At 28.3% G+C, this 72,089-nt stretch overlaps 4 protein-coding genes and 6 pseudogenes across 4 annotated transcripts; 7 read left to right on the top strand and 3 right to left on the bottom strand.

The window, feature by feature from the left end:
* Nucleotides 1-1,946: 1,946 nt before the first annotated feature.
* On the top strand, nt 1,947-4,561 carry LOC149060166 (uncharacterized; annotated as a pseudogene).
* A 5,673-nt stretch (nt 4,562-10,234) lies between these two features.
* Nucleotides 10,235-12,276, bottom strand: LOC149060165 (uncharacterized; annotated as a pseudogene).
* Nucleotides 12,277-13,376: 1,100 nt separating this feature from the next.
* On the bottom strand, nt 13,377-39,085 carry LOC149060159 (uncharacterized; annotated as a pseudogene).
* On the top strand, nt 19,032-19,523 carry LOC149060164 (uncharacterized; annotated as a pseudogene).
* On the top strand, nt 20,960-23,676 carry LOC149060163 (uncharacterized). The gene is made up of 4 exons (XM_089218235.1): nt 20,960-21,005; nt 21,318-21,559; nt 22,294-22,459; nt 23,528-23,676. Exons 1-4 carry the CDS (start codon nt 20,960-20,962, stop codon nt 23,674-23,676), a joined length of 603 nt encoding a protein of 200 aa, XP_089074361.1.
* LOC149060160 (uncharacterized) lies at nt 24,411-36,621 on the top strand (annotated as a pseudogene).
* LOC149060162 (uncharacterized) lies at nt 28,755-30,881 on the top strand. Its single transcript, XM_089216167.1, has one exon. It carries the CDS (start codon nt 28,755-28,757, stop codon nt 30,879-30,881), a length of 2,127 nt encoding a protein of 708 aa, XP_089072293.1.
* On the top strand, nt 31,149-34,736 carry LOC149060161 (uncharacterized). The gene is made up of 9 exons (XM_089218234.1): nt 31,149-31,344; nt 31,493-31,645; nt 31,754-31,900; nt 32,679-32,879; nt 32,967-33,086; nt 33,152-33,328; nt 33,758-34,008; nt 34,076-34,235; nt 34,618-34,736. The coding sequence occupies exons 1-9, from the start codon at nt 31,149-31,151 to the stop codon at nt 34,734-34,736; spliced, it is 1,524 nt and encodes a 507-aa protein (XP_089074360.1).
* A 10,230-nt stretch (nt 39,086-49,315) lies between the features above and the next one.
* Nucleotides 49,316-49,940, top strand: LOC149060158 (uncharacterized; annotated as a pseudogene).
* Nucleotides 49,941-52,321: 2,381 nt separating this feature from the next.
* Nucleotides 52,322-55,055, bottom strand: LOC149060157 (uncharacterized). The gene is made up of 7 exons (XM_089227994.1): nt 54,869-55,055; nt 54,643-54,762; nt 54,324-54,488; nt 54,123-54,248; nt 53,502-53,764; nt 53,153-53,312; nt 52,322-52,467 (listed from the first exon to the last, which is right to left on the bottom strand). Exons 1-7 carry the CDS (start codon nt 55,053-55,055, stop codon nt 52,322-52,324), a joined length of 1,167 nt encoding a protein of 388 aa, XP_089084120.1.
* Nucleotides 55,056-72,089: the final 17,034 nt, after the last annotated feature.

The raw sequence follows: 72,089 nt of genomic DNA, 5'->3' as shown, positions 1-72,089 counted from the left end.
CTCTTTCTCCATATTTTGTTGTTATTTTTTTAAATGATGTTATTCTACTTTTTCCATTGATATTTAGATCAGATAATTGTATATATTTGTATGTGAAATATTCTGTATTAAATTCTTTTAGTAAATTATCTACAACAGTATTTGGAATATCTGCTTCAAACTCTAAATGATGGTATATATCTCCATTATCAAACATTTTTACATATCTGTAATAAATGTAAAACGTATTCCACCGAAAATCATTCATTTCATATAGATTGTTAGAGATAATTGTTAAATATCTATCTGGTAAAAAGAGTTTATATTTATTATCCAACACAACAGATACTTTATCCTGTCCATTGGTGCTAATAATTTACTTGAAACTGTAGGCTGGGATTTGAACTTTTTTGTTTAAATAAAACCGTTTGCAGAGGTAAAAAGCCTTTTTTTAAATTTTATTCATCTCTGGAGTTGTATGAGTGAATGTTTGTTTTATGTATTGATCAGTTACTTCATCTGAATGATGATTATCTGAAAAAAAAATTATTTTAATTAAGTAATTGATTTTATCCACTAATTCTAAAAAAACTAACTCATCTCATTTCTATCATGATTAGGAAGCTCATATGTTTTATCAATGTCGCTGTCGTCTTCATTATCTATAATTTCTTTACTACTGTCTTTAAATTTAAAAAAAATATATTAAAAAACGAAGAACTGGTACAATTTTCAGTTGAATACCTGATAAAACTTGATGATCAGATTTAATGATATTGTTTCTTCTATTATAAATTGTATGTGACTGGCTCTTAGACTGACAGTTATTCATATTTTCATGATCTTCATAACTTAACCAATGACCAAAAAGTATATATACAATGTTTAAATAATAAAAACCGTAACACAAATATTAATATAATATATTCAAGCCTGGAACTACCTGATAAAATATTAATAGGTTTGATTTTTTTACTATTGCTGGACTCTGATAGGCTATTAGAATGATTTTCTTCAAGGCTTTTATTTTTATTTTCATCATCAGTATCTAAGAAAATACAAAAACTATTTAATAACATATTTTGAAATAGTAAAATCATAACACAATATTATTATGAATTCACGCCTGAATGTAGGTACCTGATAAAACTTGACCACTAATGTTGATAGATTTGTTTTTTTTAGTTTTGCTTGACTCTGGTTGGCTATTAGAAAGATTTTCTTTAAGACTTTTATTTTTATTTTCATCATCAGTATCTAAGAATTACAAAAATATTAAACACATTATTATATAACAACTTTAAATATATATGTAAGGTATAAATGAGAAACCAATAAAAATTAATATATTAGACACCTGAGAAAACTGGAGGGCTAATAGATCTTTGAATATGTTTGTTGGAACGGTGGTTAGTCTGACTATCTTCAGCTGAAGTATACTCTTGATAACACAATATTATGTAGGTAGTAATAATAAAAATGTTAATAGTGAATACACCTAGGTAATAAGAACCTAAACATATAACAAAATAATTTTAACATTTCAGATTACAAAATATAATTATATAACTTAAGATTATTTTTAACTGTTAAAACTAACTTAATGGGAGTTCAAGAGTTCAAGTTCTTGTTGGTCTCTCCTACGTTTTGTTCTGTACTGGTGTACAAAAATATATACAAATTTTATGGAACCTTAAAAAAAAAAGATATAATATATGGTCACAATAACTAATTTAATTTGGGTTTTCTACATAACTACGAGTATATTATACTAAATACTAAAAAAAAAATAGTATTTTGTATAATTATCTTATCTTGTTAAAACGTTTCAAAATATTTATGGTGATCATTTAATCACACATAATATACGTGGACTTCTACACATTTGTGACGACTATCGTCGGTTTGGACCTCTTGATTTATGTAGCTTTTTTCCCTTTGAAAATTTCATGAAGTCTCTAAAATCCATGTTACGTAAACATGAAAAACCATTAGAACGGGTAGTTAAAAGGCATGAAGAAAAGTGTAAAAATGAAGTGATCAAAACTGATTTTTTACAAGATGTTATTCTGAGCAATGAACATTTCGATGGCCCATTAGTAGAAAATACTTGTGGTCCTCAATATTTAAGAGTTGAGATTCAAAATAAAATAAATATAAATACTAAAAAATCTTAAGTTATATAATTATATTTTGTAATCTGAAATGTTAAAATTATTTTGTTATATGTTTAGGTTCTTATTACCTAGGTGTATTCACTATTAACATTTTTATTATTACTACCTACATAATATTGTGTTATCAAGAGTATACTTCAGCTGAAGATAGTCAGACTAACCACCGTTCCAACAAACATATTCAAAGATCTATTAGCCCTCCAGTTTTCTCAGGTGTCTAATATATTAATTTTTATTGGTTTCTCATTTATACCTTACATATATATTTAAAGTTGTTATATAATAATGTGTTTAATATTTTTGTAATTCTTAGATACTGATGATGAAAATAAAAATAAAAGTCTTAAAGAAAATCTTTCTAATAGCCAACCAGAGTCAAGCAAAACTAAAAAAAACAAATCTATCAACATTAGTGGTCAAGTTTTATCAGGTACCTACATTCAGGCGTGAATTCATAATAATATTGTGTTATGATTTTACTATTTCAAAATATGTTATTAAATAGTTTTTGTATTTTCTTAGATACTGATGATGAAAATAAAAATAAAAGCCTTGAAGAAAATCATTCTAATAGCCTATCAGAGTCCAGCAATAGTAAAAAAATCAAACCTATTAATATTTTATCAGGTAGTTCCAGGCTTGAATATATTATATTAATATTTGTGTTACGGTTTTTATTATTTAAACATTGTATATATACTTTTTGGTCATTGGTTAAGTTATGAAGATCATGAAAATATGAATAACTGTCAGTCTAAGAGCCAGTCACATACAATTTATAATAGAAGAAACAATATCATTAAATCTGATCATCAAGTTTTATCAGGTATTCAACTGAAAATTGTACCAGTTCTTCGTTTTTTAATATATTTTTTTTAAATTTAAAGACAGTAGTGAAGAAATTATAGATAATGAAGACGACAGCGACATTGATAAAACATATGAGCTTCCTAATCATGATAGAAATGAGATGAGTTAGTTTTTTTAGAATTAGTGGATAAAATCAATTACTTAATTAAAATAATTTTTTTTTCAGATAATCATCATTCAGATGAAGTAACTGATCAATACATAAAACAAACATTCACTCATACAACTCCAGAGATGAATAAAATTTAAAAAAAGGCTTTTTACCTCTGCAAACGGTTTTATTTAAACAAAAAAGTTCAAATCCCAGCCTACAGTTTCAAGTAAATAAAGATGTTATATTAAATATTTTTAAATTTCATTAATGGATACTAAGTATTAGTATTTTGATGTAACATAATAATTATACTAATTCTATAATTTCATTGACATATTTATTTTTATTTATCTTTAATTTGTCACTCAATATGGTTCTTCATATTAAAAATCTAATCGATAGATCTCGCTAGAATTTTTTAGCTACAAAAAAAATGTGGTGAAATTGCATGTCATCGAATTTTCTTCAATAGTCAATTAAGTCTTAGCACAGCATCTTGAGGTTTGATTTCACTTCTTTATTTACCAAAATTCAAGTACAAAATTTGTACTCCAATCCATTTAAGTAAAGCACAGAAGACTTTTTTACTTCTCCGAAGTTTTTTTTGGAGATTCAATATACACCTGAATCAAACATAATAGTATGAAAAGATTTTACTCAACATAATACGAACACTAGAATTTCACTCCTATGATAATACATTCATTTATATACTTAATAATCTGTTTGATATATTGGGTTCACAGGTTTTGATAATTCATATCAAAATTCAACAAAATCTGATGTATTGGAAATGCAATATTCAAATTTAAATAATGATACTAGTAATTTAGTTTAAAATTTACTCAGCCAATAAATCTAAATAATAATACTAATATTTTCTTTTTGGAGTTTGAAAGTTTTGTCAAATCATCATTAACCAATCTGAAGTATGATTTAAAACTCCTTTCTTATTCGATTGATTCCTTGAAAACGATTATACAAACCGTTAAAGTCAATACCTTACACATTTCATCCATTAATGCAGAACATATTAATGCTTTGGATATCCAAGAGTTGATATGGCCAATATCAAATTCAACGCAATTAGATGCTAGTGAAAAAATTTTGACAAACCTTGACATAAGAAAAAATGAAGTAAGATGTTCTTACATATATTTTAATAAAAAATTATATATCATTGTATCTAACAGCAGTTTGAGCAGTTTGTATTTATTAAAATATTTTTATGGAATTATATAATTATATGATTTTATTTTAGGTACGACTGTTGTCAAGATTAGTGGGGAAAACTGTTTCAGAATCAATTCGGCGTATGATGTCAAAAATGTTTGAAGATTCTTTTCTCCAGAACTATTCCTTTTTGGGTTTTTAAGAAAAATCTAAATTTTACGGATTAAACTGTTGTCAATTACCCTTTGGTAATACTATTTTTTCATGACCCAAATTTGATATTATTATTTTTAGAAATATTTATATAATACTATTTACAATTACTTATTTATAACATATAGTATATCATTATTTTAAAATGAATGTTTTATTTTTGTATTAGACTGATTGACCTATATATAATTAAATTTAAAGTCTAAGGTATCTGCCAAGTTTTTTTCTTGTAGAAAAATATTTATATTTAAAGAATTTATTTTAAAATCTAAAATGTACATATAACTTGCATTAGAATAATGCCCTTACTAATATTTTTACTTTAATATATAAAAAAAAACACAGATGAATTGGTTTTTTTTAAATGTAAAGTACCTATTGTATATTATGTGTGTTTGCATAAGGATACATAGTTCTTTTAATATTCTAGGTTTTATTAATTGAAATTTATTTTTTAAATTTGTAGTATATATATATATATTTTTCAGATGCTTTAAGAAATGAAAATAAATTTAATGCAACTCCTGATCATGAAATTTCAACAGGGGTAGCCAAGTGGTTAGCACAGGCAACTACGTTTATGTTATTATTTATATTAATAATACATAACAATATTACCATGTACTATACTATCAAACAGCATACTCGAGTTTTAAGAAAAAAAAAACTAACCCTGTACATGCTTTTAAAAATAAACAAAAAAATAATTATAATTTCTGGACAATAAACATGATAACTCCAAAAATGAATTTTTGTTTTTAGTTTGAACTCTGATAAATATACAAATAAATATATTAAAATAAGCTTAGTAAGTGTATAGAAGTCATAATTTTTTCCACTAATAATATTCAGCTGTATGTAGTTAAAATATATTATTTATGAATTTTGTTTATTCTTCAGTAATATTTCTACTTTAACCACTTAGTTTTATGTTAACTGAAAAATTAAATTGTTATTCATTTCAGTTTACATAAAAACTAGCTATCATACCTTAAAGATAGGTAATAATATTAGTCGTCATAGTAGAATGTAAACACATTTAACTACATAATAAATAATATAAATTTATAGTATTAGGACCATCCAAATAATCCTTAACTTGTTCACACTCTGAGTCAGTTTCAAAAGCAAGAATACCGTCTAAGTTATCGGCTTTTAGTGCCTGTTTCTCAATAAAAAAAATCGGGATCTATATTATCGTCGGAAAATTCTGATTCTGAATCAAACGACTCATCAAGTCCATCATAGGTATATAAGTTTTCCACTTATAGCGTACATGTTAAACTTACTCTAAATATTTTATATAATAAAATGAAATAAATATAAACCAAACAACTAAGATCTGACTAGAGTCTACAAGACTACAACCTTATAAACAACATTACCTACTATTAATTATTCAAACAGGTAAATAATTTAAATTTAACAATATTATTGTTATCAAAACAAAAAAATGATGATAGTATAATATTATGCGATAGCACGTGTTAAATACAGTATAGGCAACATTCATGGCAAAACTAAGACAGCACCGGGGTTGTCTGGTTTTTCGTCGGAAAACAAAAAACCAGGTAGCTCAAAAACCATAATAATTTCGGCTGCATCCTAGTTCCGTCCCCAGAACCTATTTTCATACCAATTCAGTTCCAGTTAAAAAAAAGGTATATACTAATTCCGTCCGTAAATTAATCATTTTTATAATTTAGTTTTAATAATTTGTATAGTTATTGTTATTATATAAAACGCATAAAAAAAAACATATGAGTATTCATAATATTTACATTTTCATAAGTCAATCGTAATAATAAGTAGTATGAAAAGGTATGTTCTGAAACCTCACCCTCACCCTCACCCGGACACACACCCTCACCCTAGCCCTCCGGTAGCGTACGTGTGTGACGTATATTTACCCCCTTCCCCACCACCACCACACACTATTAATTCTCTTAAAAATAATATCGCTCTAGGTTCAGATAAAGTTAGTGTTGAGTTTTTAAAATCCAAACGAAAAATAATATCTGACCCTTCAGCATGTATGTTTAATTTGTATGTTGAAAATAATTATTTTCCGAGTGAATTTAAACACGCCGATATTGTTTCCATATATAAAAATTTTGGAAGCAAGTTAGATCCTAATAATTATAGACCAATTTCATTAATATCTAATATTGCTAAAGTTTTTGAAAAATGTATTTACACGAGAATAATAAATTTCTTAAATAAAAATAATATACTTTCTGGTTTTCGAGAAAAAAAAAGCACAGAAGACGCAATATCTAAATTAATTTCACATATTAAAACTGACAAAAAATATAAGCTTGTTGTTTTCTTGGATCTAAAAAAAGCATTTGATACTTTTGACCATGATATTTTGTTATCGAAAATGGATAATATGGGAATAAGAGGAGTTTCTCACAAATTACTTAAATCCTATTTAGAAAATCGAACATGTTGCTCAAAAATTGGTAAAACAAAATCTGTAAAGAAATTAATTACTTGCGGTGTTCCACAAGGAACATGTCTTGGTCCTTTACTCTTTATTATTTATATTAATAGTTTGACGGGTATAAAATTAAATGGGAATTTAATACTTTTTGCAGACGATACTGCTTTAGTAATAGACGCAGATAACCCAAATGATCTATATCGAAAAGCAAATAACGATCTTCTTAAAATAAAAAATTGGCTAATAGAAAACAAATTATCACTTAATATTTCCAAAACAAAATATATAGATTTTTCGGAAAAAATAGACAAGAGTAACAATTTAATAATTCATAATTACTATTGTAAAAATATTTGTGAATGTCGGAATCTGGAAATTGTTGAGCAATATAAATACTTAGGTTGTATAATCGATCGCGAATTGAATTGGAAATTTCAGATCGAAAAAATTATTTCGAAAATTAATAAATCATTACCTGTTTTTAATGTAGCAATAGAATCGAGTTTTAAAAAATCTGTGTACTCTGCTCTAATTCAATCCCATTTACAATATGCTATAACTATTTGGGGAGATTCCTATAATTTAAACCAGCTTCATAATTTACAAAATTCTATTACTTCCAAATTTAACATAAAGGATATTGTCTCCGTGAATGACCTTTTAAATCACAAATTGAAAAAAGAATTTTATGAATTTGATTATTTAATATTGCAATACCTATTTTGAAATATTTACGAGTTACTAATAGGTATATTTGTTCATGTGTCGCTTAATATATTATGGTACTAATAATGTACTATGCATTTTTTTTAACTACTTTAATTTTAATTCTAAATTTTACCAATAATTTTTATATACCACTCAGTCACGCACACACACTCATTAAATATCTAACGTTATCGTTCCGGAAATATCTCCGGTGTCGATTCAGAATAATATTTTTGCAACAACATTATCACGTTATTCGCTTCCGTTAATGTAATGTCATTGTATGTATCATCGTATATTGTTAAATAAAAATAATAATAATAATAATAACATTAAATTTTAAAACTGAACATTAATCGTTGTCGATGTCGTATATATATTGCTGTGTGTATGTATGTATCATCTTTAAATATTATTTTATTAGTTTTAAATATCAACGTAACAACGTGGACATAAAACGTTGACGGTTGAACGATTGACATGAAGACGTTAACGTTTTACCAATAATATTTTTTTACTGTAAATCCTCATCTTCAAATAATTTTTTTTTCTTTTCTTTATTTAAAATAATATCAACGTAACAACGTAGATTTTCAACGTGAGACGTTGGACGTTGGAAGTTAAGCGTTTGCGTTTCTACGTTGTTACGTTTTTTTGTTAAATTTTGGGATTGGAAATTATACTTGTGCATTTTTCGTTCGGATCTTATTACAACATAAAAAAATCAAAATAGTGTGTTGGTCAGTTCTTATTGGAACACTTTTCCCCCCTTTCGTTTGCCATGGTTTAGCGTCAATTCGCTATTTTATGGCAAATTTCAGGGGAGAGTGCCGGCAGACTACCAACGACTTCTTTATACGGCCGGCGAGTGTGAATTAATTATGCTCGTCGATCGTATTTAATAACTAATTAAATTGTTCTAGAATATCCGATAGACGTCATACATTATCTACGGATTTCCTTATATAAGTAAAAATACCACATAGATAATTATAATAAAATATTTGTTGACCTACATATTATTTCTACATACATTTATTTTAAATATTATTACTATAATGTATAATCTACGCAAAAAAATAATACGTTAAAAACATATATTATATTTGTATTGGTATATTGGGACTTGAAAATAATATAAAATGATTTTTTGAACAATCGTATTCTAAAACACGATCCCATGGATGATAATCTATGTATTATCAAATTTTTTAAATACAAACTCAATTTTCGAATATCTACATTTCGTTAGTGTAATTAACCCGAATTATTGTCTTTATTCTATAAACGAAAAATTAAAGACGTGCTGGTATGTTATATAACTAATAACGATTTCGAATTATAGCCACTTTTCTATAAAATGGAAAAGATAAAGGCGTGCTGGAGTGTTACTCAATATATCTACTCTATAAATGAGTAGATGTATATGTTAAGGAGTAAACGTTATTAAGATTATTATGCTTGCGCAATGTGATATTCGAAAATATTATGTATTAAATATATTAATTATAGGATTATATTTTTCAAGAAAAACATATCTTGAAATTAATATTGCAGATAATAATACTTAGAAGAAAAAATAAATTATAGGATTGTTCTAAAAATAATTTTATGATCGTTAAAATTAAGTTAACATTGTTAAATTAAATTACAATAATTTTTCAAATGTAATCAAATGTTTTTTATGACCATTTGTCAATATTTCCATCCCGTTATAAATAAAAAAGTAATTGTTATCCAAATTAAGATCTTGAACATCTTTGTTTGTTAATTTTTGAAAGTCTATCGGGTAGAACTAGTTTAAATTCATTATCTAAAACAACAGTTAATTTTTCACCATATTTAGTTTTGATAAATTCGAAAGAAGATGTGTGGTATTTTTTTCTGATTTCCAATTCGCTAAATTTTACAAATTTTAAATTACTCCAGGGAATATCTAAAAGTGTCTTAAGTTTTCCCATTTTTATTTGTTTATTTATTTATTTAATTATATAAAACAAATTGTCTTTATGTAATAGTATTGAGCGGTACATTCGTCTTCAATTTTTAAAATATTTAAATTTTACTAATTGTATAATAAGTTTATTTTTCAGCTACAAACGATTTAAACAGAATCCGGCATCCGACGAACAGAACTGCGAAATGTACGAGATAATTCCTGCAATAAAATTCTATAAAATTTCAATTTTAATAATGCAACATTATTAGAATTATCATATAGTTATATAAGAAAATAAATAAAATAATAGGAATATATTAAATTGAACAGAAAACTCTTAATTCTTTATTATTACTAGGCGTAATCTTAAACAAATCTAATTGAATTTTTATTTTGTAATTAAAATCTATTGGTGTTTCTTTCATTGATTTCTCCATCCAATAATTCGATACGTAAAAATGTCCCATATTTTCAATAACAAATATAGGTATATATATCTTTTCCACGATATTTCGTTTTAACAATTGCTCTTATTATTAATTGTACTTTTTCACCAATTGTTTCTAAACGCTTACATTCTTTTACCGAAGATGTTTTACCAATAAAATCTTCCATTCTTCTTGAATCTAAATTTTCTATTGTATTTTGGTTGTATTCAAGAGCTTTACCTTTATCTCCCCAAATTGTCTTATCAACATGTAAATCAGAAATACAAGGAAAACGATTTCCGTTATAGCTAGTATATCCATTAGTCTCTAAAATCATAAAATGTTCATCTTTAGGTAAATAAACAATTTCTTGTCTATTAAAAAATAGGAAGCAAAATCCCTTTTCCTTTAAATATTGTTTATTCTTATAATTATCAATAAAAAAGTTTTTGTGTGCTCCCTTAATATACCTTACAGAAAATTAATTGTTTTCTTCTACCAAAACACCTACAGTAGGATATTTTAATCTATTATCTACCATAAATGCATATAATTTATATTTATTCTTATCGCCCAACTGTATCCATTTTAATCTAAAATATTCCAAGATTTTACTTTCTATTTTTTCTCTCTTTCACCTATCATCCAACATTTTTAAATTTTCTTTTTTTGTTTCGTTTAAGAATTGTAATCTTCTTTCTTCTTCCTTAATATTTTGGTGTTCTAGTTTGTGTTTTTTCATAGATTTTAAATATATAGGATTAAGATTATAAACTTCCTCAATCACATACGGATATAACTTACTTGATATATTTGTCTTTTTTTCTTAAAACCTCGGGTATTACATTTTTAGTTGAGCTTAATCCTAACTCTCCAATATCTATTATTTTATTAATACTAGAATACAATGTTGTACTTTTTGTAAAATAAGTTTTTCCTTCTTTTAAAAAAAAAACATTTTTGGATTATAGATATTTTTCCATTTTCTTCATTAGTTATTTCTATATAATTTACAGGCAGCATTTTAAAACTAAAGGCAGAAAGAACATATTTTATAACTTTTTCTTCTTTTTTACTATCTTTAGGTAGTTTAATGTTAATTCCAGTCAATTTACTAGTATTCTTATTTGCCCAGTAAACATAATTTAATCGTTTCGATGTAGTATCTACAACACAACAACTATTCTCCAAAGTGTCTGTCAGTTTCTTCCACATTCTAGAAATTTATACAGAATAAAAAGGAGCTTTAAGGAAAAAAGAAATATTTTTTTCTAATATTTTCAAACAATGCAATGGATTATACTTTTCGTCTATATCAAAATCATTATTAGCATAATTATAAATAGTTGCTTCCATTCTTGTAATTCCGTTTTTCCGAGCTAATTCACTTCCAAAAGTTTCCTTCAATCTCTTATCCGGACAATTTATAAAATTTATAAAATGATTTCCAAGTTGTTTTTTTACGCCAGGACTTGTCATTTGACAAATAAATTTATTATATACTTTTACCCTAGAATTTTCATTCAACCATGTTAAACAGTCTATTCCTACTGTTTTGTTATTATCTACAATTATATTATCTTTTTTAATATTTTTTCCAGGTAAAGAAAAATGGAAACTTGAAACTAAATATTTAATCATTTCCTCTTTATTAAATATTCCTGCAATATCTAGTGTAATATCTAGATCTAATAAGTAATAATTGTCTTTTTTCAATCTTTCTAATATTTTTGGAAGTTCTTGTAATAATGTTTTTATTTTTACATCGGCTAATTCAACTTTAAAAGGAATAAAAACTGGATTTTCATACTCTTTATATTTTTCTAAGTCAACACCAATAACTTGTTTTACACCCGAAGCTGTTTTAATATCGGAATTTAGTAAATATAACTTTTCAGTTTTTTGCTTTGCCCTGCCAATTTAAATTCAGAAAAATTCGATCTTAAAATGCTATTATATCCACCGCAAGCTGATTTCTTAACTAAAAAATGTCCGTTAATTGGCTTCCCATCGCAATTACTAAAATCTAATATTTTTGCTATCATAATGTTATCGCAGAAGGGTTCAGTTATTTTTTTTAAATCTTGCAATCTCTCCTCTCCGTTTGTATAGATTATTTCCCCAACATTAGTAACTAAATTATTGTTGTTTGCATTCTCTGTTAAAATCCAAAATAATAATCTCTCCATAGATGGTTTAACTTTATTTCCAAGTATTCCTGCAATACAGTGCATATTACTAGTTGACATTTAATGTTTAACTAGTTTAAAAAAAAAAAAACTCAATTTCCTTATTTTTATTCTATTAATGTAATATTTTTTATTCTATTAATGTAATATTATTTTTTTAGGAATAAATAAATTTATGTTATTATTTCTCATATAATTCTTTACAAGTTTTGCTAGATTTTAGCTTCCAACTTTTGCAACAACTCTACCTTTGGTTATTCTACAGCCCAACACGCAAAATCTATGGCATAGTTCCTACAGCTTAAACATTTAACAACAACTCAAAAAGTCTATGGCAAAAGTTCAACAATTCAACAGAAACAGAATCTCTATGGAATATTTTAAAAATTGTATAACTTTTAATAAGCCTAAGGAAAAATTGTATATAAATATTATTGTTTAAACTAGCTGGTCGAAAGTATGGCTCGACTTTTTTTCTTAAATATGGAATATTTTAAAAATTGTATAACTTTTAAAAATCTAAAAAAAAAAAAATTGTTTTTGTTTAAACTAGTTGAAACTAGCTAGTCGAAAGTATGGCTCCACTTTTTTCTTAACTATATGAATGGAAAAATTATGACAGAATTTATAGGTTTAAGATCTAAATTATATTCACATACAATTTTAGATAGTGAAAAATAAAATAAAAAAGCTAAAGGTGTTAAAAAAAATGTAGTGGAAAATAAAATATGTTTTAATGACTTTAAGAATTGTTTATTTGATAAAACCCCAAAATATGTTAAACAAAATTTATTTAGAACAAAGAAACATGATATTTTTACTGTAGAACAAAACAAAAAAGCTTTAAGTGCTTATGATGATAAAAGATTTGTTTTGGAAAATGGTATTGATACTTTAGCTTGGGGACATCATAAAACAAATATAGATAGAAATAATTTTGTAAACCATCTTAATACATTAATTAAAAACCAAAATAAAAAAGATTGAAAATATAATATAATAAAATATTTTACGATTATATATTGCATTTCAATTTTTAATTATTAATATTATAAGTTTTGCGAAAAATATTTTAATAATTATTGCATTTCAATTGTCTGATCTTTTTGCACATTGTTTTCTTTGTGATCTTTTACTGATGGATTTAAGGAATGGTACATCTATACTACTCTTAGGTCCACAGTCGATGATTTAACGTTATCGGTCTGGTACGACAAATCAATAACGACGATTGGCACATAGTTTTGAAAAATATGTTTTGATAATAATGGTTCACAATAATCTCTTTCGTGATACGATTTTTGAAAGTCTCTATACGCTTTGTAGAGTATGCTGGTAGTATTGTTCTTAAAATCTGCTCGAAAATCTTCATATGGATACACTTCAGAGTTTAAGTATACCTTAAGATTTTTTAGTTGACAGTGATCAAACCGCCCAGCGTCAGTTTCGATATTATTTTTTCGACTTGTTTGTAATCCAAACAATACAAATCTTGGTTTTTCCAGCAAGCTGCTAGACTTAACAGTCCACGAATGAGAAGTATTTCTAGGGAGAACGGGATACTCGCATAGATCCCAGGTTCTGAACGCGCACGATAACGTTTTACGAGAATCTAATACTTTCAATAACTTTAATTTTTCTTTATCACTGACTAAAACAGCGGAGGAATGTACAAAAGCTATGTTTAATATATTGAAAAAAGCTAATCCAAAATTGTTACAGACAGATAATGGTACAGAATTTTATAATAATCAATTTCAAGATTTAATGAAAAAATATAAAATTAAACATTATAGTTCATTCAGTGTCATTAAGTGTTCAATTTGTGAACGTGTAACACAAACTCTTAAAAATAAAATATATAAACATTTTACTGCAACAGGTACATGGAATTGGTATAATACAATATCAAAATTTATACAAAACTATAATTATACAAAACATAGAACAATTAAATGTACACCAAGTGAAGCTCGAATGGATGCAAACAAAATTAAACTTAACACACATTCAAATATCAAAACATTATACAAACCAAAATTTAAAATTAATGATAAAGTAAGAATATCTAAATATAAACATATATTTGATAAGGGATACACACCAAATTGGACAACAGAAATATTTACAATTTCAAAAATTTTCCATACAAATCCAGTAACGTATCAATTAAAAGATGAATCGAACAATATAATCTTAGGTGGTTTTTATGAACAAGAAATTAAATTAACTGATTTTCCAAACACCTTTCTTGTTGAACGTGTTATAAAAAAAGTTGGGAATAAAATGTTTGTCAAGTGGTTAGGTTTTGATACAAGTTATAATTCATGGATAACGTTGTCAGATATATTAAAATAAAATTTTATATTACATTTTTTTTTATCTTATTATTATATTTTACCTTTTCACTGTTTTTCTTTGATAACAATAAAAAAATTTGTTTATTTACATGAAACGTTTAACAATTAAAACATTATATAATACTGATAGATAGCGCTTTGCGGAAATTTTCGAATACGTCAGCCAGCAGCAGCACGTCAATTTTTAAATACAAATCGCTATATTCTCCGATAGTTTTACAGTTAAAATGACTCCATACCTGTAACACACACACATCAATTTTCAAATATACATCTAAATACGTGTGCAGCGTATACATACCTCCTTAGCATGGTCAAATTCACTCTCCTTAATCCCGGACTCCGTTAACATACTGTAAAAACTCCTCTTACTTGGTAGACCTGTATCCTTCAACCGCTCCCAACTATCAGTGTACTCATAAGGGTACACCCCCTTACGTGTCACAAGCGGCATATCGCTTTCAGTAAAAATTTTAGATGTCTCTCTGAAATTCTCGAGATCTGGTGTTACAAGATTTCTGGCGAGCGATGATAGACTCGACGCCATAAATCGAAAAGTATCAATGAAACGCATGCTAAATCTGTTTGAAACATATTACGTGAACGAAATATATTTCTCCTCACTGTTAGGTATTACCCTAATAGCTTGGGTAGGTACCATGGCCAAGTTCCGTCACTAACAGGTGCGCGTCATAGTTACTCAAGTTATGAAAAAATATAGAAAACAAAGTTTGGTGTTTGCAATTTTTGATTGCAAACATTACACAAGGCTTGACGATTTTTTCCCGATAAATGACAATGGTCGGCTGTCTTGCGGTGAAGTACTTCGGAGGGTGGGGTGAACTTTATATGACACAGATTACAGTGAGTAGCTGCCTCGTGAGCCTGCACGTCATCCTCGGACATGTTAATAGGTATATTCGTCTTCAGTAAGTTCTCTATCATCAACAATATATCCGACAACGTATCGATGAAATGTCTTGCTACATCCGGCTCTCTCACTTCCTCGGTAGATCACTGGTCCTGATGGTATGCCGTATTTTTCTAATAGCTCCGTCGGTACATCTGCACTAGCCTTCACAATGAAGCCATAGCTCATAGCCTCATGTCTGTGAACAATCTTAGTGTTTTCCCCCTTCACCTCGTCCGTCTTTACTAGAAGTGTCTCAAAATCAGCGTAAATGGTGAATGGATGTCGCTGTATCTTCTTCCACGCCTTAAAATCTACACACTACCCTCCTTCGGCATCTCCGGCAGAATAGGCTTGTGCTCCCCGCAAATAAGTTTATGACGATTTAACGCCTTCTGTCCACACAACGTGTGTTTAGGACGCCGGTCATCGAATGATGTGAAACACCTCTTGCAGAAAATAACCCTCTCAGTATGTCTGGTTTTCTGTGCACATATGAGCCGGGAAAAATTTGCTATATATACGTAATGTGAGTTGTCTTCATCCGTCACCAACAGCAGGTCGAAGTGGTCTGATTTCTCCTTATTTACTACACGCAGCGGGTACACCTCATATGTGGGAAATTTCTTCGGCGGCTGGAACTTCTTTTCCAGCCCATAGACATTGACAGACACGTTAGCATCGTTTTTTTCAAAAATCTTTACTTGCCCATATAACATTTTTAAATATGAAATATTGTGTATAAATTTAATTACCATTTAATTTTCGATATTAAATTAACAATATTGCTTGAACATTGCTGAAGTGTTTTGTTCGTAGTATTAAAAACAAACGTGTTTTATAATATTACAAAGGTGTTTAATTAACAACTTTTAATTCTATTGCGATTTCAATATTGTATTTAGGTTTTAATTGAATTGAAGATACAATAACTCCATGAAATAACAAAAATTATGACAATTATATTATAATATAATAGAGTTAATATATATACCAATATACCCAATAGTCATTATAGTGTAACGATCGAAATTGTAATTAATATTAATAATATTATAAAGTTTATAATATTATTAATATTAATTACAATTTCGATCGTTACATCGTTTATAATATAAACCATTATGCGATAGCGCTCTCCGTCCCACGGTCCCCTCTGCCACCGCTCATAGGCGACACCGAGTTCACACACACACACATCATCATCACGTATGCCTAGTACCCGTGGTTCGGATGACCGGCCGACACTATATAATAATAACACCTCATTAACGGCCTATAATAATATAAAAGTGTAAAGTACACCGGCCAAACATATTTCTAACTAAATTATGCATTATATAATGCTGTTCGGTGAACAACACGCCCAGCCACGGCCATCTCTTGTTCATTACTTTTTCTTCACTTCAACGGACAACATCATGGTCGAGTAGCGAAGAATAAAATCGCCGGGGGCGTCTTCGGGACGATGCTCAACGGTCCAACAGCAAAGAAAGATGGTAATATGATTTTGTTAACGTTGTACGTACAACCCACATACAGTCACACCTTGGCCGGTGAATTAATATTATTAATTGTTAATATAGGTTCAGACATTTTTGGTGTTAGTTAATATTATAAAATATGATCGTTCGTGTATATATATATACTATATTCATATACCATTATTATTGATTTATACATACACTGGTAACCAATATTCGGAGCCGTGTTTGGAATTGGCATATCGTCCATTCCATATTATTATATTATGATTTATATTTATCCGTTACGTTTGTTTGTTCGGTGTCTTTCAATTGCGGCCAAGTTTTTATGCCGTATGGCTTTTCTTGGTCATAAATTAAATTTTTATTTTCTGGTATACATTAAAAAACCAACCCCCATAACGATGTTTTAATTTTTTTCCCCTTTTCCAATTTGTTTATTTATTTATATAAAGAAAATCCCGCATGCTCCGATTTTCGAATCTCGGCTGTGGGTTGGCGACCTATACCAGCCTCGTCAATGTACACTTCACGCCGAATCTGGGTATGGCCTCGTGCGAGTTGTTACAATAGGTTCTTTTTTTTATACATACATATATATATATTATGTGATGTATATAAGTTAAGTTAGCAGGTTATACTTGCTATCCTAGATATTATATAATATTAGGTAGGTATGTAATATATATTTTATATGAGCTTTACGCACTATATTATATTATTATTATACCTAATAATATCTAAATATCAATATACATTTAAGTATTGTCTTATTGCTTATACGATCTATAGTAAAATACTTGTAAAAAGGTGGTTATATAATAAGCGGATGCGCAGATAATAAATAACCTGGCAGCCCAGATGATATACATATTATAGCTATAGTGGTCTCCAAACTAACGGTCCTCGGCCATCTATACATCTGCCCCCAAAGGACGGCAAATAATTTAAAAATTTCCGTACTATCCAAGTCCTTATCGCGCACATTTGTCAGTTATCACCTACCTATATCGCATGTGGCGTGTATTATAATTTATTTATTACGAACTAATAACAGCTGAACTATGCTGTTTATGTGTTGATTGCAATTCAATTCAATTGAACCTACACATTTAAACTGCAGTGAGAGAGATTATACAGCCACATCGACGTCTGTTCAGTTAGTATTTTATTTTTTGTGATATTTGTAAAATCATATTTTATTTAAATTTATTCAATAGTTCAAACAGTTTTTTTTACTAAGATAAAATCAATATGAGACCATTAAGTAAGGCAACTAAACGACGAAGAGTTCTAGAAGAATTGGAAAACGCTTTGGATAATCGCAATAATTCAATAACTAGTAGTGATGATGACACAGATGAAATATGCGATTTGAGCAATAATTTATCAGATTACATCGAGCCATTAAATATTCAGCATGCAGCAGTTACTAATAATGGTATGTATATATGATAATCATTAATCATATTAAAAATAGGAATAATTTTTAAATTTGTTATGTTAATAAAAATATAATATGATTATGAACAGAGGCGGACTGGCCGGTAGGACAGTGGGAAATGTCCCACTGGGCCGCATGCTTTATGTGGCCGTCGGGCCACGCCAATGACAAATAAAAAACATTCAATATTTATATTTTAATATTGGTTTGCTAAATGTATTGTCTACATAGTCCGGCCGTCCGGGACATGTCGTGCTGTATGGTGTACTGTTATCAGTTAATGACAGTTCTGTGAAATAATTTTGCGAGTTAACGATAAGATCTAAAAATAACTAACTGTTGGGTTATACTTATTACGTGATACGTCCGTCTATTCGATATCTGTGTTTTTGTGTACAGAGTACAGCTGATATTACAGTAATATTTTAATAATTATTAATAGTGAATATTGAACGGTACATGTACGACGTATCTACCCATTAAGTAATAGTAGTAGCCAGTAAATACTGTAGTCTAAACTAACGAGTGACGACAACTAAGACTAATCAGACTTTGTATTGTACCATACTTAATTAGTTACTTATAGTGTTCTTCTTTACTTAATTTGTATTATTAAAATGAGTGACAACAATAAGAAATACGTTAAAGGTGGGGCACAGAAAACCAGAGAAAAAAATAAAAACTGATTCAGCAAAAAAATGTAAAAAAATAAGTGATATCTTTTATAAGACATCATCTCCAGTAAACTCTGAAGTAAGTAGTTATTTCTTCCATTAACCATAATTATTTTTTTATTTTTATTTTTGTGAATATTATTATACATTTTATGATTTATAATTATGTATACCTTGTACATTTTTTAAATTTTAAATTAGTTTGCACAACTCAAATATCACTATTTTGATTTGTTTAAATTTTAGTGTGATCGTCGTTCTACTTTTACACTACAGAAAAAACATACTGTACAAGATTCAACTGGAGTTATTAATATTGATTTAGATTCATCTTTAGATACAAACCAAAAAACAACAGCTACAGACAGTGTATTGGTAAGATTTTTTATTTTATTACAATTGTTTGAATATTCTCTATTGAACAAATCGATCTAGAAAAAACTTCATTTATCTACATAATTATAAGTTAATTTAGCTAATTCTTTTTGTTTAAATTTTGGCTGGTACCGAATTCCGTCCCGGGCCCCCTATGGTTCCATAACTGAAGACCGAATTCCGTCCCGGGGGCGGAGCAACTATGTCCGAATTCCGTCCCGGGGGTGGATAAACTATGTCCGAATTCCGTCCCGACTAGTTTTAGACGGTATTAATATAAGTTCAATTTTTATAGAACTTCAAGAGGCTTCGCCTGACATTAAGCGTAGGTATCGTTTTTTTGTACTATCGCAATTATTTGCAATAAAAACGTAAACGATTTAATGATCGAAAAGTTCCCACAGGCTACGCTACAATTTAAGCCGTGATCGCAAATTGTAACGAACGCTATTTATCTCTATCTGTAATAGTGTAATCTGTATTTATGTGTACATTGTGTATACCTACCTAATGCAAAAGAATAATGTAATTTTCATATCGTATTTTATATCTTTCATATCTTTATCGCCTAATCGGCATTTTAAAAATAGTTTAATAGTAGATATTCCGCATTACGAAATCGTATTAAATTGTTTTAATATCGAAACTATATATGAAGAGGCGTCAGTTATTAAATACTTATATGACTGTCATATTTATACATAAATGGCATATACTGTAAATGGAGTTTTTTTTTGCTCCGTATATTAATAATAAATAAGGCTGTTTTTGCCGGATTTTAAATTTTTAAACATGCCAGCAAAGCTGCCAGTCCTAAGCCTGGAGAAAATGTGAAGGAAAATGTTACTGCCACCTATATCATAGTTACAGGTAGTAGGACGGAATTCGGACATAGTTTATCCACCCCCGGGACGGAATTCGGACATAGTTGCTCCGCCCCCGGGACGGAATTCGGTCATTTTCAGCAACCCGGGACGGAATTCGGCAATTGTCTAAATTTTAGTGTGATGGTATGCACTTATGACAAGAATACTAAATACACTTACTATGATTAATTAATAATATAATAATATTATATTATGATTACATAGGTTATTTTTCCACAAAATATCAAAACGATTCCCCAAATGAAGATGATAATTCTATGTTTTCGCCAAATATTTATGAAAATCATTCTGAAAGTCCTACAGGTAATATTGTTATAAATATATATAATCATTATAATAAATACATTTATGTGTTATAGGCATACATACTAATCTTACAAAGTCTGCTAGTAAAAAATTGTCCAACTCGCCCAGTAATAATACTTATATTGCATCGCCTTCTTCAACCATTACTTTGTGTAGTTCTCATGATAAAAAAAGTTTGATTATTTGATTAACCTTAGCGTTTATATATTTATTAATAATTAATTTTATTGTTTTTAATCTGTAGCAGTAAAATCCCCTATCAAGAATTGTCAATCTAGAAATGGAAAAAAATCAAACTACAAAATGTCTCCTTTGAAAAAAAAATTAACACCTTTAAAGAATCTTACAGGTAAAGTGTATATTTATAAGTATATCACCCATTTTAATATGTCTTAGATTTAACAGTAGTTGCTACTATAGTAGGGAGTTTAACTTTAGTAATTTTCTTAAATGTTTTAAAGATTTTTAACCATATAATATAATAACAATATCATAGGTTAGGAAAAGAAATCGAGAAATTTTACAGATTAACTTATAAAGAAAAAGTCAAGTACCTTGTATACCAAAAATAAATCCTCATGTACAATTGTGCATTAAATTTCACTGCAGATCAAACTATATTTATCCATAATATTTTGAATTGTAAATTTTTTTTAAATAGATATGGACATAAAGACGCTTCTTAAAAATCAACTCATACTAAAATATGATGTAAAATCGTTAAATGAAAAACTAGATTTAGTTTTGAAAGTACTTGAACGATCTGAAGAAGGAAAATCTTTGCGAAAAGTTCATGAGTATGAATATGCAAATTTGGATTGTCTTTTCCCTATTGATTCTGAAACTGATCTAATAAGTTTAGATGATCAATTAAAAACTGATGCTGTGTATAGAGAGAAAATGGTAATTATTTTTTATTTTATATTATGTACAATTAATTCTTTATAGGCCTACAAAGTAAATGTATTATTTTCAGAGGAGTGGAGTATACAATATTAATGTAATTACTTGTGATGAGTAACTGCAAATATAATTTTAAGTCATTAACATAATATTAATACCTACAATTACTGCTTTTTTATTCAATGAAAATGTTACACTTTTTAACGTATGTGTAACTATGATATACTAAAATTTTTTTAATTCTTGGTTGTATGTAACATGCTGTTGTGTCCTGTGAGGATATAATACCCATTAGCCGTATAGGGGACTCACCATCCAGATAAAAACTAGTTTTTGTCATTTTATCTTTAAATTAAAAATATTATTAAAAATCATGTGACTAATAAAAATAAAATGTTGAAACGTCAACATTTTCAGCAAAATAAATTTTATAAAATAGGTGTCTTTATTTTTTCTTTAAATTAAACAATAATTCTTTCAACTTTTTTATCAAAAAATTTAATTCAATTAAATAATAAAATACATGTAGCCCTTGTCTATGTAAGAGTTTAATAAAAAAAAAAAACAGATTGATGGTATATTCTTTATCTCAAGAGATATTGCAATAATGGGTAAATCCTCGCTGACACCCTGTATATAAATCAATTCAATCTGTAAATTAAATGTGTGATCTTGTTTTTATATTAAAATGCTTATAGATGAATTTATGAAAAATAATTATTTTTATTTATTAGGTCAAAGATTTATCTTTTACTGGTGGTTCTGACATACAACATGTTGTAAAAAGGATTATGACTAAATTATTCAGTGACAATTTGTTAAAAGATTATTCTTTTATTGGCAAAGGTATCCACAAGAAGAAATGTTTTGCCGATTTAATTATTTGCAAAGTTATATTTGGTAAGTATTTATAGTCTATTATGTATTTTCCATTCTTAGTAGTCAAATCTTTATTCACAATACATATTTAAATCTCACGGTGGATCTTACAGAAACGTTTATCATCAAAATTTGAATATACAGATATTATGTACAATAGTTTTTTAATAACACTTTGTTTGATCGAAGCTTTATGAATGTCAGTATGTATACTGCAACAGATTCAGTAATAAATATTACTGTTGATAGTTAAGGTAGATTTTAGAAGTAAATCATCTATATCTGTGGTTAATTATTTAATCAAACACACAATTAATATAATGCATTATACTCATTATAGGTACAGAACAGTTCATTGACAACAGTAGTATCAGTCTAAATGTAATTTGTATTATAATAATATAATACAAGCATATGTTATGCTTATTTAACTATAAGCACGCTATTGTGTAACCATCATTAGAATTATACTATTATAATTTAATAAGCAATTTCAATGAAATACAAAGCTTTTTTTAATAAATATGCATGTATATTTATTATATACAGATCAAGTTAATTATTTAGCTACTTACACATACATTTAAAATGAATAAACTATATTTTTTATAATAATTTATTTTATTTATATATGCATATTTATTTATACCCAATATACGTTTTAGTATATAATTACAATATTTTATAATTTATTTTACTCCATAACAACATAAATATTGCAGAGTATTTACATGACATGGCATTTTCATGATAATTTTTGTTACTTATATATGCAATAATAATGGTCAGATAATATATTTTTTTGACTTGATTACATTCACACAGTGTTTATTATAAACATAACTGAGTACATTAAAAACAAAATCATCGGTGGAAAAATGTAAAATAGTATAAATACATTGAATACCTATTTAACATTGAAAATTTTAATTTGTAAATGTATAGAAAAAAAATTAAATTTTTTAAAGTATATAATATACCTATAATATAATACTGTTATATCTTTGTATCAGCTTTATTTATTAATTTTATGTATTTAAAATACAAATTTTTTTATTGAAATACTTATAATATGTTATTTATTTATAGAGTCTATCCGCCGTATTCAAAAATTTACAAATACCAGTCAACAAAAAATTGAAGATAAATTGAAGTGTTACTTGGCTCAAGCTCCTTTTAGGCTCAAACGAAATATTATTTCTAAGAACAACAATAATACTAATAATACTACTACATAATTATGTATTTATATTTCTATTACCTAATATATTATATATATAAATGACGGTAATTATAATTTGTCATTATATAATATTTGCATTTATTATAATAACTACCTATTATAAATAAAAAAAGTCATGATTATTTTGAATATTTTTGTTCTTTATGCCTGGAGCCCCCACAATAATGCACATATTATTACCTATATCATCTATTACGTATATATAATAATATTATATATAATAAATTTGGTAGCCAATAACTTTTGTTGTTGCGGGTTAATAAAAAAAAAAATTTGACGCCTCATTATACATATGTGTGTGTTATATATATATATATATAGGTACACAATATTATATATATGGTAATAAAATTCATATGAACATTGAAAGTAAAAGGTTAAGGCAATATTAATTTGATTAAACTAAAACTATATTGCTATTGCAATATTCATTGAGTGTTATCTTTTAAATCGGATGACAATATTGTTTTTTTGTTCACAAAACGCTTCTGCAATATTGTGCAAACGTGAATCTAATGAGGCGGCCCCTACACGGTCAATATTATTGCGCAATAATTGATATTGTGCAATATTATTGTGCGTCTGATACTAATATTGTGCATACTTCGCAAGTATTGAATGAAAATTGTGCTTGTTTGAAAATAATTGCACAATATTGAATAATTTGTACGTGTAGGCATAATATTGAACAATAATTGTTTTTGACGGTTCAGTTGAATTCAAGTCACCATGGCGAAACGCAATGAAGACCGCGAATTTATTATTGAACTATTGCAATTATATTGCCAACATACAGCTTTATGGAAAGTTAAAAGTACTGAATATAGTGATAGAAACCTGAAGAATGAGGCATATAATGTATTAATTGAAAAATATAAAGAAGTGGACCCAAATGCAGACAAAGAAATTGTGAAAAAGAAAATTAATAGTCTGAGAACTAATTATCGAAAAGAGCTGAAAAAAGTAAAAGCGTCCTACAAATCTGGAAGTGGTACTGATGATATATACGTGCCTCCGTTATGGTATTATAATGAATTAAATTTTCTACAAGACCAAGAAGTACCTGTGGATGGATCATCTACAATTATTTTACAAAGCGAGGATGAGACACAAGACGACGTAGACCTCTCAATAAACGCACATGAGCAAAATATACCAGAGGTAATTGGAAGTTTAATTATTTATTACAAATAAACAATTTTATAAGAACATACATTTAAGAAACACATTTATCATACATTTACATTTTAAATAATATTTTCTTGCCAAGTAACTTTCCCCACACAGCATATTCCAATGAATACGATTTAATAAATATTTATATGTAATTGTAAGTTAAATATTTACTATGATATATTTACCCAACATTTAGCAAACTTTGAAAATAATGTTTATGGTTTTAATAATCATTAAACATTTAATAAATGTTTGATATTAAATATAAATAAGTCAATAACTATTAAATATTGAAAATTTATTGAAAATGAAATATTTATAATTAAATATTTACTATAAGTTTAAAAAAAACTTAAATATTTATGTTTATAACCTAACGATTATAATATATTTAATAAACTTTCTATTATAAAATCAACAAAATCGATGGTATTAAAATATTTAAAAAATGTAGGTTTATGCATATTTAATAATGCTATTGTTAGTTATTGTATTTTATTTATAATATGTTTAAAAATATAATGTAGACCATATTTATTATAGAAAATTAAATTATTAGTGACCAACCTTTTTAATTATTATAATATAATAATTATATATTATAATAATTATTAATTAATATATAGGTAGTTTAATTTTATCACCTAGCAAAAATATTCAATATGACTTACCTAATTTAAATAAATTGGTATATATAATTATATGAATCAATTTGCACAGGTCATATACCTAATATAATATTGATAATAATGTAATATATATATTTATTTTTATTTTTATTGAACTTAAAAAAACATCAACAGCAAAGGTTATTACTTATTAGTTTTTGTGTATGTTACATAATTAGTGGTCACTAGAACTAAATTCATAATATTTATATGGTGCATGTGCTATATTATGTAATTACTACAAACAGAAATATAATATTAGGGTTATCATTAACTATTAACAGTAAGTTTAAATTTTATTGTTTAAGTCGGTCTTTCTTGGGAAGACTATGACATAATATTTGATATGTTTTCAATGACCCTATAATAATGCTTCGTTCATGTTGGGTCGAATGTTGGATTTTCTAAATTCATCGGAGTATTGATAGCACTCTAGCTGTTAGTCTGTTATTATATGCTTTACTGGTAATATAATATATTATAACCTTTTTTATAGATACTATTTTTTTTTTTTATATAATTGTTATGAATTATGATAAATAGGAATAAATGTTATATAACGAACGGTTTAAAAATAACATTTTACCCTAATACCATTGATTTTAAAATCAATGCTAATACTAATAAATGGAGAGGCAATATTATTTAGACTGACCTTCGACCATATAATAAGCTAATATGGTCGAAGACACTGACAATAACAAAAAATCATCATCATACTATTTGGACTTTTCGTGGTCATCTACCGATATACCATGACAAAATAAATTTTAATTTAATTTGTCATGCGATATACCTAAACTATATTCTATATTTCTATATATGTTCTTAAAAACTAAAAGCCAGGTTTATATAATGAAAAAAAATAGTTTCACTATAAATAATTCGAGTTATCGTGTATTCGCGTTCACCGAAACGTCCGAAATCATAGTTGATACCATAGAATAAGAATTTAGAATATTGATACGACCGTCCAATTTATGTCCATCCAGATCCAAAGCACAATAAGCCGTGTCCGTGTGGTCGTGCGGAGTACGCCGAGCAAGGCGCGAGGACACCCGAGGCCGACGGTTATCGAAGTATTTTGATTTTAGAACTCTGAGTGGGAGATAACAATAATAAGATTATCATAATATTATTAATATTTATATTAATATTTTATTATAGTATAATATCCATGCCGTCATGCCGACCGCGACACGCCGAACTGTTCGTGTAGAGTGTAGACTCTATAGTAGTTGATATAAATAACTAAAGTCTGGTTTTTCCATCATCTAGTACCAGAACGCACCCGCGACCCGCCACCGCCCACCACTGCGATCGACACCGCCGCGCGTCGCGTCCTCACTCCTCTATACTCCGTGTCTCGCATGTCTCGTGTCTCTACATTCTCACTCTATGGTCTCGTGTCTCGTCTCCGTCAGTCAGCAGTCTACGCATCTACAATTTATAATACAATAATGTACTATATAATATATAGCCGGTAGCCCTCGTGGTGTAAATGTGTAATACTGTAATGTGTTTATGTGTATTTCGTATATTGACATATTATTATTGTTCGCACTAGGAGCTCCTGTCTCTGCGGTTAGCACCTAGAACTCGCACACCCTGGACTAGATACAATGAGCTAATAAATATAATAAATGTACAAGATAATTATAACAACAATATACAAATGGTTTATTACACATGAATAGCAATATTAATTTAACCGAGGTGATCAGTCCCAGTTAAAGAATACAAATTAATAATGACAACAAATATTCTGTCCCATACCAGAATATTGATTTATTTACATATGGCCAATGCCAAAGATAACGAACAACTGAACAGTACAATATATATATATATATACAAGGGAGAAGATGTTGAACGTTGTCTTGAGTTGACCGGAACAAATATTATGTTTTCCACTAGATATGCAAACTGCAACCAATAATGAACAGCGAACTGCTGGAGCGAAGCGAGCTGCTGATGGTCAACAGACCAACAACTAAATATAATAATAGTTATTTGTTGTGAACTGGTAAAAGAACCACGAGGTTTAGATCCGAGCTGGACGGTGTGAATAGGATCCGCCTTCACGCTGCGAACTGCAGTATGTGCACGAGCGGACTAACACCGAACGTGCGTCATGGTCAACGAGACCGACAACACTTGAACTAGAACGAGTTCGCAAGTGGACCTAGCAATTTTGCATGGACCAAAAATGACTATTATATCAAAATGTAGTACAAAAGCAGTTGCGAACGGCAACGAGCATGGAGACTTGTGTGCTACAACAGTAAAGAACGACGACGCACACACACCCGGTCGAAAACACACACCGAAACCGTTGCGAGTTGCAGACCGGCGACCGGGGTGGAGAGGAGCGTCTCTCCGGCAGTGTTACCAACCTGGGGCAGAGGGACATAACGGCGTGAACAGGTTGACGAAGTCCGAACAATTATTTTATTCACTGTGTTAGCCTTTAGCCGTTGGCCGTTTGGTGAAGTCGTGGAGACAAGTTACAACACAAAATAAAGCGTTTTTGTGCTATTATCATACAGTATACACACAGGTATGTACTACTTAAAACTATTTTATGCATTGTTGTTGTTGTATGCTGTTCACCCGTTTACGCCGTTTACGGTACGTTTCTATACGTCACACGCGGTCTACCATATATTTTGTTTATTTAATTGAAATAAGTACCCTCGTACATATTACATATAGAAATAATAATTTGTAATATTTAATCAAAATTGAAGTAGACCGCTACAGCGTTACAAAAAAAAACTACCTATTCATCTATGATCTATATGTAAAAACAATGCAGCATTATTACCTAGGTACCTATAATTCTTTTTATTTTTGCTTACCAGATTACAATTTTTAATTACTAACATGTACCTACTACCTATAAAAAATAAAATACCTATCTATTTTAACTGAATTGTTCTATTTTGTTTGTATTTACTATTTAGGTTCCTATAGGTAATATATACCATGATTATTTTATAATACACCTACATCAAATTGTTCTGCAATAGTCAAGCCACCGTTTAGTAGCTGGTAATTATAATAATCTTCCTTAAAAAATGGCACATTATTATTAGCTACTTACTCAATGTTATTTGATCATATTTCACCATTTTAATCATGAGTGGGTATTATTTTTAGTTTTGAAAGTTTTAATATACACAAAATATCATAGACAATATTAGCTAAGTTAGTAACTTTTTTAATCATGTCATTACATCCAAGTAAATCTACAAAACGTAGGAGATTTTTGAAAGAAATTGAGGTCACTGACGTGTATATTGAAAGTTCAAATCATAATGCTGTGCATTCTTCTGATAATGATACATTAGAATCTCAAGATACTGTTGATAATTTAATTGTACCTAGCAATAGTGTTATAAATAATATAAGTGATTCAATTGAACCCAAAAGCTCTTTAATTAATGTAAGTAAAGAAGTGAAACATTTACCTTGCGGTAATTTAAGTTCACTTGAAATTGTTGAAGATGAGTTCATGTTAAATGTTAGTTCATCTGATTCTGACGATGAAAGTAAAACCATTTCGGCAGAATATTTGTCTGATGATAGAGATCCTATTTTACAAATGTTGGGCAATTGGGCAGTTTCATATAATATAACTAACATAGCTTTTTCTGGTTTATTAAAAACTTTAAAAAAACATAAATGTTTTAATTTTTTTCCTGTAGATGCTAGAACAGTTCTTAAAACTAAAAATATTGACAATAAGCAAATTCAAGTTATTACACCAGGTATATATTATCATTTTGGTCTTGAAATTGGTCTAAGAGGTTTGGGTGATTGGTTTCAATTTCATGATGAGACAATAAAAATTGTTATTGGTATTGATGGCTTACCATTAACAAAGAGTTCTCAAAGTAGTTTTTGGCCTATTTTAGGATATGTACGTAATTTTCCTGGAAAATCTAAAATATTTTTGATTGGTTTATATTGGGGCAAAGAAAAAGCAAAAGATAGTAATACATTTTTAAAATACATGGTCAAAGAATGTAAGGAACTATATCAAATCGGTTTTAAAACACCCCATGGTACGAAAAAAGTAGTGATCGAACTTTTTTGCTGTGATGCTCCCGCAAAAAGCCACACTGGTTTCTATTCATGTACTAGATGTAATGTTGAAGGGATCTATTTTGATAATAGAGTATGTTTTCCAGATAGAGAATTTATTAAAAAAACTCATTTAGATTTCATTAGTCGTATACATGAAGAGTATCATGTGACTGAAAGTGTATCTATTTTGACAGAGCTCCCAGAAATTGACATGGTGTATAGTTTTAGTTTGGACTATATGCACCTAACGTGCCTAGGGGTAGTTAAAAAATTAATCATGTTATGGTTAGGAAATATTAAAGGATCACCCATTTCTGTTCGATTACAAAATCGAAAAGTACAAGAAATATCAGAAAATTTGTTATTTTTAAGATCTTCCATGACTTCTGATTTTTCTAGATTTCCCAGAGGATTAAACGAAATGCCGAGATGGAAAGCGACCGAATTTAGACTATTTTTACTTTATACTGGCCCTATAGTTTTAAAAGATATATTAAATAATGAATGCTATTTACATTTCATGTATTTGCATATTTGCTTTAGGATTCTGTTAGTTAAAAATAGTAGTGATGAACTTATTAATTTTGTAGAAAAACTTTTGTCATATTTTGTTCAGAAATTTGGTATCATATATGGACAGAAATTTATATCTCACAATGTACATGGGCTTCTTCATATTGTTGATGACTATAAAAAGTTTGGCCCTTTAGATAAACTGTCTTGTTTTCCTTTCGAAAACTATATGAAGTCCTTAAAAAAAATGGTTCGTAAACATCAAAAACCTTTGGAGCAAGTAATTAATAGATATCAAGAAATTCTTGAGTTTAATAACGCACCTAATATTAATAATTTGTTGCCAAATTCTATTGAATTTAAGAAGCCTCATAATAATGGACCACTATTGGACAATATTAGTTCACAATTTAGAATTGTCTTGACCAATGATGTTAAAATTAATATTAATTCATTGACAGATTGTTTTATCGGCTTCAAAAAAGAAGGGAAATTAAATATTTATAAAGTTTTAAATATTTGTTGTAATAATACAGGGCTAAATTATTTTGTTGCCAAGTCATTCAATAATATTGCACCTTTATATGATAAACCGATAAGTAGTTTAAAACTGGGGATTGCATATGTTTCCAATTTATCAGAAAATATTGTACCTATTACTATAGATCACTTGTTTCAAAAGTATGTAGTATTCAATAGTAATAATAACAAACAAATTGCGCTTCCAATCCTACATTCATTAAATAATTAGTATAGTAGTATGTTTTTACAATATATACATACCTATTGGCTATCATAATGTATATAAATGTATATTTGTACAGTTAAAAATTAAGGCTTTCAAAATAAAAAATAATGATAGTACCTACTCATTTGGTATTAAAAAATTTAAAAACAGTTTTATTTATTTAATAGTTTATATTACTTTGTACTGTTGCAGTAATTTAGTTGTATTTTAAATGTTTATTATATATTTTTTAGTAGGATAACTTGTGTGTATTTTATTGCCCAATCGATCATGCCATATTCAATTGTCCATTTTTTTGGTGACAACTCGATTGAAACTGTACCTGAGCATTGGATAGATAAAAAAAATGGTACTTGTGCTTGGCCTAACAAAAGTAAAACCGCTTCACGGCTTATTGAAAAAAAATGTATACCTAATGAGATTGAGTATACATATTTAAAATGCCGAGAATTATATAAAGGAATTGGTAAATAGAATAACATACCTAATAATTTTTCAGGTTCATCAGATTTTTTAATTAGACTTTTGTATATATTATTTCTATAAATTAATTTGTGCTTATATATTGTACTTATTAAATTTAATATTTAAAGAAAAAACTGTTTTCATTATAGATTCATTAGTTGAAGCTAAAACTAAATCTAAAAAAGCTTTGTACATGTCTGATTTATCGTCTACAGAAGAAACCGTTTCAGCTAACAAACGCTATAAAGAAACTATAATATCTTCTCCTACTTTGTCTACAAATTCATGCCCATTGTTTTCAGGTAATATAATAAATGTATCTCTTATAGGAACTAATAAAAATTATAATTTATCAATTTTAATGATAATATAAATTATAAAAATACTATGAAAATTTGATTTTAATTTAGATTCTGATAATGATCAATCATCTAAAAAATCTAGCACTAAACCTAAGTTTAGTACAACTATGACTGGCTCTGATAATGAACATTTTAGTAGTTGTTCTCCATTGCCGAAAATATTAAATGATTATCCTCATGAAGTCGTTATTGATGGTAAGAATATACTAATGTCTAAATATTTTACTATTTATTATAACTAAGCAGTTTGTATTATAAACATAGATTCTAAAAATAAATTGAAATATAAGGAACCTAACTATTCACCACCTGTCACACTTAAAACCATTGAATATAAAAATAAAAAGCAAAACGGTTGGTCACCATTAAAATTGGGTAGTCCAGATAAAAATGTTAAAGGTAATATTATTTATTTTAACTTCATTGAAATGTAATATTGTTTTATCAACAATTTTATGCTGAATGTACTATATTTATAAATTAGCATGTTCCATTTTAATTATTTTTCTAGCTACATATATTATAACTAAATAAATATGTAATTTTTTTGGATTGTAGATAATAATAAAAAGCCCCATTTAAAAAAACAGTGGTCATCCAAAGATACACCTTCTACATCAACTTTTAAGTCATATAGTGGAAAAGAGTACAGTCACAGTGAACCATTACTGTCAAAAAGAAACGTTAAATGTAATAATATGTGCTTTTCTTATTAAATTTTAATAATCTTTTTAATAATGATATTTTGTCATTTTGACACATATTTTAATAGTAAACTGTTATACAGTTCTAGATTCAGGTAATAGTGAGCCTATATTTAAAAGAAAACCATCTACATATACACCAACTGCAAATTTGGATTCATTAAGTATTAAACAACAATTTGGTCCACCATATTCAAAAATTAATGGTATTGCGTTTCTATATCTATAGTTCAAATTTGAAGATTTTTATTCATATTGGTATTTTTCAGACAATAAACGTTCTGTAGTGCGTGGATTAATGTTAAACTCCAATAGGCCTGACGAATATGATGAGTTATCCTTCTCACGTAATAATTCTTTCGGAAAAAAGAAAAGTTATTACATGGAACAGGATGGTCCAAACTGCGGTGTCGTAGCTGAAAAACATTTTAGTGAAAGTGAACCTTTATTGGCAACAAGAAAAGTTAAATGTAATAAAATGTGCTTTTCTTATTAAATTTTAATAATCTTTAATGATATTTTGACACATATTATATTTAACTGTTTTATAATTTTAGATTCAGATAATAGTGATCCACTATTTAAAAGAAAATCCCCAGCCACATGTACACCTACTACAAATTTGAATACATTTAGTAGTAAACAACAAATTGGTTCACCATATTCAAAAACTAATGGTAATGTGTTTGTACATATAAATAGTTCAAATTTTAATATTTTAATTTATATTGGTATTTTGCAGACAACGAAAATTCTGTAGTGCGAGAATTATTTTCTAACTACAATAAGCCTGAGGATGATGAATCATCTTTCTCACATACTAATTGTTTCGGTAAAAAGAAAAGTTATCACGTAGAACAGGATGATGGTCCAAACCGTGGCGTCATAGCTGAAGTTACACAACAACGCTTTTCAAATGGTATAATTACAATATAATAATAATTATAATATAATATGAGCTATTATAGTTAATTAATACATCAATAATCGAGAAATCAATACTTATAAATAAAAAGTTTAAAACGCAGACTACTATTTCTAAAAATGAAATCTACTAATTAACTTGAAAAACTGTATTGAACATGTTAGTTTTATATTTATATTTTATTTTAGTTGAAAACCATAAAAACTCATAGATTTAAATTAATAATTACAAACTAAATTCAATAAAGTTGTATTCAACTGTAGTTAATATGCACATGTAAACATGCAATAATATCTTTTATTTTGACAATAACTTTTTGTTAAATTTATACTTATATAAATAAAATATTAAAATTGCTTTTTATTTAAATTAAAACTATAAGTATTATAATAGTATAGTATACTATTTTGTTAATATTTTCAGATTTTCAAAAACAGGTGTTACGTATGCTTACATACTTGACTAGTGAAGTACGATATTTGGAATCTGGACAAGCAGAAATACTTAAAAAAATCGAAAATGCAGCATCTGACAACAACTTTAGTAATTCAGAAACATTATCAGAAAGTCTATTCAAAGACCTTACAGATTGTCCATTACCAATTGACAATATATTCGATCTTAACAAACTTGAAGATAAATTATCTGAAGATAAATGTTTTCGTAACAAATTGGTAGTTAAATAACACTTACTGATTAAGTTAAAAATAATTATATATTAATTACTTTTTTTTTTATTAGGTTAATGAATTATCTTGCACGGGAGGAAAAAATTTAAAATTAATGGTAAAAAGAATTATGAATAAATTATTTACTGATCAACTTATGTCCCAATATTCTTTTACTGGGAAAAAAGGGAAAAATAAATTCAACAGTTTGTTTGTTTGTACTGTTATTTTTGGTAAGTTATGTATAATCATTTGTTATAATTCAAAACCCCTAAATATCAATACTTGTATACGCACATGTATATACATATTATATTACATAATGTTAATTAATTCTATTCTCTTACAATTTTATTGCAATTTGTTAATTATTATAATAATAACATAATATTATGGATATTTATTTATAAGTTGCATAACTACTGCAATATTGATTTGAAAAAAAGATATAAAAAAATCATTTTTAAAAATCACCTGTAATATATTTTTATCACATTATTGTTACCTATATTAAAATATATGTAATGAGACTAAGGTATTATGTCATATATTATATATATATATGACATGTTTATAATGATAAATTAAAATACATTAATGCTATTTTCCTTTTAGATTCTATTAAAAAAAGCAATAAATCTTGCAAAACTGCATCAGTTGATGAAATTGAGGAAAGAATAAAATATAACTTGGCACAAGCACCATTCAATAAGAAAAATGTTTCACAAAATTAAATAATTTGCAATATTTTTTACCTAACAATAAATTATACTATATTATATATATATATTGAGTATTTCATTTTATACATACTTCTATACTTAATTCCTGCCTATTTACTCATCAGCTGTCTCATATAATAGTAACTTCAGGTGATGGTTAGGCAGTGGACATGCACTTTTTGTTGGATATTGGTCAGGCAACACCAGTTTTTCTCCCCCACTAAGAAAACCATTTGTATGCCTGCTATGTAGTAAAATCACTAAAATCTCACTCGTGCGAAGAGCCTGAGCCTTGAAGTATCTTATTAAATATTATGAGAACTAGCTAGTAAATATGTCCATATATTAAGCATATATTATATGTATAATTATATATATAGTTGTAGTGTACAAGTATAATATAATATAACCCAATAATAAGAAGTTTAGTTGTTTGTTAACTAAAAAAGTAAACTCTAAAAGTATTAATAAAATTAGTAAAAATTAATTTTACTTTAAATTATAATTAATAATTATCTATTATACATTTTTATCTTACTACTTAATTTATATCTATATAATTGGCAACACGCCAACACGCCAACATACAAATATAATAAAATAAATATTTTCCTATTACTTTCTATACATTTAATAAATATTTTTTAATCTTTTAAATAAAAGTAATTGCAATTTGTATAAAACATTTATTGACTTTTAATAAATTATTATGGAATATTAAAATACAATGTTTTTACAACTTTAGTTTACAAATGTTTAATAAATGTTTAGTGTTTGGTATTTATACAATAAATGTTTCTGGTTCAACAAATATTTATATGACTTTTATTATATATTTTAAATTATATACCAAATGAATAACAAACGATTATTAAATATTGTCATTAGAATTGGAATATTTAATAAATATTTTAAGAACATTTGTTTGCTGTGTGGGTCCCTTCGTTGTTAAAATAATCACAGAACTTTAGTCTAATATTTTTCGCGGATATTGATGCATTTCTTCCTCGTAGAGGTTGTAGACAGTGTAATTGAGGATGTTCTATATTAACGTCATTTTCAGGGTCATCAAAATTATTGTATTTTGAAATATCTGAGTATTGATCTTTTATTTTTCTTCTTAAAAAATTATGAAGATAACAGCAAGCTAAAACTATTCTTTGTACTTTTTCTGGTGATAAATTTATTGTGGTCAAAAGTAATCTAAAACGTGATACTAATATGCCAAATGTATTTTCTACTATACGCCGAGCTCGGGATAGCCTGTAGTTAAACACTCTTTCTTCTCTAGTTAAATTTCTTTGAGGAAAAGGTTTCATAAAATTGTCTTTTAGAGCAAATGCCTCATCTCCGACAAAAACAAATGGTAATTGATAATTACTGTTGGGCATTATTTTTGGAGGAGGGATATTTAATTCTCCTTTTTCTAATAACTGACCAAATTTTGTATTTGTTATCACGGCTCCATCTGACATACGTCCATTTGCTCCTACATCAACCATAATGAATTCATAGTTTGAATCTACGACTGCCATTAGTACAAGACTAAAAAAAATGTTTGTAGTTGTAATATTGAGAACCAGATCCTTTAGGCTTTTGTACTGCTATGTGCTTTCCGTCTACGGCACCGATGCAATGAGGAAAATTCCATTTGCTTTCAAATCCCTTAGCAACTGCACTCCAAACCTTCAGAATTCTTAGGAAGCTAAAATAATATAAATATTTATGTTAGTGACATTACGTTTAAGGACAATTAATTATTTTTATATTATAAAAATCTATATGTTTAGGAACAATACACGAATGTTAAGCTAAGACCAAAACCAACCATACAGCCACCACCAGCAAAAAAACAAATGGTTACTTCTCAAAAGGAATTACTAAATATAGCATGTGAGTATTTGAAAAATCACGATGAGTATGAAAATCTCGGAATATCATGGGCAAATGAGATACAAAAAATGAGAGTTGATCAACAAATTCATGCAAAAAAAGCCATTCATGATATTTTGTATGAAGGTCAGTTGGGTACTTTACATAGAAACTCCGTAAAAATCAATGTACCTTTAAGTAACCAAATAACACCTCAATCCTCGGTATGGTAATTTCCATCAACTTCGTCAACACCATCACCACAACTGACAACGCCACAACTTCATACAGAGCAGTATCACTCTTTGGATAGTATTGACAGTGCAGGAGCATATTTTTCAAATTACTCCGATCAGTAAATTTGTTTATTTTCAATTATTTAAAGTATGTTTAATTTTTTTTTTTCAATGATAAAGTGTGTATTGTATAATATAATAAAACAACATTTGTTTACCTGAATGTATTCTTGCAGTTTTGTTATCATAGCCTTGCATGTTTCCAAAATAAAAGAGCTGATAGTTTGTGGTGCTATTGCTGTGCTAAATTTTAAGTCTTCGAAACTTCGACCTGTTGCTAAGAATCGGAGCGTTGTCGCAAGTCGTTATGTTGGTGAAATAGCCTTTCTCATCACGGTATCTTGTTTTGTAATTATTGGAGATATCATTTCCAACAACTCATTAAAACTGTCATTATTCATGCGTAAAAAATTTTGGTAATCCCTTGGTTCACTTAGCTTTAATTCACGTAGTAAATTTTCACTAGTAAATTCTTCTCGTTTTAAATACCATTCCTTAGCCCAACGACGCCGTTTTGGTTCTTTTGCGGATGCAAAATATAAAACAATTGCGAGACACGCTTTCCGTTTTTTAGACATAATAATAATAAATTATTATTATAAATAATTTTAAAATCTAAAATCTAAAATCACTAATCTGCTCTCAGTGAATAGTTATTTCAAACTGAATATATTGCACAAAAACATTGAATCGTTTGTATTCAAAAATATTGTACAATATAATGCCCTTGATGGGCAATATTGCAGTAATATTACATATTGACATTAAAATCTTCACATAACTTTACTGCAATGTTCACATGTTATCTGGGTGGTGAAGAGGCGTTGGGAACGAAATACCCTCGAAATTGTATTTCCCCTCATATTTTGAATAATTTTCACAGACCCTGTATCTCGGCTGATCAGTCACATGTTTCGCTAATACAGCCCACTTGAAACATTGTTTGTCTACATTTTGTGGGTTGATGGTAGCCCGTTTCCTTTCAATAAACGCCGGCAACTGAACATATGACGAACCGCCCATCGGTATATATTTATATACCACCAACAATAACCCATCTATCGTCTCTAATGTAAATCCGCTCCCTCGTGATTTATATTCTTCCTCCTCCTTCAACAACTTCATGTACGCAATCTCGATAATCATACTTATGTCACAATCTGAGAAAATTTCGACCGCCGATGTTTTGAACGCCCTATTCTCCGACGAATTTGGTACGTTGGGCCGGTTGTACGTAGCCTCAAGCTTCAAATTAAATTTTATCGGGTGGTCCCGTACGTCTGTTTTCAATAATTTTTTCAGCTCGGGCTCGAGCGATTGGAGATACTCGGTATAAATTACTGAATTATTAACATTTTTGATATAGTACCAAACTATTTTTCTGTTTGATGAGGACGAAATCTCTATAAACCCAGGGGTCTTCACCATTTCCATACGAGCCTTTTTCGCCCTAGCAGCCGACATGGTGTTGGCGGATGAAATACGTTTGCCGTTAACGGATGAGGTGTAAGAATCTTTTTTAAAAAAAACCTGATATATTAATATCCCGTAAAATAAATCTAATAGGTATCTATACAATCTAATTAACCTCACGACTGTTATATCTCTTAATAAAAACTTATTTAACGGTACGTATTTCAAAAATATTTTTTAAATCTTATGATAAGAGTTCACAAAAATCTAATTAATGCGTGTTGGATAAAATAGAGTCAGTGGGTCTTTCAAAAATCTAATAAAGCTGATAAATAAAACTAACCTGTCAAGTCTTGAGCTTCTTCAAAATCGTCCATTGCTTTCATACACAAATCATCCTCAGATACCTCATTCGAACCGCCAGCCTGGATAACACCTTGGTTAATATGAGGGACAATGCTAGGAGCAAACTGTATAACACTTTGTCGTGCTGGTTGGGCAACGATAGGTGTAGCTGATTGAACAATTTGTACAGCAGTCTGAGCAGGAACGTTATCTTGGAGAGGAAATACAAATAATATGTAAGAGAAAAATAAATAATATACGAGTAGTACAAATACATACCATGTTTGCTTATCATATGTCTATTAAGATGTGATTTGTAATTCAACATTGATGTACAAATAGACAATGAAAACGAACTCCATCATGTCTTTTTTCATGCCTTCTCAAATTGTTTTTGCGCGTAAACGTTGAAGAACACTGTCCGCATTTAAACATGATTATAATGTATAAATTGTTGATAATAAAAATTCACAAAAATATTTTAAAGATGGAACGAGCGATTTTTACGTGAACTACGGATTATGGTAGGTAAACGACTGCCGAATCTTTCACACACAGGTCTCTAGATGTTGTATAAGTGAAAGCATTACTGTTTTGTGTACGTATGCGCGGATCAAACTGGGTGGGTGCAATCCCTAGCTATATGCTCACGATAATCCTTTGAAAAAGCCGCCATAGAAATCGGTCACATCCAAGGACAAAGAGTAACGGCATATACTTATAACGGTAAAAGCAAAGAATGTTACTTTCTTAAATAAGGGTATATGCCACCCAAGGACGACCCAGTTTCATGATAATCTTTTGAAAAAAGCCGCCTCTAAGAAAGCGGTCACACGCCACAAAACAATAAATTATCAATGACAAAAAGAGAGGTTACGCCCTAAGAAAACGGTATAACGGTAAAAGTTCTATACTCTATTCGCCGTAAGTTGACCCACTTGCGCGCATGCATACTGAGCCGCCGGAACGTTCAGACCCCCCATGTCGGAGACAGGTGGTTTGTGATTGGTCAGTGGTGTTCGGCAATCGGCGGTGTTCGTCGTAGTAGTCAGCTGCCGCCATGCATACAGAATGTTATACAAAATAATTGATACGAATTATATTAATATAATAGCGCGCGTTCGCGGAGATAGTGTCGATACGTCGTGAAGATAATCAAATCACTACGTATACGCCAGGTGAGGTGGTAACGATCAACACTAGCGCTCTGAAGACACGGTGGCCTACGCAGCTACGACCGGTTTTCGTCGAGCAAGTGGGTCAACTTACGGCGAATAGAGTATAGTAACTGGCCGAAGCCCTCATTGGACCATCCCTTGTCTCTGGCGGCACACGAAAATAGGTTACACACACACACACACAGCACCATAATGTGACAACTACGTATGAGATTCTCCGTGACCAAACAATGCTTGTCGATCCTTTCCCTGACCGTTATTTATTTTCTAAACCCTTGTATATAACTCTCATAATTTTATATCTTTTAATTATTAATATCTTAATTTCTAATAAATGAAAAAACATGTTTTTGCGTGTCTGGTGGTGGTGGGGAAGGGGGTAAATATACGTCACACACGTACGCTACCCGAGAGCTATGGTGAGGGTGTGTGTGTACGGGTGAGGGTGAGGGTGTGTGTGAGGTTTCAGAACATACCTTTCCCACACAACAATTGTCAATCATAATGGTTTTATAAATGTTTAATTTTGATTGGAAATTAAATGTATATTATTAAACATTTATACAACCACGATATAACCTTACATTTTTTAAAACTAAAATTTAAATATAATTCAACATTTATTTTATATTGAAAAATTAATATTTAAAATTAAATTTATGTTTTATTAGAAAGAAATATTAAAAACTAATTTTTATTAAATGTTAAGAATTATATGTAAATACAACATCAAAAATGCAATGACAATTAAACATTTAAAAATATACTTAAAATAAATGTTTAACATATATTAATATTTTAAATCAATAATTTTAATTTAATTATAATTTATTTGTAAGAAAGCATAAATGTTAAAAACTCGTATTGACTAAATTCTATTAAATATATCAAAATAGAAAATTTAATGAAAATTAAATAACCTTATGTAATAAGTATATTATTATATAATAATACATATATTTTATTATATTTAAATAAATAAATATAAATGGACGGTGCCCGGGCAAAATGGAATAAATACAAAAACACTGTTTTGAGAAAACTAAAAAAAACTATCTACAACATTCAAAAGTTGGAATTATTTCTCAATATTTTTGACATAAGTTTTTGAATTGGCTCTTCAAACATGGGTTTTCTTGAAACTTCAAATAGTTCAAATAGTTGACTTATTCCCTTTGTACGGTATTTATTTTGACTTATTCCCTTTAGCACATGACTTATTCCTTTTGGACATAATTTATTTTGACTTATTCCCTTTACCATATAAGTTATTACTTTTGCTTGACCATTTTTCATATTATGGACAGTAAGGTTAAATGTCCACAGTTGTCTTTTATAAAACGCGATTGAAGTTTCAAGCCACGGGGTGGGTAAACATTGCTGAAGATCAAATGCTACAACTAAAATTTGATTTTCATTTTTCATTCTTTCCTTGTCTGTTCTTTTAGTTTCATATGCTAATTCTGCGAGTTTGTGGTGGTTTTCTTGTTCTTTAATTAATTTTTCTTTTTCAACATCATCACTATGTTGAATCTTCATTTTATAAGCATCACAAGTACTGCAAGTATCTTTTTTTGGTTCTTTAACTTTAATATTTGCTTCATGCATTTTATATTCATATATTTGCCTACTAACCGGATTTTCAACTGACTCTTTGTACATTTCATAACATTTATTCAAAGTATAATGAGACGGTAAATTGAGTTTTGAGGTTTCTTTTCTACAATAATGACTTTGATATGTGGGTAATGAATTTATATGATTCTTCACCCTTTTTAGATCTTCAGGCGTTTTTTTATTGGCAGAAATATGACAACCACGTTTATCTGGAGTAGTGGTAGAACAATCTGATTTTTTTTTTGTTGACAAACATTCCAAATAAATTTGTTCCTGGTCGGTGGAAAAAAATGTTAGGTCATCAACTTTAAACTAAAAATAAATTTCAACATTTTTGATATTTAAAATATGTTCAAGTTAATACTAAACATACTTAAAAAATACCTTATTATGATCACTAATAGGTACTAAAATGTTGTCTATTTCAATAGCATCCTGGCCAGTAGAAAAATATGCTGGGTCATCAACTTCAAACTGAAAATAAATTTGAAATACTAAGTATTAAAAATATAATATTTCAAGTTAATACTGAGCATACTTAAGACATACATTACTATGATCACTGCAAGGTGCTAAAATGTTATCAAGTTCAATACCCACACAGCAATTTGAAAATATAAATATTTTCACAATATTTGAATTAGGTTATACTTCAAATATTTATTCAAGAATATTATACAGTTATTTTAAAAATATTTGATCTCCAAATATTTAAGGCCAAATATAGTCACAACATTTTCAAATTATTAGGTATCTAATATTGTATATCAATTTTCCATCTTATATTTTAAAAATATTTGATCTCCAAATATTTATGGCCAAATATAGTCACAATATTTTCAAATTATTACATATAAAATAACATAACAAATGTACGCTTCGCCTGCTATAACTGCCTATAAAGTTTAGCTTAGTTAGCTTAAATATTATAGTGTTAATCGATCTAGTATAATGATACTTGTTGGTAAAAGCATAACTGCAATGTATTATTATGTATGTTATTTTGTTATATACCTATGTATGTTTTTTACGGTGGTCAAATTTTTTTAGCAAGTTTTGCGCAATGATATAGGTAAGCGCGTAAATTAAAAATGCTCGTAATTCACTTAAAAATTGAATTATTGTAAAAAACGGTTGTTCTATTAAGCGGTGTTTGTGTAAAGAATACCTATTTTTTTATTATTACTAATTACTAATTTTAAAACATTAGCCACGATAGCCACATAATATTATAGCAGTGCATTGAGTTATATAAATACACTGTACGTCAAATCTAAATTTACAATATGCTAGATGGGTAATTCCGGTCAATATCCAAGTCAGACTTGTTTATCAGCAAATCCGATGCGTCCCCACCCCCGCCGACCCGCCGATGGGGACAAAAACAACGACCGACCGCCGCCGCGGCCGTTACCTGTAGCCAACCGTCATACAAGACATTCATCTATTACACACGATATTATAGACCAGTAGACCACTCGTCCACTCGTGACTCGTGAATCCAGACTGCAGTACGCTGATTTTACATTATCTTTTGTCTACGATATTTATTTTGTTAATCACTACACGTCTTATGAGTTACGGCATATCGTTTTATTCGTTGTCTATGTAGTTGCAATAAATTTATATTTGCATAATAGTTCATATTATTGTTACAATATACGAATAATTACACCGTGTTATATGAAACCATACAGGAGGCTTCATTTTCACGGTTTTTGAAGTTTTGGTGATACAATCGATTATAATCAGGTAAGAATTTAATATTTCATAATAACTACCTATATAAGTATATTTAGTGTATAACATTACTATATTATATTTAAATTTACTTATGTTTATATTATAGGTACTACCTAATATTACGTGACTCGTGAATCCAGACTGCAGTACGCTGATTCTACATTATATTTTGTCTACGATATTTATTGTGTTAATCATTACACGTCTTATGAGTTCCGAAATATCGTTTTCTATGTAGTTGCAATAAATTTATATTTGCATAATAGTTCATATTGTTACAATATACGAATTACAGTAGGTATTATATGAAACCATACAGGCGGTTTCATTTTCACGGTTTCTGAAGTTTTGGTAAAACTATCGATTATTATCAGGTAAGAATTTAATATTTAATAACCTATAGCTAATAACTACCTATATAAGTATTAAGTGTATTATATATTACTATACATTTAAATTAACTTATGTTTATATTAGGTACTACCTATATTATATAACTATGTATATTATGTTATTAATTAATATATTATATCAATAACAATATAATAAGTACTTAATACTTATATAGGTAGGTACCTACAATTTTAATTTTCTATGTATTAGCTGTAGTGTGAAAATAACATTTTACCTACATATAATATTATATTAAAGGCCAGTAGGTAGATTGTCTGTTACAGACTATAGATTTACTATTTGCACTATTGTTTAACATTTATTTTTGAAAAGTTGAGCATTTAAAATATGTGGGTAGGTATCTACCTAGTCTTAAAAGTTAAATTATTATTTGAAATACTTATAATGTTCACGTTTTAGTGTTTTAATTAAATTACTAAAGACTGAGAACTTCATACTATCAGTAATATGTTCATATGATTAATATATTTTTAAATTATAAGTTTAATAATTAACTACCTATATCAAATTTTAAGTATAATTGTATAATACATGTATGTATTATATATAATACCAATTTAATTAGGTATATTATCATTAGTTATTTATAAAATTAAAATCCATATGACTAAGTATTAAATAAAATATACTCTAATAATTGTATTGTTAGTAACTTAAATGTCAAATTTAAATTTCAAAATATTAAAATTTAATGAATTATTATTACATTTCTAATTGCTCTATTGTTCAGTATTAATTATTTATGCATTGAAATATTTACTATATTATGTAGTTATAACATAATATGTCATATACAATAATAATATTATCATGTACTAATAAGTGTTATAACTCATTTATTGTATTAGAATCCATAAGAAAAATGAGACAATATAAAGATGTTAGTGATATTGAAATAGAAAAACCGTTGAAAAATTGGATGGCTCAATCATCAGCTCGCATAAAAAAGACCATGGAGAAAAGTTCTATTTGTGATAAATCTTAAAATCAAATCACTATTTATGATCAAAATTTTTTCTTTTAATAAATGTGTCTTATCATCATTAAGAGGGTAATAGAGGTAAATATAGGATATTACATATAGCATATTGTCTATATTTGTAGCAGACTCACCAAACTCGCAGGGACGGTAGCCCGGGGTACTTGCTACGATCTGTAGAACCGTAACCCGTTCACACCATTATATCGTGTTATATATCGATCCGCGTACAGTATTACGCTAAATTACATATAATCGTGTTTTAAATAATTCCAAAAATTCTGTAACATCAACCCTTGGACCGATCGTCCTGAAACTTTCACAGATCGTAGCAAGTACCCCGGGCAACCGTCCCTGCGAGTTTGGTGAGTCTGCTACAAATATCACGGAGACGGTGATCTCATTGTGCATTGTTGGTCTACCGCGGGATTCATCCGGCAAATGAAAAAAGTTCTCAACGGGGGGGTACCTCTCGATTTTTTGGCGAAAAAACTACCATGCCCCGATCATCCCTAGCTATTGCCACCCTGTGAAGGAACCTATAGACTCTGTGTTACCAAGGTTTGAACCCGTTCATACCATTATATCGTATAAAATTGATCCCAATAACTATCTTCATAAGTTGTGTGCATTTGATTTTTCGAAAAACCGTTATTAACTCGCTGCGAACTAATATATATGTATATTATTTAGTCGGTATTGTTCCCATCGACCGACCAGTAGTTGTAGATGATGGAGGGCAACTATTGTGGAAAATAATAAAGAAACCCCAAAAACCAAAATCTATTAAAATAAATAAGTACCAGAATGAAGTAAGTTTATTTTTTTATAAACTGGATTAAAAACTAAATAACTAATAAATTATTATATTTTTAGAAAGTATTCCAATACATATGTCATGCGATTAATGATATGTATGAGATGGGGCATGTGCCGTTAGACATCGATGACATTAAATTATTTTTGAATAAAAATGGCATTTATAATACAAGATTAATTGAACATTTAAACAAGAATAGTGCTCAAATACAAAATTTAATAAATAGTACAAATAAAATAAAACACACACATAATTTACACTACAAAATTTTCAGTATAATACAGAACAATAATTTATTTAATGATTACAAGGTACATAAAAATACAATAATTTCTCAAATAATTTCTAATGATAAAAATTTAAAAAAACAAAAAACTAAACACATTAACAAATTTAAAAAAAAAATAAATGATGCGATTAATAGTAAACAATTGAAAAGCATAATTGAATTTGAAGCTAGGTAAGTTTCTTATACATTGATATATGCATATTTTCATATTTTAAACATCTAATATTTACAGGAAGCAAATACCAAATAACATTAAGCAAACCATTCCAATTCCTATTAATTGGAATATTTCCAAATTTGACCAATTAAAGAACCTGAAAATGTTTAATGTTATACCAAATATCGTATTTGATAAGTTTAAAATATTTAGTGATGACTATAATTTTATAAAAAATAAATACAACACTATCCATAATATATTATACGGAACAAATTTAGCTGATGATTTTTTGTCGTATAATAAATAGTAAGAAAATTATTATATTATGCAGTGTGGTTACGATAAGTGTAAACACTCAATAAGTATGTACAGACTTCATATATTTCAATTCTGCTTATTCCTAGAAGGGACGAGGTCATTCTCGCCCGCCTACGTATAGGCCACACCCGATATACTCCCGGATACCTCATGGCCAAAGATACAATGTAAATAATAAAATAAAATACAATGTACATTATATGTAAATATAGTTTGTAAGTAGAAATTAACCAATATGTAATAGATATAAATACGCTAATGTAAAACCATTATGTAAGGCCGGCTAATAACCACGATGTTGATGCCAGAACAATTAATAAAAAAAAAAAAAAAAAAAAAAATTCTGCTTATTTAATTTAACCAATAAATCAGAATTGAAATATATGAAGCCTGCACATAGTTATTGAATGTTCCCATTTATCGTCATCACACTGTGAACATTTTTAATTATTTACATTTACACATTTATTGACAATTAATTACAGTAAACAGAATCCAGTGTTTGGTAAGCTCCTGCATGAGGCATACGACAGCATTATTATGTGTGCAAAATTCAATATTTTATATAAATATATTGACAGCTTTTATGACATCAATAGTGTGTTTACCGATGACGGATATAGAATATATAAATATGAATTCTATTATAATTTCCGTGAGATCATTTCCAAATTGGAAAAAATAGAAAGACATTTGTATTTTGATTTTGACATGATTGTGTATGTATCTAAAAAAAATAATTTTAATTTTAATTACAAATAGTTTTTACATATATACTTAACATTATATTTACAGAAAGGATGTACTTCAACTTAAATCCATTTATATAAATGTCAGTGAAAGTTTTAAAAAAATTGTAAAAGAATATATACCAAATTTCGAAATTTGTGAGGTGATTATCATAACAGTATTTCAATGGTCACAGGAGAGAGAATATGATACCAATTTAACTGTAAGTTATTTACATTGATTAAGTAGACGTGGTACTCTTAAATTAAATATATACAAAATTTATTATAATAATAATAATTTTAAAAAATTGCAGATGAAAAGCTTGATAAAGCACGTCTTAACTTTTTCGAAAATCATTAAATTAAATTTCCATTTAACACATTCACAGCCTTTAATTAAAAAATCTGTCTTCCTTTTGAAAAAAAAAAAAATTATCAACTGCTTCCGGTCCTCTATTAAATCCCCCTATTTTTATTTTTTAAATCAAAATCAATTATCCTCCATTCAAAATATCCAAAAATCAAAACTCTTCAAAGCTCTAATTAGTACACCAATTTCAGTATTTCAATTTTATGACCGACACTATGACATCCACCCAATCAATTTTGATATTAACATTTTAAAAAAACAGACTCTTCTACTATCAACAAATTTATCATTTATCCTTCAAGAACATCTTCAAACAAACTTAAATTCCTTCACAGAAGATTTCCGCCTTCATCTTAAAAAATATAAATTAAATATCTCCCAAATTGACAACTACATAAAACATAACAGTTTAACACATATTAACAATCCAGTAATCGCATCGGCCACAGAAACACCAATATCACCAAAAACAATAATAAATAAATCATCATTTTATCCCAGGTATACTTAAAGATTTATTTTTCAATTGAACTACCTAATTATGTGTTATATTTATTTTATTTTTTACAGGGGCAATATTCAAAAAATAATTAACAATCCAAACTTTAATTTTTATAATATATTAAAAAAAAGTTATTGAAGCAATTTTTCATAAGCGCTTTTTTCTTCCTTTGGTAAATGTAGTCTAATATATTCTTAGCCGAGTGAGAAAAAATATCGTGATTGATTTTATGTTATTGTTTTTATTATTATATTATTACAAAAATAAATTGTAATTAATTTAATTGTACTGTTTTTATTATTATATTATGACAATACAGAAATTGTGATTGAATTTATTTTTCAATTTTATTATTATGCATAGGTTACCTATCATTAAAAATAAAATACATTGTAAATGTTTCAAAACAATAGGTATTCTGATATAATGTCGTCATCCATCGCAATTGTTACCCTCCTAAATACATCCACAGGACAGCGGAGTACCTCCCCTTTCTAGGGACGTATTTTTTATAGCTGTAGGGTGGGTGGTTGATTTTAAATATTTTTTTAACGCGATAATTTAACATACGATTGCCCATGATTGGACTTTTTTGAAAAATTTAGCTCATTGTGCATTGTTCATTAGTCGATATCTCGGTCAATATTGGTTTTTCGACCCCCATCCAAAGGACCGAAAACACTCCCCGGGTGCCGTTCCATAGGTTTCGTCGAAAAAATCGATGGGTTGTGGGAGGCTAAAATTTACACATCTCGCGAATTTACGTAATATTGCCGACCCCCCGCACACATAACTTCCACGCCCGGAAACTTATGGTGATATCTTAAATAAAAATTCCACCGGAAATTCAAGTCTACAATACGCACAATGTAAACGATATATATATGACGCGTCACACACCCCACAACCTAACCCACCACGGTACCTACTATACCTACTGCAGTGTGAACTGTACACGAGTATAAAAATACCTTCAAAGTAACCGAATAATATTTTTATATGTATTGCTTTGAAGGTATTTTTATACTCGTGTACAGTTCACACTGCAATAGGTATAGTAGGTACCGTGGTGGGTATAATAATTACCAATAATGATAATAAATTATAAGGATACCGGCCACGGTGATAAATATATATAAATATATTGTGTATTAATGTAACCTAACCTAACCACTATGCTCCTATAATATTATATGCCGCCCGACTACGTTATGGCGATCGCGGTGCTCTACTCCTCCAACATTGTGCTTGGACCGGCGCACAGTGGTAGGAATTGAGGTTTTACCGCGACAAAAATAAAAAAAATATATATAAAAATATAGATAAAAACTACGTACATAACATTTGTTATTATCTACTGGTTTTAAAATAGATCCTTATCTAAAGTTATATCAATACTATTACTAACCAGAGCGACGCCGCGACGGAATAATCATCATTACCTAGCTATTTTCTATATAGTACACACGGTCAATGTTAATGCTTGTTTTCAGTTTTACGAAATCTAAAATTATTAAGTTTATTGAGTTTATTTATTTTATACCATGGAAGCTACTGGACAAGGTATGTAATAGTTAATAATAATTTAATTAACCCTTCAATTAAAAATTAAATATTAAAACTGCAATTACGAAATATCAAAATAAATTATTTATTTTATAATTAAATTGATCTTAAAAAAAAATAGCGTAAATTAGCCCTCTAATTTTGATCATATAGTATAAGTAAACTTACTAATAAGTCAATTTTAAAATATGATCTGCCCAAAGTTGCCCATTTGATGTGTAGGTATTTTTATAGGTATTACATACCGTGATTTATTCAATGCGCTGAGATGTCCACAACGTCCGCGACAGTTAAATCCGTGTTCCATCGATAGTCGTTCGTTCTTATTTGATTACATTAAAAACAATATTAAATATTCTATTGATGAACATTATGAAGCCGCATTGAATGCAAAAATTTTGGCATATACTACTACATTAAATCGTAAATGGTCAGCGGTCAATCGTACTGAAAGTACATTTATTTCAAAATACGAGGGATGGTTAAATACTAAATTTGATTTGCCAAAAAAAGAAAAAAAAGCGGTTGATCTTCGTGGTCGTCCATCAAAGCCATTTTCAGACTTATCTGAAAGAGCTAAAATCCGTAAAGTTAAACCATTAGTGGAGACAATATCACCAGGTAGATGACTTCGTGCAACAAGAGTATCACTTTTTAAAAAAGGTAAACATGCAGCAGCCGATTTATTGAAACAGTCAACTGAATACTTACCAAGTCGTCCTGCAAAAATTAGGAAAACTTTTCGTGAATCCTTAGGAAAAAATAATATAGTACCATATACCGTAGATGAAGCGCTGGCTCATATGGTTAACTGTCGTATGACAAAAAATGTGTATCACCAGACTCGATTAGGTTTAAAAGAACATGGGGTAAATGTGTATCCTTCATATGATCGAATACGTGAAGCAAAAAAATTGTGTTATCCTGAGGGTATAGAAATATATGAATTTGGTGTGTCTATACCTCTCCAAAGTTTATTGGACCATACGGTTAGACGAGTCTTCCAAACTTTCGATTTACCTGAGGATTTTAATTTTTTTGAAAAATATGTAAAGGCTGAGTTTATTTTTAAATGGGGGTGTGATGGAAGTTCTGGTCAAACCGAATATCACCAAGCATTTACCCAGAATACAAATTTAACCCTAAATGATCCACATTCAAATAGTGATGGAGATAACGACCGCGACACTGATGATAGTGAACAAAATTATGAACAAGATGTAGAATATACAGATGCAAATATGTTTTTATTTTCACTTGTTCCTTTGCGATTGACTTTTGGTATGACTGATGACACAAATGATATTTTATGGAAAAATTTAACACCATCTTCCACACGTTACTGTAGACCCATCAAATTTTTGTATAAAAAAGAAACAAAATATAATACTTGCAAAGAAGTCGAGGCAATTGAAAATGAAATAAAAGCATTAGTCCCAATTGAAATTGTTTTAAATAATATTTCTGTTCCTGTTCACTGTAAATTAGTTATGACAATGGTAGATGGAAAAGTTATAAATAATTTAACTGATACGTCAAGTCAAAGATGTTTTATTTGTAACTGTGGACCCAAAAATATGAATGATTTAAAAAATATACAACAATTTAAAGTTAATGAAGATAATTTGAAATACGGGCTTTCTACATTGCATGCGTGGATCAATTTTTTGAAATGCATTTTAAATATTTCATATAAATTAAATATCCACGAATCAACCAGTCGCATGTCTAAAGAAGAGAAAGGGAAAGTTTTACAACAAAAAAAAAATATTCAACAAACATTTTGGAATGATATGGGGATAAAAGTTGATAAAATAGTACAAGGTCAAGGTACATCTAATACTGGGAATGTGGCAAGGAGATTTTTTAAAAATGCAGAAATGTCGGCAAAAATAACAGGTGTTGATTTAAATTTGATTAAAAAATTAGGTGATATATTAATTGCAATATCTAGTGGATATGAAATTAATTTTGAGTCATTCGATGAATATTGTAAAGAAACAGCCGAATTATACATTGAGTTGTATAATTGGTATCGCATGCCTCCCAGTATGCATAAAATTTTGTTACATGGTTCTATTGTTATAAAAAATGCACTTGTACCAATAGGATTATTATCTGAAGAAGCGCAAGAAGCAATAAAAATTAAATTAGTAATAAAAATTATAAAAATTTAGGGAAAATCATACGCGCAAAACATCAAGAATAAGTACAAATACTGATTTAATGCATGCTCTATTAATAAGTTCAGACCCAGTGATATCTTCTAAGCGGAAAATTTTGAAAACACCATTTACAGAATTACCATCCTCAGTAAAACAATTAATAATTATAGATAATGATGAAGAAACAGAAGATTCAGACATCCCACACAGCAATGAAATATTGCATACATATTTAATCTACATGTTTCAATAACATATCAATATTGTTTAAATATTGATTTTTCATGGTTATTTAGTGAGTTACATATTTAAGATATATGGTGACAATGTGTGATGGCAAAAAAGATCATGTTACTACAATATGTTCTTCCAATATTACATAAAATATTATGAACATATTGCCCTATTACATTGTACCAATATTATCCAGAAATATTATGAAGATATTTCTTACTACATTGTATCAATATTTTTAACATATTATCATACAATATTGTAGATACATGATACAAAACATATTATAATAATATGCTTGTAAAAAAATTATTTAAAGCAAGAATTACTATAAAGAATACATAACACCATTTTTTTATTATGTTTACCATATAATAAATAAATTTAATTAGGGAAAAAAACAAACTTTGTAATAAAAACTGTTTATTTAGTTAAAATAGCAAAATTAAAAAAAAAAAATCATTTGCCTTATGCATGAATATTAATATGTATATTCATATATTATATAATATTAGCATCATATTATTAAAAGTACAAAAAAAAAAATACATTTTCCAAACTTGGATAATTATTAACATTTAGTGACTATTGATGCAGTGAATTAGAATGAGTAATAATATTTTTTTCTTTTTTTTTTATTCTATTTGGTGCTTGTGCTAGCCAGTTCTTTATTCCAAGAGATATGTCTTGATCACATATATCTTTGAATTTTTGAATCTTTCTTATAGAATCTAAAATCAGATTTAATAATATAATAAGATATCAGTTATAGATTAAATAAAAATAAAAATATACAGCAATGATCAATTGTTTTTAATGCAATATTTTAACAACAATTTGCACTTTTTAAGAAAATAAATATTTTAAGTTTTTTAGAAACTTTGAAGAATTCCATTTTGTTAAAATTATAAGAACCAAATAAATATCATCTCTTTCTTATTGTATCAGAAATTGTTATGACTCATATATAAGAGCCTCTTTTAATTTCCTTAAAATATTTTATTTTGTTCGATCTATCCAGTCTCAATTGGTCCAACAAACCAATATCTCATAATATAATTAATCGATAGGTACCTAGTAAAATCATGATTGCTCTGAAATCTATAAATCCATTATCAGTGTATACATTTTTGTTCACTTTTACAAATTAGAAAAATAAATGGGTACCTGACCTACTATTTAAATAAAAACATTTTTGTATTTTATATTTAATTTTTTTTAATACTTTTTTAGTGCATTATATTTGCAGCCTTGTATATTAAGAATGATGATTTAAAACAAAAAATTTTAATTTAGGTACATAACTCTATTTACAAATAATAAAAATGTTAATTATGTAAATTAATAATGCTTATTATAAAAAATGATATTCTGTTTACTTAAATGTATTGTCACAAAAACAATTATTTTACTTACCAAAGATTAATTTGCAACTACCTAATGTAGAGAAAACATTTTTTCCTTTAAATCCTAAGTATGAATAATCTTTCAGCAATTCATCGCTAAACATGTTCTGCATAATACGTCTTGTTGTTTCTTGAATTGTTTTGGCAGAATGTCTGGATAACTGTTTGATCTGCAGGGATTTAAAATATATATAATATAATATTATATATTATACATTGAATAGTTTTTTGTATGGAAAAATAGTTAACTTATATTAAAAAAACCTTTTGATAATTTTGAGTTTAAAAGATTCAGATTAAAACTACACTTTTTTTCTGAGCAACTAAAACAAATAATGTTAAACAATTTTACAACTTACTATTATATTTCTTTCTGATAGATCCTCCTTAAGTAACCTTTCTTGTTCATTAAGCTCCTTCTCATTTTGGATTGGCCATAAAGTATCTGCAAAGGTAGCATTATTATACTCATTACTTTCTTGTGATTGAGGCAAAGAATTAATTGAAGACAGTTTATCCATAATGTTTTTGGTCATGGTTTGTAAGGAATCAATATTATATGATACACTTTTTAATTCATATTTAAGACCAATTATTGCCTTGTTCATCATTTTCAGTTGATCTATATTAATAAATAATCAATACAATATATTATTTAGAAATGATCACGTTATAGGAGGAATTATGATTTAACATTAATAAAATATATAAACACTATAAACACATTATTACAGTTATTTTATGATTTATGCACTGTGATTTAATTATATATATTACCATCATTAGCGTTTTCACATATTATATGCTTTTTATTCATGTTATCTTGCTCTTCTGTTCTTCGTGTTTTACTAAAAGATTCATTTTTTTGTATAATATGAACATCTAATGAATAATAAGAAAATTATATTAAAACTAAAATTAAAAAACCAAGATTCATAGTATTCATCATATAATAGTGATTGCTTTTTATAAACACAAACATTTTGTAATGGGTGTGGTATGAACTGTTGAAGAGCTTTGAATAGTATCTATGTTATCATGATATTGTGGTGTTTTTTCATCATGACTCATGTTTGAACAAGACTTTTCCAGACTTTTACTACCAGCTATAAATTAACATAATACAATAAAAAAAGAGTAAATATAAATGACAAATAAAAAAATCATTTTGTAAAACATACATTTGGGTGTCAGAAGACTTTCCCGACGGTTACTTTCTAAAGAAATTGTCTTACAGATATTGCCTTCATCTTCTTCATCTAATAATGGCTGACTTTTCAAAGAATGTTTTTTATTATCAGTATTAATATGGCATAAGTCAGGCGAACTGGATGTACCCAATGAAACTGAAAGCAAAATCATATAAATTCAAATTATAACAAGTTTAGCATAATATATTATATAATATTATATAGATATTGAGTAGGTATATTATATAACAGAAATATTATAAATCTAAACTGAATATATTTCGCATATAACTTAAAAATAAATATTTACTATTATTTTTGCCATCATTGCTGTATATAGGATCACATTCTTCATCATCAACTGAAAATACATTTTTACTATTATTTTTTTCATCATTGCTATACATAGGGTCACGGTCTTCATCATCAACTGAAAATAAATATGTGATATATAGATATATATAATATTAAAAATAAAAATTTAACATTATTAAATATATGTCTATACCATAACAATATAATATATGATGACCTACCTGTAGAATCAGAATTGCTTTCATCACTATTTTTATCATAGTTAGGTGGATCAAGCACAGCAGATGATCTAAATCTAGTCTTTCTAACAGTTATTTGATCATCAGCTGATGAAAGATCAGAAGTATTTTTAGCTTTGTTAGCTTTCAACCGTGCTTCAACTAATGAATCTGCAAAATTATAATGCATATATGTCACATTATATTATATCATATTTGTACGCACAATACTACATTATTAATTTTAACTAAACTTTATCTAGTTTTAAAAATATCAAATATTTAATCAAAAAACTTACTGATGTTAGCTGAAAGAACTCTAGCTTTCAAAAATTTAAAATCAATCTTGTTTATTTGGGTGCGTTTTTCAATTAGTCTACCAACATTGGATGATTTAACGGGCCAGGCGCACATGTCATTTTTAACCCAATGATTGGGAACGGCTTCTACTGAATTATCAATATCAAATGTAACTACTGACCACAGCATTTTGAATATAACTAAAAACTAAAAACATTCTTTATCTTAGATATTTTAAAAGCAAATAAATTATTAAAATAGGTTAAAAATAATGGTGATTTATTCAAAATGGACGTAGTAGCTATAAGTTTAGTGTGATTAATGGTTATATAATAGATATACCTAATATTTGTTTAATTTAACTACAATTTTTAAAATTATAGTAATATTAAAAGAATATAATATACATAATATGCCTAATAATAACATAGCATATATTATAATACATAAACATAATATGGCATCATTAACATTGAAAACTGTTTTAAGTAACTCATACTACACAACATAAAATCTATCTAAATAAACTGATATATTGTAATAAAGAGGAGAAATATACTAATATAGTTTATATGGGATAGTGAATTATTTCACAAGCTACTAGGTGCTATTTGTCATATTTGATCTTATTATAGTTATTAGTTTTATTAGTTTTTTTCTACTATAATATATTATAAGTATACCTTCTTATTATTTGAAACTAGGATGATGAATTGAATATTATAATGAATGAATATCATTAATAGTCATAAAACTGTTTTAGCTGATGGGTTTGAGTGCATAATAGGTAAAGCTATGAACTCAATTTCATTCAATGGTAAAAGCATCATTTTTTTCTTTATTTCAGTTAATGTAATACTTTTTGTATTTTCTGATAAATTACTAACCACATAAATATTTAATTTGCAAGATTTGATTGGTTTTTCATACATATTTTTTTTAAATAAAAATGGTACACCAATAATAGCAATATTGTTATTACTCTTAAAGTGTGCAATATTTAAAACTTTAATAACTACATCATCTGTAGTTAAAATGTAGCAATCGGAATGGTTGTTTGTTTTGATTTTGATATTATTTAATACAAAAATTGTGTACTGAGGGTCATTAGTATCAGATGTTAAAGGTCCTTTGGAATGTATGTTTTTTAAAGAGTTTTTAACTGTTGAATTATCTGATTTGGAATTGCACATTTCATCATATCTTTTAACAACTTGTTGCAGAGGTTTTTCATGTTTCCTCACCATATTTTTAATATTTTTCATATAATTTTCAAAATAAAAAGCACTACAATTGTCAAGTGGCCCAAAATTATTATAATCATCAACTAGATGTAAAATACTGTGGATATTATTTGATAAATAATGCTTTCCATATAAATGCTGATAGTTCTCAACAAAATAATCAAGTAAATCTTTGGAAAATTGAACATAATCTTTTTTATCAGGGCTAAGGAGAATTGTCATTGCAATACTAAGTGAATGGAAATGTACATAACACTCATGCGACAATACATATTTTAAAACCAAAGGACCTGTATAAAGCAAGAATTGTCTCATTTCTGTTGCCTTCCAACGGTGTATTGCCTCCAATTCTCTAGGTTTACGTGAAAAATCACAAGTTATATATTTTTTTAGTCTTAATAGCGAAGAAGTAACTTGTTGGGTCTTCGACTTGGTAAGCGAACATTTAATGGTCCTTTGTGAGTCCATAGTATGATTAATTTTTTCATTACACCCAAACATATTAGATACATGTAATCTAATGAAAATATCTTTACAACATCAATACCCGGTATCTCAATTATATTGGACAATTCATTTGATACATGGTGGTCATCATATGTCCTATTAATGTAATTTTCGTGTGTTCTTTTAGTGCTACTATTTTTTTTATATGGAAAACATACACGGTTTTTAAGGTATTCTCCTTCTTGAATACAACGATTACATGAACTAAAGCCTGAGTGACCTTTTGTTTTTAAGATGAAGGATTTTGCTGGAGTATCGCAGGAAAACACGAATATCGAAACTTTTTTTAAAGAACCATTAACTATGATTCCATTTTCAATTATATTCTTAGCTTCATCGACAAAATCTTGCATAAATTGATTGCTATCGGTTGGTTTTTCATTTCCCCAATATATTCCAATAGGGAAGACATCATTATTAAATGGAAAAATATATGCTAATATAGGCCAAAATGCACTAGAACTACTCTTTGTCAACGGAAGTCCATCAATTCCTATGTTTAACATTATTGTATCACCACCAGTACAATTCTTGGGAAATCTTCTAATGCCTGCCTCAAGTCCAAAGTGATAATAAATACCAGGATTAATATTTTTTATACCAACAACTTTAGAGGAGCCAGAACCAAGCAAAGTTCTACAATCCATTGGAAGAGTCTTTTCAAAACATTTATGTTCCTTAAGAATTTTTAATAATGAAGTAAATGCGTTTTGACATATACCAAATTGTATCGACCATTCTAACAAGGTTTTGGATATTAATTCATGCTCAGAATAATTGTTGGATTCATAATGTTCTGTTGATGAAGAAGAATTTAATTCATCAACACTGCTGGACTGTATTTGAACTTAAAAACACAAAATTAATAATGCAATTACCTTCATTAATATCTAAATGATTATTAATTTATCTAACTAAACAATTTAACCGAGAGATAGGTGGTGAAACATATCATATTATATCATAATATTTTGAGAAGAATTTTCAAATGTAATAATTGCTAGAGCTATAGTAAACATTAAATGAAGTATTACATGACTATTAAAACAAACTAAATTAGTTAAGTTTTAATAATTTAAAATATGAATAGATGCAATAATTTATTTTATAAAAAGTTAGTATTATTATATATTTAATTTACTACATAAATAATTAACTATGTAACCGTATTACCGTAATGATTATTAAGCCACCAACAAACTTTCCAAAATTATAGTTAGTTAGATAATATTATATAGGTACATTATTTGATACAAAATAAAGTAGATAACTTATTAATCATCATATTTAATTTGGGTAGGTATCCTATTAGAAAACATATTAAAAAAAAATAAGCTTTTTTGATTGAATGTGCAGTGTGCACTATAGTAATGCATTTATTATCAAAAGGCAGTTGTAATTATAAATTATATTGGATATACCTACCAATAGCAATACCATTAATTTAATCAAAAATATTAATATAGAGAACAGTATTCATAAGATAAGTAAAATAATAATATATCTTCCTAATTTTACAATCTATTTTTTTCAATAGCTACTATAGGTGTTCTTAATTATTAATTAAAAATTGTATCCCATAATTTACCTAAATAAAACAAAAATGGTTATGTACTTATATATATTAATATGTATTTCAATACCTAATGGAGGACTCAATAAAAATGTTGTATCATTAAATGATTCATTATTATCATCAATTAAATTATTCTCAGGAATATTAGATGGTTCAAAATTCAGTACAACTGAAGTTTCTTGATTTTCACTTAAATTATCATCAGTATTTTTTGATGTTAAATCAACCATTCCATTATCCATCAATTCTATCTCTTCCTGAATCTTTCTCCTTTTAGACCTATAGCTCTTAATCATTTTATAGATAAATCTGGAAAAGTATTGCCATTTCAAATGTTTAACCATGAAAAAATTATAATAAAAATATAAAAATTAAGCAAGTTTAAATTAAAGTAAATTAAAATAAACATTTTATACTATACACTGTATACAGTAATACGTATCCAAATTGTAATATTTATAACTTATAATATGTCTATACTCTGTACCTTCACCTAATCTATCCTCAGAGACGGATTTACACAATTGCCGCCCCTAGACAAAATTTTTTTTGCCGCCCCATTACGACTTAGTAAACAAACAAAATAACGAAATATGTAATCCATGGTTAGTATTAAGATAATAGATAATATACGTTCCGGCAGTCGTTCGATTATTTATTTGGACGTTTATTGTTATGTATTAGGTAGTATTATAAAATAATGAAGCAATTATATTAACAAGAATAATATGTTATACAAATATTAAACATTTTCATTTTCCATCTTTCAAAGTAATCACCGTACATAAGAAAATCAAAAAGAAACCTAGAGTATATTTTCAATAAAATATTGGCCTGAAATTGCCGCCCTAGGCAACTGCCTACTTTGCCTGACGCTAAATCTGCCACTGTCTATCCTATTTATTTTTAAAATATTATCAATGAGTAGGTAATAATGTTATATTATTTAGGTAATTAATACATATTAATACATTATTATTTATTATAATATATTATTGGCCAAATTTTACAAATTACCTTTGCAAGTTATTAATCATAATAGAATTACCAACCAATTATTTTATGCCTATATCTAGGTATATCTGTTTTAAATATATATTGCATTTACATTATTGATATTTGATATACGATATTATAGTCATAAATATGTAGTATATATCCTGGGTTGTGTATTACTAGATAGTAGATATAGGTAGGTAAATAGGTATTATATTATGCCCGCTACACTGTCATCAATCGTCCTATATATTTATATTAACCAATAAACATAGACTGATTAATGAATTTCCAACATGTTTGATTTAATGATTTTGTAGGAAGATTGGTAATCACGATACACGTTGAATGAGGGGCCTAATTTTGGAAATAATACGTTTTGGATTGTCGACCCTCATTAATGATAAAATTAAAACAGTACACAAGATGTCAAGATTACAGTTTACAGAATGAGTAGACCTATACTATGATATTATAATTTAAACAAACTTACCGTTACCGATTATTGTAGTAGTTTCATAGAATATTGTAAATTTGCAACTGTCAGCGTTCAGCCATCCAAAAAAGAAAAACGTAGTTTATAGTTTTATACGTTAAAATGTCAACACTCAACAGAGACCCATAATCACAATGTGGCGACCTGGTCACAGCGTCGCACACTATTGGTAGTTATTAATAGCAGGGTATAGACACTGTATGTTATGGCAAAATGGGTGTGGTATGCGTTATCACTTAAATAAATCATATCATAATTATCACACAAAAAGAGACAGAACTGATATAGTGTTTTGTAATGCCCATTCACAGACTTCTATATAAAGATAGTATAGAAGTCTGTGTGCCCATCGCGTTGTTTGGTTGTTGTTTCCGTTTTTATAATTCCGTAACTAAGAGGGATACACGTTGCTAACATTCATCAGATTACGGATACGGTACAATTTCCAATACTTCAATAGCAGCAGCTGCTGATCGAGTGTCTATTCCATAGAGTATTATACTCTATGGTCTATTCTATATTGTTCTGTGTTAATAGTTATCATTAGGTTCAATCACGGACTAAGATAGTAAGATATACAGGACTGGACACGAGATGAATATTGTGGTTACGAAATGTATTACAACAGGCGGAGTTCGGGGGGATATTTTCCTTTTAGCATTACTAGCGCTGTCTTAGTGGATACTTATGGAACTAGATGACATTATCACCATAGATAGTTCCATAAGTATCCACTAAGACGGCGCTAGTAATGCTAAAAGGAAAATATCCCCCCGAACACCGCCTGTTGTACTACATTTCGTAGTCAACCCCCCACACCCTCCAACCTTGTCATGTCCAGTCCTGTATATCTTAGTCCGTGGTCCGTGGGGTTCAATATAATCTTGAATAAAATGTGTAACCAATAATTATAACCATGTTCCTATTTATTTTGTTACCCCGCTCTACGACCGACGCCACCACGAACTCGCGCAACAGCTCCGCTGTTCTCGCCTCTCACTCACTTGCCGCCCGGCTCGCTTGTATATAGCTATTCCGCATGTCTCCGATGTAATAATATTTTATGGCCCTATATGTCCCCGATATGACTTACCTATGATATTTTGTTTTTGTACATTGTACATTGTGACATTGTATTGTATATTGTACTATTTATAATCAATGCTATTATTGGCACGGTTTTTATCTACTCAATAATTTTACATATCATTCATTATTCATAATATATTAATATACAATTATAAATCATACAGTAGATAATAGCTAATTATACCAAATTGTATATATTATTTACTACAGCATTTAATTATTAAAAATGTATAAAAATAAGTTAGGTACCTGTAGTTTTTGACTAATTTAGGTACCTTAAAATATTTTTAATTTAAATAATTAGTAATAACTACTAAGAAAGTAAAAACATACATATACTTTCATATTTTGTTTGATTCAATTTAATATTAGGTTTACCATTTCTAAACACTGCAAAATAATAACATATTGATTTCAAAAACTTGTATGATTAAAGTTCGTGTTCAACATAATGTTAAATGATGCATATAAAATCAAACAGATTTTAAAACAACCTTTTCACAACAGATATGATTAATCCAATATTAAATTATAATAAGTAGAAATTGGATGTTGTTACATTAATTAAAAGTTATACTAAAAACTATAGCCTATAGGTTATAGCTAGACTTACTAGACTTAGGGATTTAAAAGCTTTAAAGTAGTTCAAACACAGACATTTGTAATCTGTCATATATTTGTAAATATGAGCAAATATATATGTGTACATGGTTCTAGTACAAGACATTATTGTTGACTAAATTTATTGAACATTTATTTTATTATTATTTGTGATATCGCGATTATTCCTTTTTTGAGTTATTGTTCCTATACTCAGGTCTCAGATGTATAAGAACAGAAAAAAATGAAAAGACGATAGGAAGGCTTGTCATCTGTGACATGAATTTATTGTCATCTTCACTTAGAAGTCATCATACAATATTTATACAAAATTGGTAAAAAATAGTTACATTTGTGTAAACAATTTTTTAAGCTATAATTTATAGTTATTACCGGCAAAGGTGAAATCAGGCATTCTATAGAATTCCTTGAACTATTTGGCAATCTATTAAATTTAAATTTTATTTTATATTATGCCTATGTAAGCTATATAATTCCCAAGATTTTTATAGTATGCCAATACTAAGTTAGGTAATGTGTTAAATTAAAATATTTTTATTATTATTTATTGTTTATCATTTATTTATTGCAGCATATAGATGAATAGATGATGCATAGCATTTCGAAGTGCATATAAAATATTATTTTTTACACACAAACATTTTTTTGATTGACATTTTGTCTTACATATAATGTACATTTTATAAAACCTTGTCCTGTTCCTGTCGGTTGTTGAGTTTCAATTGTACCTAAAGCAAATTCATTTTCTGTTGAAACTTGTCAATAAAATTGCTATAATTTTTTTTGGCATACCTATAGTAAATAATTATATACATATTTTCTACACCATCTTAGAAACATGTTTCTATAATATGGAAAAACCATTTATTTTCAATATTTAATGGAACATAATTTAATAATATTTTAGTAACATGTAACCATTCCATATCTCTTTCAACATCCTGGAAACATATTTCCATAATATGGAAGAAACCATTTATATTTAATATTAAATGGAACATATGTTTATCATATTTTGGTAACATGTAACCGTTACATATTTCCAAAACATCTTAAAAACATGTTTCTATAATATGGAAGAAACTATTTTATTTTCAATACTTGATAGGACATACGTTAACAATGTGTTAAAAATATGATTTTATAACATATTTCCAAGAACACTTAAAACACATATGACTAGAATGTGTACATGTTCTGAAAGCTGTGTGGGATATGTTCTGATTCAGAATAACATTTTTTATTAAATAAATATTGTATCTATTTACCTATAGTGTTTTCACACAACTAATAGAACTTAGCTATTTTATTAATTTTCTTTTGTAAATATAAACCTATAAATTATAACATATTTAAAACTATAATTAAATAAATATAATTTGATTTTATTATGAAATATATTTTTGTCGCGGTAAAACCTCAATTCCACTGTGCGGCGTATACAAAAGAATGTCATCTGTCGGCTTAGTCGATCACAACGCCCGAAAAAGACGGCGGGTGACAGAGACAGGCGGGTAAGGTAAATTTGCTATATTACGCACTGGTAAGACAGAGACAACAAATACCACTGTTACGTACTTAGAGATTACAATCCCGGCCCGATTTTATGATCCCGGGATTACGGGATATTTAGCTATTAATCCCGGGATCCCGGGATTATCCCGAAATTTAATAAGAAAATGTTTAAAAGAATTATGCACAATTTTGTTTTATTTAAATATTTTTATTATTATACATAAGAATAGATATTAGTTAATAAAGTTTATATTAGTTAAATAAGTTTATAAATATACATTGGATTTAATTATTTTGAAAATATGAACGCAGAAATAGTAGAGCGTCTAATGATCTGTCTACCAGTCTGCTTCTTAGCTTGTTTCCAATATAGGCTGCTGCTGAGAATGCACGTTCGGACTCGATACTTGTAGGAGGAATAGACATTAAATACTTAAATGCTAGCTCTAAGTGATGCCCGCGAGTTCCTCCATTTTCAAATAAATTCATCTCTTTTTTGATTATTTTTATCAAATCAGTTTCTTTTTGTGTTATAGGATCAATTGTTCTTTTACTTTTTCCTATTTCAAGCTCCAACTTTTCTTTTAATGTCATTTGAGTCAGTGTAATAGATTCACTTTCTGTTTGTTGTTCTTGTTGTTCTTCATTAGGTGTCATTTGGTGTTCATTATAATGTATCCTTTCAATTAATTTTATTATTTGTTTTCTAATAAAATCATTTTTAGGGATTAAAAATATATCTTTCAAATATGTAATTTTATCATAGTCATCATGAGGATTCTGTAAATAACTCAATACGCCAGACAACTCTGGACGTCGTCGTTTTTTTATACGATCACTCAAGCATGTCCTCATTTTATTAGCAAGTACTGAATTTTTTTCTGACAATTCCTTGAAAAGAAATTTAAAAATTGCTTCCACTGTCAGTTTAATAGGGGCAAGTACATCTGTTATCTCAGTAATTAAGTTATAATCAGAATCTTCTAAGCTGACTGGATGGTTGAGATCTATAAGCGATTTTTGAATACTGGTTTTTAAAAGGATAAAACGTTCCAACATAGCAAGAAGACTATTCCATCTCGTTTTACAATCCAGGAGTAGTTTAATTTCTTTTCCATGCTCTGCTTTAACATATTTTTGAAGTATAGTGTCATTTTTTGTCGGAGATCTTTTAAAATACATTACAACTTTGTGTATTTTTTTAATTACCACATTAATATTATATTCATCGGTTAAATCTGGCATGTCTTGAATAATATCATTTTGTGGAAGAATATTTAAACCTGAATCCGGAAAGTCAAATTCTTCATCGTCATCTTCATCAAATTCTTCATCGTCATCTTTATCAAATTCTTCATCGTCATCTTCATTTATATCATTTGTAGTTGATTCATCTCGAATATTTATACTTTTTTTATTATAAAGTACATCACAAACAGCTAAATGAATACAATGTGCGAAACATAACTGGTGTTCAGTGTCAACAAGTTTTCCTACTTTTAGCATAACATTTGATCCATCGGTTACAATTACCATGCCCAGTTGATGAACAATTGCTTTCAGATGATACTTTAAAATTATGTTTGGATAACAAATGCGTGTGTAAACCTTTTGTTGATCCTCCCAATGTCTTCAATACTGCTAAACATCGTTTACAACGCGCACTTTTTCCATCGCTTGCAATTAGGAAATGACTCCACGCTGACGATGTATCTAAATCTTTTTTGTGTTTAACAAAAACACTTTCACGTGACATTTTATAATAAAAGTATAAACACTGTGGTATTAAAGTTAAATATCAAAAAAAATATACGTGAGCCGTGAACGTGACTGATGAGTGTTGACTGTAGCGCTACGGCCTACGTATTGAATGTATTCAGAGAACAGCGTATTGCGTATACTAATTGTTCGTACGTATACCGATCGGTATAAGAATAAATCATCAGTAAGAAGTTTTGGTTTTAAAAAATTTTGGCATAAAGTCTTTAATAAACATATTGAATGTCCATACATTTCATGTATAATAATTTTTCTAGTTTGAAACATTGCATTGAAAGAGTTGAAATATTCCAATGAATTTTTTAAAAACCAAAAATATCCTTTTACTATTGAGTTGTTTAAATTATCTAATATATTTTCTGCACTTTTTAAATGATCTTCGACTACGGCAAGTTGAAAGTATTTAATTAAACTTGACCAACATTCTAAAAGCCGAACTACACATTGGTGTAATGCTAGCCATCTGGTATCAGCCAGTTTTAAGATTTTTGTTTTTTGTTCATGAAAATATTCTTGAATGTCATGTAAAATAGATGTGCGTTTAGCGCTACCAGAAACATACAAATATACAGACCTAATAATATCTTCAGGAGATCTCGGTAATTGTTTTGTTGCTTTATTAGCTATTAATGCAGCAGAATGACATATACATTGTAAAACAATTAAATTTGAGCATCTGCTTTAAGATGGGAAACAAATGAGTTGTACTTACCAATCATAACATTAGCGCCATCACAAGCGATGCCAATAATATTAGAAATGGGTATTTTTTTTGACACCATACATTGTTTAAATTCACCATATATTTTTGCAGCACTACAGTCTTGGGCATCTACCGCCACAAGTTCCAATAATTTTGTATGAATAGATCCGTCATCTGGATGTACAAAACGTACCAAAACGCATAAAAATTTATGAGTACTGATATCTGTACTTTCATCCACTAACACCGAAAATGGATGTTTTTGAATAATTTTTACAGTATCTTCAATTTCTATAAAGGTGCTATTATATGTTTGACTATGTTTGTGTATTTTTTTCTATGTAGCTGTATATTTTTAGCAATATTTGAGTCATGAAATATTTCTTTTAAAAGAGGTACAAGGGAGTCAACCGTTTGAAAAGGAACATTATGATTGGCAAAAAACGTACTCAATTTTATTTCTGCTGATTTAACATTATTGACTTCATTGTTTAATTTTTCAGACTTCTCGTCAATTTTTCTCACCATAGAAGTTAAAGACAATGTTCCTCGTAGGCTTTTTAAATTTGATTGGTGTTTAATACCCATACTATGTTTGTCCAGTTCACTCTTTCCACATCGAAGACTTACGTTACACGCAACACATCTGCACTTAGTGGCATCCTTAGGGTCGCTTTGTAACCAGTTTTTAAATTCATTAAGTTGTAACCATTCAGACCGAAATAATTGTTGATGAACAGCTCTTTTTTTTCAGGTTTTGAAAGCTCATTACGAATAGAACGTTTTTTTTTGGTGTTATGGATTTTTTAGAATGAATATCTAGTTCATCATCACTTAATTTCTCCATTATAGTAAAACGACTACCAATTACACTGTATACACTATTATATTTATGTATATAATATTAATTATATTCACTCATTCAAAACTACTTAAAATTTAATTCATTAAAACGTCGGACATTGACTATCGATATTCAACAACGCGATCCACGACTAACGTTGGTGGTTGGTCATAGGCTAATATTTCTTATATTATCATTGAAGATTTACATTTATTCTATTTATAGTCAATGGTTTTAAATTATAATAATATATTGTATAATCTTATATCATGTACAGATATTCTATTATCATAAAATGATAAAAGTCAACAGAATAATCGATAAATCAAAATATAAAACATGGTATTTTGGTTAGACCAAAGTCTGTGATGGGTTTAATTAATTATTACGTAGACAAATAATTATAAGAGATATCATGTTGTAAAAATTTCCCTATTTTCTGGCATTTGTTAAAAAACTTCCCTTCATTCCCTGTCGATCAATTATTTAAGAAATTTCCCTGCATTTAGGGAAATTCCCTACATGTTACCATCACTGGTGTAGAAGTTTGTGAAACACAAACACAATAACAAATAACAAAAACAATGATAAGCACTGTCTGAAAAATGATAAGAGCGTTTTACGGCGGTTACCACTTACTCTGTTTACTGTGGCAATGCGGCATAGACCTAGGTTAGGTCTTTGCAATGCGGGCATAAGTAATTTACAATTTTTTTTCTTACATTGGCGTCACTGCTGGATCACTAGTATAATTCGTGGCTTAATTCCTTATCATTTTTAACTCTTTTGGAAAATTTTGCCCCAAATAAAAATTTTAATTAAACTTATGACAGGGGGGGGCAAAATGACACTATTGCCCCCTCAATGAAATATCTGGGGGGCAGTTGCCCACCCTTGACCCCCCCAGATTACGCCTATGGTCTGGCCGTTATTTCACAATGCCGGAAAACTACATAATCAAAGGTAACTTTCAAATATAAACATATTATGTTAATTTTTTTTTAACTATTTGTTTTTTTTTTCAATTTCATAGGTATCAATGATTTTTCAATTATTACCTCTAGTAAAAAAAGAATATACCACACATATTATATTGCTGGCCGCTGGCCCCGATCGCATATGTAAACCACAGATGTACATACAATACAGAGTGGTTTGTTGTCGATAAAACTACGTTATGTTTAAAAACCACAAGAGCTATTGAAAAGTCATCTGAGATTACTACTTGTTACAGCATCGATTATTTTGATGAGAATAATGTAAATTGTATGTGTCCATCATGCACTGAAGTCGCAGATGCTATGGAAGACTGTAAGTTTTTCAGTACAATGTAATGTAATTGAATAATATATATATTTTATTTTTAACTGATGGTGATTATTGTGATTTATTTAATATCTATAACATTTTATTTTTTATTTTATACAGTGGTTGAAGACGTGATTTTAAATTATGCAACGCATCCAGTGATGATGATGGTGTTAAAGTTGATGACAAGCGTAAGTTTAACAGTTCATTATCATTTATAATTATACCAATTTTTCGTACATATAATATACATTGCAATTAAAAAAATATGTAAATACTGCATTCAATTCTCAATATAATTGTATTATATTTGACAATTTTAATATTTATTTTGCTTAACTTATAGTAGTACACCGAGCATCAGCAGCAGCAGATGATGATGGTAATGACAATGATGATGATGTGGATACTGCACAGCAAGTTAAACAGCTACTTGTGGTTGCAGAACAAAATATCGAAAAATTAGATGGTGATATAATATATGCGCGTTAGTCTTAATAACTAAATAATAAATAGATGATGCTAAATACAGACGTAAGTTTTAATTTATAATCAGGAGTTTATTTTATGTATTTTTTTTTTTTAATTTAACAACAGCAAAATTAATATGTGGTATCTGTAGGTGTGAAAACGTTAATACCTAGTAAAATCATACCACAAAGTAAAAGTAATCTGAAGTTCAGTAGCAATTATTCACCGGCAGCTCAAACAAAAATTGAGAAGGCTGAAAGAACCATAAAAAAATTAGATGGTAATATACTATATGCGTGTAAATCGTAATAACTAAATAATTAAAACCATTTTGTTTCTTAATTAAAGCTCTTGGCATTTATTCATCATCGACCAGTGATGATGATGATGAGTGTGCGCCAGGACCTAGTAGAGTGGTTATCCCAGCTGAACCAGTTGTTGATGATGGTAAGTCGATCAGTATAAGATGATATTTATAAACATAAATATAATAAAATTAATTTTCATATATGAATGTATTAATTTTTTTTAACTTTCTGGTGTTTGTTGGCTCTAATGATCATAAAACCTAAAATACCTATAAGATACCTAAAAAATTATTTTGAATTGTAGCGTCCCAGCATACAGGAGGACAAACGACTGGTGTTGAGGTAGATGGATTGAGTGTAATAAGTATAACAACTTAATTTGTGATTAATTATTAGATATTTATTTGATTACTATGTAAATAAAACACTTTTACTGCACAAAATGATTTAATTGAAAATATCTAAGGGTGGTGTCACACTACGACGGTTACGCCGCACGGCTAAACCGTCGATATCAAACCGTCTGAAATATACTAGTGTCACACTACCACGGTTTTACCCATCAAAAGAAAGAAAAAAAACTTTTTAACATTCACTTTCCAGCCAGTACTCAGTCAGTATAGACTGTGCTTTTATTGAAGTAACTTGTGTAGTGTTCAGCTTGTGTTGGAAATTAAAATATTTTATAATATTATTTAAAGTATAGGTAGTTATTATTATAAAATATTAAGGTAAGTAATTTTTTAATACAGCGTTGTAAAATTGCATATAAATTTCAATGAAAATATAATTTTTCAAGAATGGATCGCCAACACACTTTGAAAGTTATAGCTGTGGCAGAAGCATTCGGCTTATTAAACCCGCCCAGGAATAAACGCAGATTTTGGATTCATCTGTTTACTGTCGACAGAGAAGATAGTGGCCGATTTTTTGATTTTTACTCCAAAGTAAGGATGTACCCAGAGAAATTTTTTGAGTACTACCGAATTAGTATAACATCGTTTGACGAGTTGTTAATGAAACTTCGAGGATCGTAAACAAATCACTACATTTCGCACTCCAATTTCCGCCGAAGAAAGGCTGACTGTTACTCTTAGGTTTGTTTTTCTAATTAATTAATTATCGGATAAAACAAAATTTTTCTCACACCTACTTATTATTTATTTATTATTATTATACCCGTACTTAGATATTTATCCACCGGCTCCACATTTGTTTCATTGCAATATGAATTTTACTTGGGTCCAAGTACAATAACTATGATTGTTCGGGACACTTGTCAAATAATATGGAACATCTTACAACCACAAGAAATGGCTACTCCAACTTCAAACAAGTGGCTTGATATAGCTGAAAAATTTTATTTGAAAACTAATTTTCCCAATTGTCTTGGTGCTATCGACGGCAAGCATATAAGGTGTATAAATCCACATAACGCAGGTTCAATATATTATAATTATAAAATTTTTTTTTCTATTTTACTTATGGCTGTGGTGGATTCTGAATATTGTTTTGTTGTCATTGACGTTGGTGCCTACGGAAGAGAAGGAGATTCTACAGTTTTCAAAGAGAGCCCATTCGGCCTAAAATTATATTCTGTAGAGTTAGACCTCCCTACACCAGTTTGCCTTCCTAACACAACTGACACTCCTCAACCGTTTGTTTTTGTGGCTGATGAAGCGTTTGGGCTTCGTAAAAATTTGCTAAGACCATTCCCAGACCGCGGACTAACTGAGAAAAGAAGGACTTTTAATTATAGACTATCCAGGGCCAGGAGACTTGTTGAGTGCGCCTTCGGAATATTAGCTAACAAGTGGAGAGTACTTCACACAGCCATTTTAGTACAGCCAGAATTTACTGATGATATTATTAAGGCTTGTTGTGTACTTCATAATTTCGTTCGAAGACGGGACGGGTATAAATTTGAAGATACGCTTTCCAATAATTTGGACGAATTTCAGATGAATGGAACTGCAGGAGCTCGACAAGAAGGAATTATAGTAAGTGAATATTTTGCTGATTATTTTGTCAACTCTGGATCCATTCATTTTCAACAACGCTACTTGTAAAAAAAAAATATCAATTATTTTTATATAATATTTTATAATATTAATAATATTAATACAACTTTTTTATTAACATTTACATACATTTTTATTTCTTTTATAAATTAAGGTAACACAGTCATGCCGCTTGTTGATATTATTTTATCTGAAGTACTATTATTTACTTTTATTTAATTTCAAATAGAGGTTTGAAAATAAATCTGTTTTATATTTATATATTATACTTATATTATATTCAATAAACACTGTTTAAATAGTTTAATGTATCTTTTTATTTAATTTTTAAAATACACAACATAACACAATACAATTTGTACATGGGTAAATCTTTTTTTGAGGCTTATCAAAATATATACCTAGTACCTTGCATTAAAATAGGATAAAGTTAAAATTTAAAAAATAAATCTGTTCCTTTTAAATAGTTATATCATTATTTTACACTTTAAAACCAATTAATAATAATATGTATTCAATAAAAGTTAAATACTATCAACTGTGTCATCGTTGTTATAAAAATTATCTTGCAGAGTTATTGGCACAGATGAATATGGAGCTGACTGATTAGGTTGAGGAGATATAAATGCAGGTGGTAAACGTGGGAAGGACGAGAACGAAGGCGTATGTACTGGAGGTGGATATGGTTGTTGATTAATATGTGTTGATGATGAAGGTTGTGGTGTTGAGGTTTGATAATTATCTTGTTGACCGGTATACTGTTGGGGTCGAGCTGGAATGTTTTGAGAAAAATATTGTTGTTGCATTTGATATGGAGTGTTAGTAATATTAGTGGAATTAGAATAATTAGTATAAATATGAGTAGCCTGAGGTACTGCTGCAATACTTCTTATAAAGTTTCTGTACAACTGATGGAATTGAAATTGAAATTCCATCTTTTGATCTTCTGTAAATCGTTTAATACCTGGCAAAAATGAAAGCAGGAATTGTTTATCAGAATCATCTTCTATGACTACTGTAGTTGGAGGATTGTTTAAGGCATATAGCAAAGAATTTTGGAAAGGAGTCACATTTTCTTTCTTTTTTTTTTTAGGCTGAGATGTAGAAGGTTGACTGATAGATATATCATTATCAACCTGATCTTCAACTTGATTGATGAGATGCTCACAATTTTCATCATCTTGTTGAACGCTTTATACATTACCAGATGTCCTATAAAATAATACAGTATATATACAGCAATACATACTAATAAGATATTACAATGTTAAAATAATATATATAAATAAATTATATATATATAAATTATACTTATCTAAAAAAGTAGTCATAATAAAATTCTTCTTTACTATCTAAGTCTATCTAATCTTACATTTAAGTTTTTTCCTCCATTTACTATGAATATTAATCTGTATATAAACTGCACTCACATTTACTTATTCACTT

This window comes from Diuraphis noxia, unplaced genomic scaffold (genome assembly GCF_037042655.1).
Source record: "Diuraphis noxia isolate RWA-SAM2 unplaced genomic scaffold, SU_Dnox_SAM2 contig0001, whole genome shotgun sequence".
Lineage (NCBI taxonomy): Eukaryota > Metazoa > Arthropoda > Insecta > Hemiptera > Aphididae > Diuraphis > Diuraphis noxia.
This window is presented reverse-complemented; position numbering and strand designations above follow the sequence as displayed.

Bases quoted from the DNA above. Each gene is read 5' to 3' on its own strand.
- LOC149060157 (XM_089227994.1), bottom strand. From the start codon at position 55,055: ATGCATTATAATTTTGCAGATTCATTAGTTGAAGCACGGTTGAAAGCT. The intron at 54,763-54,868 runs GTAGGTCATCAT...ATTTATTTTCAG, and splicing joins AAGCAATTCTGATTCTACAG to TTGATGATGAAGACCGTGAC. The intron at 52,468-53,152 runs GTAAGTAAAATA...ATCTGATTTTAG, and splicing joins TAGTTGCAAATTAATCTTTG to ATTCTATAAGAAAGATTCAA.
- LOC149060163 (XM_089218235.1), top strand. From the start codon at position 20,960: ATGTCTCCTTTGAAAAAAAAATTAACACCTTTAAAGAATCTTACAG. The intron at 21,560-22,293 runs GTAATTATTTTT...TTTATTTATTAG, and splicing joins CTGTGTATAGAGAGAAAATG to GTCAAAGATTTATCTTTTAC. The intron at 22,460-23,527 runs GTAAGTATTTAT...ATTTATTTATAG, and splicing joins TATTTGCAAAGTTATATTTG to AGTCTATCCGCCGTATTCAA.
- LOC149060161 (XM_089218234.1), top strand. From the start codon at position 31,149: ATGCCATATTCAATTGTCCATTTTTTTGGTGACAACTCGATTGAAACT. The intron at 33,087-33,151 runs GTAATGTGTTTG...GGTATTTTGCAG, and splicing joins ACCATATTCAAAAACTAATG to ACAACGAAAATTCTGTAGTG. The intron at 33,329-33,757 runs GTATAATTACAA...TAATATTTTCAG, and splicing joins ACAACAACGCTTTTCAAATG to ATTTTCAAAAACAGGTGTTA.
- LOC149060162 (XM_089216167.1), top strand. From the start codon at position 28,755: ATGTCATTACATCCAAGTAAATCTACAAAACGTAGGAGATTTTTGAAA.